The sequence below is a fragment of the Miscanthus floridulus genome, chromosome 6 (genome assembly GCF_019320115.1).
Source record: "Miscanthus floridulus cultivar M001 chromosome 6, ASM1932011v1, whole genome shotgun sequence".
NCBI lineage: Eukaryota > Viridiplantae > Streptophyta > Magnoliopsida > Poales > Poaceae > Miscanthus > Miscanthus floridulus.
In genome coordinates, this window is record NC_089585.1 from 118,269,122 (window position 1) to 118,340,732 (window position 71,611).

Sequence of the window (71,611 nt, forward strand, 5' to 3'; positions counted from 1 at the left end):
AACATCTCTTAAAATGAAAATACATCTATCTCACTACTAAGCTTGTGCTACCGACCAAGGTACTAAGTTACCTATTGTTACCAATAACAAATATGAAGCATGACATATATTATCATAGCAACTACATATATTCTTACTCCTGACGCCGATCTACTCCATATATGATAAAACAAGGATAATAGCTACTCTACTCATCAAACTACTCTAGGCCTACAAAATTTACAACAAGTACATAATAATCTAGTGAGCCTACTGTAATTTTTTTATAGCTATAGCTATCACCAATTTACCACAAAAAATCCTACACTTATTAATCTACATAATACTAAGCTTTCTCGTTTGGCTTTATGAACCTATCACTATCATAGCTATCTGTAAACTAACTACACTAACAGATATATGGCATTTTTGTGAACCTAACAAACTTGGTTTCACTATTTTTAGACATCTACATAATTTACTATTATTTCTCAAATTTCAACTAAAAGCTATATTGAATAAACATTTCCTAATTTACTGGAAATTGGAAAATGCATTCCTCAGCGCGGCCCACAAGCGAGCAGCACAGCCCACTACCACAACCCGCGCGCGCACCAACGTGGCCCACGCGGCGGCCTGCTCCCGCGACCATGGCCCAACACAGGGAGACCCACCCGCGCGCCGGCTAATATGCAAAAGAGACCTCAGTTTTTAGCTAAATGAATTTGCAGTCCCTTCTACTATTCTACTCTCTCACTGACGCTCGCACTTAACCCTCCGGCTCATTTTGAATTTATGTTACGACGCCCCTGGCCGGAATTGAAAGAGGTCGTGGCATCTCCGGCCAACGTCGGCGAGCACAGACCTCCTCGGCAGCAATACTCGCCACCGAGACACTTGTCAACGCAAGCGCAGTAGAAAGAGGTACCAATCATCATGATTGGTGGCGTATAAAGGCATGGCCATGCACCATGGTAGGATTTGGCCACGGTGACACCGACGCTGGCTAAACGTCAAGCCCAACGCTACCATTACTACCTAGCCTCCATTCCTAGAGTACCGCTAACACCCTAGAGGTTTGAGATACACCCGTTCTACTCCCAATCAAACCGGCCACATACACAGCGGCAACACGGCACCCACCGACGGTGGCCACGTGCTCTGGTGAGCCTCAGCCCCAACCGACCCAACCAGCCACCCTAGGAGCAGGAGGACCTCACTAGAGACGTGTAGGATGGCTTGGAGGAGGTCATGGGGCACTACAAGGTGACTGGCCACATACATGGGGTCGCTCTGGTTCACAACAAGCGCGACGACGATGTTCTCGGCAACCTGCTGCTCCGCCGGCAAAACTACTACACGGGCGAGGCAACCAAGTCAATCATGACGCAAAGCACAGCTCAATTGAAACAATGGAGCACAGCACAATGCCCTGGCTGCGCGCCCACCTCGGTGGCCATGGCGGACCGCCGTGAGGGGAACACCCCGCATTACCTCACTATAGGACGAACGCTCATCGGGATGACTCCAATCAGAAGCTAACTACCCGAGCTTATTATGTGCACGGTTAATTGGAAGGATGTGTAGTACGTAAGGCCAATTGCTTGGGTGAAGCTTTTCAGACTTATGGCGGTCGACGGTGGCAAAAACTTAAATCGACGCCCGGACATCGTACTACCGCAACAGTGGTGGGTTAGGCATGAAGCTATACTCCCACCCGACCTCCAAACGTGCGCGGTAACAAGGATGGGGCCACCTCAGTGGTTTAGCCTTAGCACGGCTCGGTTGGCCGATGACCTTCTAGACAATGTGACGGGAAACCTGGCATGGCCTCATGCGCAAACATGAAAGCAAGGGCAAGTAGGGCAAGCCCACACGTGCGTAGCCGAAACATCGACGGGAGCAGTAACTGCGTGGTAGTGGTGGACAGCACGCAACACGACTGGGGTGTAGTGCGGCGCGGCGGTGAGCCACGGGCTTAGGTGGACATGATGGATGAGGTAGGGTAGCCAGGCTTGCTGGGCCCAACATGCGCGTGTGCGAGCGGGTAGCGTGCTAGGCGCGACAGTGGTAGTGTGGCCGGCGTGGCGGTGCATGTGGGCACGCTTGGGCGAGCGGCGACACCAGCTGGGTCATGGTGACCACGCCCAGACATCGAAACCTACTAGGAACGTGCCTTGCATGCATTTTAAAGTTGCTACAAAAACCAATTCGAGGATCCAGTAACTACACCACCTATTTTATGCAGTAGCTGGTATATCAGGCTACTAAAAGAAACCCAAAAACCATGCCACTCCCTAACCTGATCGTTCTACAAAAATTGTCAAACGTAGCTTCGTCAACGCGTTGTCCGACTCAGGAAATTTCGGCTAAGTCCTAAACGATTTCAAGTTGAATGCGATTTCCAAGCTAGTTGATACACTAGCTAGCGAATCCCGTTCTCGACCGCACATATTTCATCGTCGCCTATGAAGTTCGTGCTATAAACTTTACTAAAGTTCCGCATCTGCGTTCCATAGCATTTCCGTTCAATAAAGATTCATTTAGAACCCTAAGTAATACAACGCGACATCAAATGTACATGCGTTTCGTGTTTCAAATGAACGTTTCAAGTCCCGTATATTGCTTTATACCCTATATTACATACATGTACACACAAGTATAATACTCATGCAGTGTTTTAGTAAAAAGCTGAAAAGTGTAACACCGAGGGTGTTACACCTTGGAACTTATGACTTACCAAACTGTTGACATAAAAATGTGATGATGTGATCAACACACAACAAGCCGGAAGGTTTGAGCGGAATGAGATCAGAGATCTGCTTGGCTTCAATATAGAACCAGTCGATTCTAAAAACCTAACGATGTGCCAATCAATTTGACCTGTAATTGATAAGGAGAAGAAATCTTATTAGTAATTTAAGGTGGAACAAGTCGGTGTTGCTCCGGACCATTCTAAATATACGGCTAAGTAGCCACTTCAATAAGGCTATCGACTAAATAGTCGATATTCAGCGTTGTAACACCCCTGGTGTTATGAGCTTGTTTAGCATCGCGATTTAGGCCTAAGAGAAATTTCCAGAACGAGTTTCTCATATTTTGATTTAAAACATACTCGACGTGATGAATGAATCCTATGCGACTTAATTTTGTGGACTCGAATCAACGCCCAAGTTAAATTACTCAGTGCATAAAGATATTTAGGAATATCGAACGACGATGCTAGCGAACTATTTATTTTGTTAGATTAAGCATGAAAAGCAACTTTTATAGATAAAATAAAATCTATTAATAAATAGAACGATATATATATATACTCACGGGTTTATTTTGTTAAGCACGAACTGACGAGAAAGACAGCACGGTAGCTTTGTTTATTTTTTCGGCATTCAGCGTATTCACCTTGCTTTGCAATTATGCACCGTCTCGTCTCCCACCGTAGCTCTACATCCCGGCGCGTCGGTGTGCCCGCGCTCCTGTTTTCTCTCCCCCGCTTGCGTCGTGTCCAATATTTTTAATGGGAGCACGTGGTTCTGCCCATGCCGTGTCCTCTCTCCACCATGCACGTACACAACACACTCGTGGAGCATGTGGCGTCCTTGCTATTGCCACGTAACTCCTGCATTAATGAGAGTTGGCCAAATCGCGCTGCTTTCTTTCTTCCTTTTCTATTTCTGCTTGCCTCTGTCTCTGATTGTCCTTATCTGCATTGCTTGTCTCTGTTGCTTGCCTTGCGTGCCACTGCTGTCTACCTCTAGGCTGTGCACCTAACATGTCCGCAGTGCCAACACGTGTGCCGCTCAGTCGCGTCGTGTCAAGATCAGGCCAGCGCACTTTACAGCACAAGTAGCCAAGCCTTCACTATCGTAGCAGACCTTTTCCTCCTTGCCTCTGCTCCCTTTTACTATTCTGGTCTCTGCTTCTGTCTGTCGGCCTTAATTATCTCTGGCTGCCTCTCCTTACTTTTGCCTACCCCTGTGCCGAGCCGAGCTACTCCGCTCCATCTCCATTGCCCAGCGCCTGAGCCATGCTGCGCCCCAGCGCCACTACCGTAGCTCCCCGCTATGGCCACACGCCTCACGCCCGCGTCGCATTGGCCTTCCCCCCACGCGCGAAGCTCCTCGGCCCGTTCAATGGAGCCGCGCATAGCTTTGCCTGCCAAGCCACACGCGACTTCCTTCCTCGCTCCTCGCCACTGTAGAGCGTCCAGACGGACCACGACCAGCCGCTGTCTCATAGCACGCTACTCATCCTCTCTCCGTTTCACCTCCGTCCGCCATGCCCACCACAATCGCAGTCACTGGTGCCCCCTCCTCGGTTCCCGCCCACAGCCCCACAGCAACCTAGAGCCGCGCTGGATCCTAGCCCTACTCTTCTTTGCCTCCAGCCGCTCCACGCTCTGGACCGCAGCGCCATGGCCACACCCACCTCCCGGTTCCCTACTGCCTCATGCATGCCCTGACCCCACGCCGACCTGCTACTCCTCAATGCCCAAGCCGCAGCGCCCCATGCCCCGGCACCCCTGTTGTTTCCCTTCCCAGGGCCATAGCAGTCGTGGTGCGCCGATGTGGCTTGTCTGTTGCGTGTGCGAGCGAGCACGCGTGGGCCCCCACAGCCGTGTTGGACTGTCGCCTTGGCACTACCCCTCCCAAGTCTCGCACCGCATCCCCGTCGTGACGTGCCACCACGCCACCTTCCCTACGCTGCTCCTCCCATGGCCATCGTCGGGCCAGGGAAGCCGCCACTTCCTCACTCCATCGTCGCTGCTTCCTACGGTCTCACGCGAGCACTGTGCTGGCGTGCTGCCATCGCCTGCTGTCATGGTCACGTAGTCTCCCATGCTGCTCACCGACCGACTTTTCATCATCACCGTGTCCTTCCCGGTTGGGATTGACCGCCGACCAGACCTCCTTTGCTCCTCGGTATGAAGAAAATGAAGTGAGAAGGGTATGAATCCAAGTAGAAACTTTGTACAGGGTCCTTACTACGAAATACGTGACCTAGGTGAATAGTGCATAAGTCCTGTGGATTGATTTAAGAAATGTGCAGGGACCGAACTGGAAAAGTACCGCCGCTACGCTGCGTTGGGCTACCTTGCCACGCTTGGGCCGCTCGCCCCGCTTGGGCCGGCATACTCCCACGTGGTTGGGCCGCGCTTGCTGTTCGTTTGGGCCGCCAGCCTCCTCTATGGGCCACGCGCCACGCGCCCTGGCCTGGGCCGTCGGCCGCGCGCCTTCCTGGACCGGCTTATGTCTGCGCGATTGGGCCACCGTTCACGCCGTGCCCACTAGGGCCGAACCAGATCCGCCTGCGCTGGGCCGCTTATGCATGCTATGCCGAGCTGGCCATGCCGTTATCATGGGCCGCTGGGCCGATTTGGTTGCCGCCGGTAATTTCATTTTTCTAAATGATTTTCTAATATAGGTTTCTAGTTAACTTGTAAAACCAATGTAAAATAGTAGAGGAATCCAAAAATAGTGAAACCAGTTTTGTTGAGTTCCAAAAATCATGATCTACCTATTAGTATATTTTGTTCACATAGTTTGATAATGTTCTTGGAAGCTATATAATTAATTTAAGGTATTTAATATTGTAAAAATATAAACTTGTATGAATTGTTGTGATAAATTGGTAATAATGTTTGATCTAAAATTTTTACAGTAGGCTCCTAGCAATATTAGGTACTCACTGTAATTTTTGTAGCTCCAGTATAATTAGTTTGCTATATAGATAACAATGCCCTATTTCAAAAAATGGTTAAATCAATAGAATGAAATAAAGAAACACCTTGAGTTTATATATAACTAAAATAATTGTTGGGAAATAACGTCTTATTCGACAACTTGGATACGTAGACCAGCGTTAGAGCTATCTCGTTAGCTTGTGAGGCGTGATCGGATTTCTAAGCATTTCAGCTATTGTTGATTATTTACATCTATGCATTTGCATCAATACATATCATATAGGTACGATAATGGGTCAATGGGTCAATTGAAGGATGAGTGGGAATCTGAAGATAGTGTAATGGTATTCTCTCCAGGAGATAATGCAATGGGCTTTCTATTCAGATGATGGTGGATGATCTAAAGATGCAGATACTAACTTTTTAATATATATCTTACCTAGGCAAGCCCCAATACATAACCCCTACTTTTTTGTAGTTTAAATTATATTTGTGCATTAAGTTTTAAGGAGTTGAATGAAATCCACTTGCATATATACATCTTATCCTATGAGTCTTACTAGTATGATAGGATCGTATAGATTGCTATGCTACAGGACTCCGGTAGAAGTCGAGTGATTGCTTGTCACTCGTGAGAGATAGGAAATATATTATTGGATTATTATCACTTGGAATATATAAAGATGGTGGAAAGGAAAATGGTGATCGGGCAGGGATATGGTTTGGGTATTGGTAGGTGTAAGAGATTGTGTCGACGTGGACGTGGGGCATGGCTTGGTTACACTATTTTCTCTGTCCGTGTCGGTTAAAGACCGATCATTGCATAAGCCATCGAGGCAAGTCACAGATTTATTATCCCGAGCATATACTTGTGTATGAGCGCTTGGAAGACTTGTTGCTCTCTTGTCGTGGGTTCTAGCTCTTTTTGGACTGACTGTCAGGGTTTTGTTTTTATGGAGGAGGTCCTTGCACTGCACTGAGTCTGGGACTTAGGGGCAGGGGCTTGGAGTCCTAGTTTAGATTGGGACCTAGGACCCTAGGATAGGAGAGTGATGGGTAGGTTCTTCTTGTACCTTGGGTACAAGCGGGGCATGTGTTTTCGGGGTACCCAGCTGCGGACATTTAAAAATGGCAATGGGTAAAATCAGCGCGGGTATAGGAATCACAAACCCACACCCGTGACAATATATCTATGCTCGCGCCTGCGCTCGCTATCCGCGGGCATGTTTTGCCCATGGGCATGCCCACATACTCGCTAGAGATGGCAACCTGCGTGGCAGGGATGGTGGCATGGGTGGGAGCTTCGGAGCAGGGAGGATGGCGGCCGTTGTCGGAGCCTCAGAGTGGGGAGGATGGTGGCCGGCAAAGGAGCCTCGGTGCGGGGAGGCTGATGTCCGGCGACCGGCATCGGAGGGGCGAGGCCTACCTCCAGATCCAGTGGTGGAGGCCATCAAAGGGGGAGAAGGCACTGTGCTACTGCTAGAATCACCGCCATAGGTGGGAGTGGACCACCGGTGTGAGCGCAGCCACCAGCACTGAATCATAGCTAGCAGTGCCGGATCTGGCCGCCCACCAATAGATCCGGCCGCCGCCACTGCATGCGCCCTCTCCCGCCGCATCTGTAGGTGGTGGAGGGGGAGCGGGCCATTGCCGCTTCAAGGAGGAGTGTGCGCCAGCTAGAGGGGTAGAGGAGGAGTGCACACTGGCCATAGGAGGAGCAAGCGCCGTCGGAAGAGGAGTGCGCGCCAGATCCGGCCTCCCCGGCCATGCCGCCGCTAGATCTGTCCTTCCACGCTCCACTAGGGTTGGATCCATGCCGTGGTGGAGTCACGACGTGGGAGGGGGAGGAAGGGAGAGGGAGGGAGAGGGATCCCTCCATGGTGGAGAGGAAGAGAGAGCGTGGGGGAGAGGGGAAACCTAGAAACCACCGGATCTAGGGAGGCACAACGCGCCGACGCCGATGGGGAGGCCAAGCACCGATGGGGGATGACGGATGAGTGAACTGAAACCCTAGAATCTAAAGGTTATATAGCTCTTACGCAGTGGCTCCACATGTCAGTGTGGGTTTCATGGGTTTACAGATGTGGGCATGCTCTTTTTTTACCCATTTACCTTTGCCCGTTGGGCACAACTCTATGCCTGTGCCCATGCCCACGGGCATAGGTTCATGCCCGTATCCACACCCACCGGGTCGGGTGCCCGTGGGTATGCGGATATTTTTTGCTCATTGCCATATTTAGGGACATTGATTCGCGAATCGCCGCCGAGTCGGTACGGCTTGTTTCATGCCTAGCACCATAGTAAGAACTGAAAGATGAAAGATGAATTGGAAAAAGGAAATCTAATTGCTTACCACCTGTCTGAAAGTAGCACATGTGCTTACATAGAATGGTTAGTTATTGAACCAATGCGGCTATTAATAAAAATAGAATATAAGGACGCACGCTTAGTAATTCTTCCTACAGATGTAATAAACCTACAAGCCAGATAGACTTGCATATCCTTGGAGTCTTTTCTTTCCTCCTATCGGGTACGTCTTGCTGAGTACAATTGAGTACTCAGGGTTTTATTCCCCTGTTGCAGGTGACAGGTGGATGCTAGAGCTGACCCTTGTATGCAGATTCCTTCTGGTGGACTCAGAGAGGATTTTCTTTATGCTGCGATCATAGTTTTTATTTATAACTCTCACTAAATGTTTTTATGAAAGTAAAGTATTACAATCTATTGTCATAATTTACATATCAATGATTCATCATGCTATGAATAGATGTTTAATTCCGCTGTAACTCTATTCACATGTTTATATTCCGCGGTTAAATTAAATTGGTCATAACTCTGATAACATGCTCATATTCCGCTACTATAATTAGTAAATATTATACTCTGATGTTATATTAAAAGTGATGTAAGAAATGGTCAAGAATGATGTAAGCTTTATTCTCTCATTTTTTATCCTGATGGAAAAATATGGATTTTCGGGTTCTCCCTCTGGTTGTGCCTGATGGAACCGAGTAATTTGGTGACCTCCCTTGAGTTCTTAGTTTCTAATGGAAGACGAGCACTTCTGGGAGGTATTAGATTAGGTGGTTCTGCCATAGGTGGTATCAGAGCGTAAATGAGGAAATAAAGCTTCAAAAACCTTTTCTAAAATAAAATTTAACAATAAATTCTTTCCAAAAGAATAGGACGTTTGCATGCGAAGTTATATAAGTAGCCCTATTACTAATGTTATGTATCTAGGATAGATGACACACTATGCCAGAAAACCTTATCAGTGACGTGTGTAGAGGGTCATCAGTGACGCGTAAAACACATGTCACTATTCTTGCGTCTGTGATAAGGGCACATTAGTGACACGTAAAAATGCGTCACTGATAGGAAACTATCCGTGACGCATATTTAGAACATGAGTCACTGATAACGCGAACATGCGTCACCGATAACTGTAAGACGCATCACTGATAAGGAAATAGAGTGACGCTTATTCGGAATACGCGTCACTAAAAACGGGAACACGCGTCACTGATAAATCCATATCAGCGACACGCTATGGGAACCCACGTCACTAATAAGTCTATATCAGCAACACGTTGTGGTAACACACGTCACGAATAAGGATATATGAGTGACACATACTAAGAATATGCGTCACTGATAATTTGATATCAGTGACTCATGTCTGTCTAATGTGTCACTGATAGCATATAACAAATGTACACATTGCTCATCAGAACCCCACATCGTTCACAGAACAAATATATATATATATATATATATATATAATATATATATATAAGTCATCAATATGTAACATGTTCACACGAGATAGACATCAAGTTCAACAGATTCACATTTATATCAAATGTTCACAACTTATTCAAAATCCATCACAACTTGTTCGAAATCCATCTAAACATTGGGCTTAATTTATTTACTCACACACTACATCACTAGACTCACACTGATAATGGCAAACACACATCACTGGTCATGATAGAACTCTCCTTTCTTCTCGATGACTTGTTCCACTAAGAACCTAGCTAGCTTTTCTCTAATCATGAGCATATCGATGGGCGTCGTCAACACTTCAAATTCCTGTGTCAAGATAGAACTTTGGTAAAAAAGAAAACATGGTATAGTACAATGTACAGGACAATATAGACAATCAATGTAAAAAATCACAGTTGCTAAGCTTGATGCAAACAATCAAGGGACATAGGAACATCCGCAGATGTGGAAATTCATTAGCAAGCAGATGGTGTTGTGCCTATGTCTATCACTGAGTAAAATATATAGGCAGCGTAAAGCATCGAGCATTCGAGCTTATGACTAAAGTAGTACTGTGCATGTTTCCACCGAAAAGAAACTGCAGAGTTTTCTTCTACATCAAGGGAATAGCCTACAAATATAGTGAAATCGCATTAAGGTTTGAAATACAACTATTACTTGAGACTTTTTTCTGGACACGCAGGACTGTTTCCTTAAGACTGATTTGAAGATAGAATGTTGAGGCCACACAAACTTTTTCATCAAGACTATGAGCAATCGGCTAGTGCCACTATTACCGAATAATGATACTCAAATTGAAACACAAACTGGCCACTGCGACAATGGCCACACTATATCCGAGTGCTAGGAAACAAATAAACAATCAGAGAAAATAATCTATTAGCTAGCTGCATGCTCCTAATCCAATCACTAAACTACCTGGAGCATAAGGAGGTTCAGCTGCAAAAGCATAGAGCTGGCACATGCTCCTCCACCCTCATCAGATCACTCCCCAAAACGAAAAGATAGGTAGCAATACAAATAAAGCCTCCACCTTTTCTCTTCTCTTGAGATAGAAAAAGACAGGTAGCAGAACAAGTACCATGGGCTAAAAACTATACTAGGACATGACATAGTCACACACACTCAAACAACCATGGGCCATTATATTTGCACATCCAAAGTTTAGATATGAATACCTCAGAGTATTCCAAGTTTGTCTTTCTCATAGCTAAAAACAAGTGGTGTGCAGCATACCAGCCAGATGACTTAGCAGAAGATTGTTGAAGGCACTGCGACAAATATATATAGAACACAATAATTTGAAAATGGAAGTTGAACACAGTACTTAATATACTAGAGGCACAATATTGACTTTTATTTTTGGAAGCACTTACCGCATATTTAAAAGCGTGTTTTAATGGCTGTGGTTTGTCTTTCAGCTTGTTTGTGTGTCTTGCAAAAGCCCTACATGTAAGAGTACAACACACACATATATATGGCTCATTATGTTGGTTCAATGATATTGGCACTTATGAAACAAGTCAATAGTAGGTAAGCAAACAACTCACTCGTCAATCAACAGTTTTAGCACGCTGAAATCATGGTTTTCAGATCTGTTGGAATCAAGGTATATGACCTTATTCCACTTTTGAATTATTACCACAACGATCCAATGATCACCAGCTAAGCCACCAGAGTTGTAGGCAAACATTATGTAGTCATTCTTGGTATACTTGGTGAAGGCCTTTTGTACATACTGCAGAACTTTGTCTCTATCAAATGTTATGTTGTCCAGTGACATCACTTGTGGATCTAGAAAGCCCACATGAATGTCCTTAGCCTTAGCTTCCACAACTAGTGATCTAAAAATAAGAAAGAACATGTAGACAACTTGAGTACATAAACCAAAAGGGATATGCCTAGAGAAAATGAGTACAGAACAGCCGATGAACTGCAAGCATATGTATCTAGGTCAGCTACTTCAACCAGCTTAATTGCATTTTATCTGGGTCAGCTAGAATACACATGATGCAGAGCATGAAAATTGAAGTTTAACATCTGTACTCTATACCTCAACTCATGCAAGGTAAACCAAGCACAAAATTGATGTTTATGTTTAGTTTTATTCTAGAAGCACTCTAAACATGTTCAAAAGTTGACATGTTCAAAAGCTGACATGTTCAAAAGCGGTTCTGCAAAAATAGCAACTGGCAATAAACAAAGGCACAATAGCAGCTATCAGAACATAACTGTATAAACAAGACCTAGTAGGTTCTGCAAAGGACCAAAGTAATAGTATCAGTAACCGGATAAAAGCTGCTGGCCAACACAGTTATTTTGTTTGCCAGAACAGTTAAACCCACCTACAAACAATCTACTTTAACTCCGCCACTACCAATTGTCCCCGAACTACTATGTGTTAAAGGTAATTGGTTTGTCTATGCTGAAGCCAACCAGTTTAGCTGTTAACTGGAGATTAATAGTGTGGAACAAAATTTGGCAAAAAACTGATGTCAGGTGGTCACTCAGACAATAATCAAAATACAGTCAGTGAACCAAACCAAATTCAACATGAAGTTAACAGAGCAACGCAAATGTTGAGTTGAAAGAGCATATCTTTTATTCATGTTTATCAGTTATGTAGGATCTCTGGCATACAACACATGGAAAAACTTGAAACTTTTGGCATGCTCACACTCAACCTTAGAAATACTACAATGGGTGAGAAAAAAAACCTATCATGCCCAAGCCCAATCTATGCCTGGATGGCGTGTAGCGTGCAGCAGCAGCAGGGGAGATATACCATCAGAACAGAAAAGCTAACATGTTCAAAAGCTACAGCTCAAATACTATGCCCTTACATATGTACCAAAAAAGCCCTGAAACTAAATTTCACATCCTCTCTTTTCTCACTTATTCGGTTATTTCTTTTGAGAATATGGAGTACCTCTTTAGATAAAATATGATCCAAACACGGTGGAATCAAATTCCACCAATCTGAGCTCTTGTGCAGCCTAGTAATTTCTTGAGAGAAATTCATGGATAAAGTTAGGGGCACATAACTAATAGAAAATGTTCTGCTCATAGTACATTATATATATATATATACCTTCTATCTTTGCCTGATTGTTATACATTTTAGTTACCAAATACTCTATATGGAGATGGCTAGATACAAATGTAGGTATGATATAGATAGTTTTCATAATGACATAGGTGGATGATTTATTTATTAGATGGTTACTTTAAATGTAAGGAGAACTACTATCAGCTATGACCTTATTTCTGTTCTTCTACCATGGGGTAACAAAAGTAAAGAACACAGATTTGTTTGGAGGTACTTACAATATCCAGCATTGAAGAAGAGAGGCATCCAATGCCCCAAATTGGAAGTGGTCATACAAAAAATTGTATCTCAAGCCTGACTTTGAAATTTGATGAGTTCAGCATATAAATACCCCTGAACCTAACCACTATCCCATGCTTATTGTTGACGCAATCTTTCATGTAATGAGCATGAAGAGCAGTACATCCAGGTCCTACCGCCTTGAGGTCCATTGCTGGGAGAAATGGGTGGCCACATTTGTACTTATCAATCCATTTTTGCTGCTGCGGTTGTTTTAGACTCTGTCCAACAGCCTTACTAGCCAACTTTTTATTTATGGCTACCTTTTCACTCTCTCCAGCAGCCTTACTAGCCCCTTTGGGTTGCTTGGGTGGCCTTGCACCGCTTCCAACAGCCTTAGTTCCCACTTTTGGCTACGTGGGCAGCTTAGTGCACTCCTTCTTTGAGCTGTTTGGATTTTTTGAAGGGTTGGCTGTATTATGCTCCTTTGGCACACTCTTTGTTGCATCAGATGTGGCCGGAGATTGATGATTTGAAGGAGTTGAATTGGCTCCACAAAGTAGCTTTGTAGAAATAATAGCATTAGTGCCCTTCGAAACACTCTTGGCACTCTTTGTGGTCTCATCTGGTTGAGATTGGGTTGGCTGGGTCTCATGTGTTTGTTTCACTAGAATCCAATCCCTTCTCCACTGTATCCTCTATAGTAGAGCTTCTCTAAGTGTTTTGATATCATCATTAGGGGGCAGCTGCAGCACATAATCCTCATAACCCTGATGTACACATTCCACTTGGACTATTGCATAATCATAATCTATTTGGACTGATTCTAGCACAAACTCCTTTGGGAACACCCGACCCTCTGCAACCATAGGTCGATAGTTTCCAAGGTTCACTACCAAGGAACATTGGGTTGGCTCTTCAAGAAGATCAATAGTATCTGGAGCAACTGAATTGGGCCCCAACTCCAAGTCATTTGGAACAGCGTTGGAGGCAGAGGCACAACTGCTCCTTCGTCCGTAGGCAGGACTAGGGGTCCTAGAAGGTGGTGGTCTTACCAACAAGCCTTTGTCTGCAAGATAGGACATGACATCCTATGTGACCTTGCTAGTAACCTCTTTCGTGACCTTAGCTGTCACTTCTTGTGTGACTTGAGCTGTAACTTCTTGTCTAACTTGAGCTGCTATCACTTCCACATCCACATCTACTGCACCAGACCTCTTTCTTTTTCTATACATGCTAGAACACCCAGGCCAACCATGCTTCTAGCCAGTGTAACTTGAAACAGCGCGCACGTGGCCTAGCTGTTCAAGGCCCAAACATGCAGTTAGCACATCATTCTCCCTGACCCAAGTGATGCCTGAAGATTCTGCGGCTGATTGCTTCTCTTTAATGTCTTCAGAGATTTTTTGTGTTGAATCCTATTTCCAGATGATCTCAGCTTTATCTTCTAATACCTCAAGCTTACTCCTTGCTCGCAGAAACCTCATAGGGCGGCCTTTAGGGTAGTCATCCCATGGGTTAGGGATGCCTTTCTTGACTAACTCTGCATCCTCCACCTCCCACTTTTTCTCTTTCCCATCATACCCTACAGAGCCCAGACAATGGTTGTGCACATTTTGTTGCCGAAGCATTTTGTATTTCTCACTTTTTGCTATTTCTTCTAGGGACTTCTTCAATACCTCAAATTCTGCCCAATCTTCAGGTTGAATGTAGGGGTGCTTCTGAAAGGGACTGAGGTTTTTCTCGATAAAATCGGTCACTAGCCTATTTTTGTGGGTTCTCCAACTCTTAGATATCACCTTCATTATATACTTAAGCCCCTCAGTCTTCATTGTATCTGGGAACTTCAAGTAGGGCATGACATGTTTATTAAACAATTCCCATTTCCTCTCATCAGTAAGGTTTTTGAATGATGGCATAACTAAGGATAGCTGTTGTCTAGCAATCAAATGAGCAAGCAATCACAATCTTCGTTGTTGTTTCACCTCAATTGGCTTCCCATCTGGATGTATCTCTGTGACCTCGATCATGTTAGTAGGCCACTTAGATGCTGTCTTTGGTTTTTGGGGTCGACGCACAGGCTTAGGCATAGACTGCTGCTGCTCATCATCAACGGGTGATTCTACTTCCTTAGAAACAGTTTGTGTCCCCGCTTTGTCGTCACCACTTGATGAAGAATCCATGGAAGACACCTATCAATCAAATTCGAGAAAGATGTGGTTTAGCAAATTGTAGAAGACCAAATTTAGATGCTAGAAATATGCTAAACACTTGAAATGACTGTGGGTGGTGATAGCTTACCATTTTGATGTGGAACTTGAAATGACTGAGGAGGAGGCCCAACTCTTCCCGCCACCGGCAAAGCCACTACGGCTGCCCTGCGTGTCCTCTTGCGTCTTGCTCGCGAATGGGAGAGTCGAGGGCGGGAGAGGCGGTGGCGCATGGGAGAGGCGCGCCGAGAGATGCGGCGGTGCACGGGAGAGATGCGGGGTTGCGGGGACTTGGGGACTGAATTTGGGCCTGCTGGTTTCCGACCCAAACAAAATAGAACGATTGGTGAAAAGTAAGCAAGCAAGCACCTGGCCATCCTTGAGGACGCCTCTGTAAACCCACAAAGGATGATTGGCATTGGACCAAGCTTATGTTCTTCCTGGTAAGCCTCAATATACTGAAGGATCTTACATACCTACTAATTACACCAATAAATATTTATGAATAATATTGCAAATATTATGCTTAGATGTAAAAAAGAACAGTGTTTCTACCTCTGCTCTACTAAAAGGAGAGCACTGAACCTCGATATGCAAAGCACCACAAATAGCCATTTGCAAGTATGGAGTTTCCTCAGCATTTGCAAAGCACCTACAACAGTGCAAGCATGCCAGTACAATCAAACACCTTTTTTGTGAATTATCCAACATACATATTTTGGTGCAAGTGACTAGTTTAGATAAGCATTACTTTTTTTAGAACCTAACACTGTAATATCTCTTGCGTACCTTCAACAGATAAGCATTACTTTCCCTTGCGTACTTGCCGATTTCAGCGGCCTTTTGCAACGGTGGCCTCTTCTACATGACCATGTCGTAAGTATGAAGTTTCCTCACTCTCGAGAATCATAGGGAGGGTCCAATCACCAAAAGGAGGGACTTCATCAAATTGATTGTACTCTTCCTCCTCCACAGCATCTTCAACTCCGACAACCCATTTTTTACCGGGGAGAACTACAAGGCGTTTCTTGTTTTGCGTGTCGAGCACATAAAAGACTTGTGAAACCTGAGCTACAAGTACGAATGGTTCATCCTTGTACCCAACCTATTCAAACTCACTCGTGCATTTGCATGGTCCTTGCTTTTCCCCTTGGTGTTCAAGAGTGTTCCAAGTAAGCTCCCACAAACATTCTTTGTCACATGCATGACATCGATGCTGTGGCGAACTGCTAAGTCTTTCCAATAGGGTAGCTCCCATAGAATGGACTTCTTCTTCCACCTCTTATCAGCGACTTCTTCCTCCTTACGCTTTCTCTTTCCAAGGGCACTCTTTTTTTTCTTCCCCAATGTAACATTGACATCCTTTACCTGGTCATAGACATCGTGCCCAGTGAAATGCCTCGGAGTAGATCCCTTCTCAATTGTGCCATCAAACTGGCGTTTCATGAGCCGGTAAGGATGGGATCGGCTAAGGAAACGGTGATGTCTTATGTACACCCTCTTCTTCGAGTTGTTTAGCCAAAGACTCTCGGTATCATCTAAGCACTGAAAGCAATCTTTCTCTCCTTTGGACTACCCAGACAAGCAATGGTGTCCTGGAACATCGGTGATGCTGGTTAACACCATTGCACACAACTTGAATGACTCTCTCTTGAACCCATCATATACCTTGACACCGTCTGACCAGAGCGTCTTGAGCTCATCGACAACCAGCCTCAGATACACGTCGATGTCATTCCCTGGCTGATGCGGACCCAAGATCAAAAGTGGCATCATCATGTATTTCCTCCTATTACACAGCCATGATGGAATGTTGTAGATCGATAACAACACAGGCCAGACACTGTGTGAGCTGCTCCTATTACCGAACGGGTTCATGCCATCTGTGCTCAGTGCAAAGCGAATGTTTCTTGGCTCATCTTTAAAAGATGCATACTTGGAGTCGATGACGCGCCACTGAATAGCATCTGCTGGATGCCATAGGTAACCATCATTCTTACGTCCCTCCTTGTGCCAACTCAACAACTGCGCGTCCTTGGCAGTTGCAAACAAACGCTTCTGGCGAGGGATTATAGGGAAGTACCATACCACCTTCCAAGGAGCTCCATGCCTCTTGTCCTCATCACCCCAGTCATTTCTTCATTTGTATCGAGAGACTCCACACTCAGGGCATTCGGTCAGTTTTTCGTTTTCTTTACCATGGTACAGTATACAGTCATTCTTGCAGGCATCGATTTTCTCGACCTCCAATCCCATAGGGCAAACAATCTGCTTGGCCTCATATGTGGTCTTGGGTAACTCATTCCCCTCAGGCAACATGTCCTCTAATCGATGTAGCAATGCATCGAAGCTCCGGTCAGTCCAATGATATGTCGCCTTCAACTGGAGAAGCGTGAGAGTAGCAAACAACTTTGAATACTTTGCCTTGTAGCTCTGATGGAGAGGAGTCCTCATGTCTGCCATCAACCTCTTTAGCTTCTTCATCTCCGCCTTAGTGTACTCATCAAAGCCCATGGCATCACGCACCATCTCCTCAAGGTCCTGTGACTTCTGGGCATAATTGGCACTGATATCTGCTAGCTTGTCATCGGTGAGATCCAGGATGCAAAAGGGTCCTTCCTCATTGTCCTGACCAGCACCATGAGTTCCATCATCCTGACGTAGGTCACCAGAGAATCCTTGGTCCATACAACCAGCTTGCAAGTCTCGATCATTAACTCCTTCTCCATGCTTGTTCCAACATCTGTAGTGATCCATGAATCCTCGGAGGATTAGGTGGGCATGGAGTGTTAATGAACTCGAGAACTGCTTCTTATTCTCACAATCAATCCATGGACACCACATAGTTGTCTTGTGCCGATTCAACATATCCGCCTCTGCAGCTCTTATGAATAATTTCAGACCATCTAAGTACTGAGCACATGCACGGTTGCGAAGAGACATCTAGCTCCGATCCTCCATATCTACAAAAGTATGAAAACAAATGAAATCAACTAATCCTTGCATGAAAATCCTATAAATTACTTGAATAGTAAATTTACTATTGCATCAGTGTGACACTCCAAAGAAAAAGATATGACTAGCCAAAGCTCTATGAAAAACAAGTTGCACTAAAGTAGAGCTTAGCTTGGCTATGTGAGTTCAGTCAGACTTGATATTGAACTAACAGCCAAAGAAGACAACAACTAGCTAGAACAGGGTACTAAGTTGTATACCACTGATAGAAAAATATTATGCATGAAACTGAACAGAGAGCACACCTATTGTCTATTTTGCAATGAAATTTTCAAAACCAAAGCTACTGGAATTTTAACCAGTCCCTCACGACATCAGTCCAATCCATCCCAACAAAAATAATCCAAAAAAATACTAAATTTTAGACTTTATGTTTGCAATCCCACTATGTCTCAATCCAACAACCAATAATACACTATGAGGACCCAATTGGGAAGATGCTAAATCAACAGAAAATGCCTACTTGGACAGTAGCAGCTTCCTTCGACTAGTAGACTTCTTGGCTAGTCGTGTTCAGCACTCCTATCCTCCATTGATTATTTCAAGCAGTAAAGCATTTGCAGCTTGGAACAAACGTAGTTGTTAGGAATCAGGCTTTGCTATTCCTCGAGTATCTGATGCTTTGCTCCCTGCAGAAATCAAGCATATCGGATATTATTAATCTGAACACACAAGCATTCGAGTAACTGGTTTAGTATAGGCACGACCTCAAGAAATTTTGCTGCTAAGTACTGTCTGGCAGTATTGGTTATTTGACCATAGCAGAGAAACATTAGGAACCTCATATATATAATCATAGGCATATATATAACAAAAACTGAAATCTGTCTTTGGTTAGTTTAGTTTTGGACTAATTCCACGTTTGTAGCAGAGAAACAATGGAACATAATGGGACCTGATAATTTTGCCTGACAAAGTAGACTACCTATTAGTAGCAGTCAGTGTTTGTTTGCTAGAAACAAGAAAGAACATGCAGATGTCTTCCCATAATTCTTTTTCTGGGAGCCACGTAGGCAACACATTTTAGACTGCGAAGCTATTGCAATTTAACATCAATTCTAAGTAGCAGTTTTGAACTTTTTGAATCATTGGATGGATGGATATTGCACAAGTCTACTACTGTCTATCTAGCCACGCTTCCATGATTCCATCCAAACAAGCCTGCATCTCAAAGTTAATTCCAGGAGACGAGCAATAGTGGGGCTTCAATTGACACTATTTTTTTGTGTAAAGCTTCAATTGACACTAGAGATAAGTAATAGTACCTGTACCTGACACTAGAGATAATTCTGCATCCGAGCAATAGTGTGTACACTACAGATTGCTGTCAATTGACAGTTATAGACTCTCTGAACGCTTCCACATGACAGCACCGGATCCATTTCTCGCACAATCAAGAACACAGCCGAAGGGAAAAAGGGAAAAGAAGTGAGCGATGCTGTACCTCTGCTCGAGGTGGGCAATGGACGCGAGCGAATCTCACCCTTGTTGACACGAAGATGGCCGTGCTCTGGTCCAACGATGCTGCGCCCTGGAGGCCGCCGACGACATGTGACCGCCGAGCCTAGGCTTGAGTGATGGGGCAGCGCAGAGGTGGGGGCTCTGGCCAGAGATGCAGGTGCCGAGATGGGCGGCTGCGACGGCCAGAGCTAGAGGAGCCGAGGTGGGCGCGCGGCGCGCGGCGACTGCTGGAGCTCTGGATGCGCTAGGATTGGGAGTCCACTGGGGTGGGGTGGGGGCTGCCTCTGGCCAAAGCTGTAGGTGCCGTGGTGTGGGGACTCCACAGGGCACCGGCCGGAGCTGTAGGTCGACGGCGGCGGTCGACGGTCGGAGCTCCACGCGTTTTTTATTTCAACTGGGACATTTTTTTTAGGGGACGAAGCTAATAAACATGAGTTAAGATCGATGCTGTAGATGTGTCCCTGGCCACAACTCAGTGATGCGTCTTTAGAACACGCGTCACATTTATTATCTGTGACTTGTGTTATCAAGAAGTGTCACGGATATGCTTTCCTATTGGTGACGCGTCTAGCAAAAACACGTCACATGCCTTATCTGTGACGCGTTTTGTTAACCAGCGTCACCAATACTACAATCTATCTGTGACGTGCCTTGACAATACGTGTCACATTTTTATCCGTGACGCGTCTTGTTAACGCGCGTCACGAATACATCGTTATTAGTGACGCGTCTTGCTCCTGGGGCATGGGCAACAACTAATCGGTGACGCATCTCGTGAACCTGCGTCACGGATAGATTATTGGTGACGCATTTAGTTTTTGTGTCATGAATCATCGTGTCACTGATAATGTTTTCTGGCATAGTGACACTCTGCTGACTTAGGTAAACTTAATCAATTTTCTGCAGGTACACTGACTCGAGCATAGTCCGATAGTATCGACTAGTTATAGGGAAAGAACGTTGTGCCAAAAATCTGAGAACGGTTGCCCTATATGTGGCAACAGTGAAAGGGCGTATAGGACGTGCATTCATGCATATCCTGTTTATGCATTGTAGCATTCATATTATTGGCAGATACGCCATCAATAGGTGTCACGTGTGTTGTATTGTGCATGACTAACTTGTTCCTGTTCCAGAGTTAGTTTTGCACTGTGGCTTCGTGCTTCATGTTCACGCATGGTTCATGTCTGTCATGACCCACGTCTCCCTATGCCCACTTTCTACGCTCTTATCGAACACCTGCCCTACAGTCGAACCAGTTAGTAATGGCATCGCACGTCGCTCGCCTTGAACACGTGGAATTTGGTCGATTCGTCCTAGTGATCCCATGCGGGAACCCTAGTGGACCGTGCTAGGACCACTAAATGCTCCACCTTTATGAGCAAAGCCTGGCTTAGCCATTACTACCACCACTCAGCGTACTTTAGCTTGCTTAGCCTTTCCCTTTGAGCCAGCTTTTCGCTTAGCCTTCCTCACAACCACTGCCAGAAAATGGCAGGAGCCTGGGTTAGTAGTTACTGCCTGAACATTGAGGGTTTTCCTAGAATCCTGCATGCCACCCTGCAAAAGTGCGGAGTCAAAGATCGTCCCGAGTATGAGGACCGTGAGTATGAGGAGCATGGCACTAAGCGATGTGAGGTTACCATCTATATCAGGAAGAGTGAAGAGTTCCCCGACCTCACTGAAGCCTGGAGTGTGACCGCAACCGGGTTTAGCTTCATCAACACCTACTAGGTTGTGGCCCGCAAAGCCTTGTGGTACCTCTGCCAGATCAATGAGGAGCCCATTGCATGTACCCCTATGAGGTTCTTTCCACCTTTGGATAAGAATCAGTAGGCATGGAGGGCTCACATGGAGGCTTTGCAAGGGTGAGAGTCGCAAGAAGATAGTCCTACCGTGGTGCACTTGACCATGTACCTGCTTGCTCTGGATGAGCAGTATGACCGACAAGCCTTGGAACTGAGGATCTGCCTCTGTCGAGTCAAGGAAGCTGAGATCTTCAACCGGATGCTCTAGGTGTAGCTCGCTGAAGCACATGCCAGTGCTGCAGCTACTGAGAGCCAGGAGACTACCATGTTGGAAGCTCTAAAGGAGACTGAAGATAGGCATGTCCATCAGCTATGGGTGGCCTATCTTGTCACTAGGACCGAGCGGAGGACGCTGGCTGCTGAAAGGCATGATGCCCTAATCTTAGAAGGGATCCCTATCCACCCGCCAGAAAGAAGAAGAACCGATGTTGCAGTGCCACCAGCACCTCCACCCTCAGAAGTGTCAGAAGTAGAGCCCTTGATTCCTCTCACTCAGCCATTGCCTCAAGAAGATGCAGATTCAAAGCCTAGGCGGTGGAAGAATCCACTGAGCCCAAGAATGAAGATGCATGGTGCCAAGTAGATCAGTTGCCTTGGGATGTTGTGCATGTAGTAGTAGTGCTTTTCATCGCTGTTCTCTGGTATTGTACTCTTACCGTTGTTGTCGTCCATAGTGTGAGATCGTCCAACCATAGGTGAATGCTATATCGTGAATGGGAGCCTAAATGTCTGTATGTTGTACCCGTATACGACCGTTCAGAATATGCATTTTGTTTTTTTCACTATGTTTATTGCGTCCATCTACTTTAAGTTCCATTAGACGTGCTTAAGGTTTTCAAAGGCGATGTTAAGCGAGTTACAAGACAAGTTGCCATTTAGATACCAGCAAATCAACCATGATTAGATAATTTTGTACACTGCATCGACTAATTGTGTATGTTCCAACAGAACACTTGAATCTCTTTAAATCAAATCCACCATTGTATTTGAATTTCTTGTCCCTTGTTGTGAAGGAAACCATTGTTGTTTGAATTTTCCCTTACAATACTCCCCTTACTCTGTGGTCTATGACTCCACTGCCTTCATGGCGTGTAAATTGGTAGTAGTTGCCTAGTTAATAGCTTATGGTGCCGTGACAAAACCGAGGGCTCCCTGTGGAATAGCTGCCACATGGTGATGCTGCTCGGCACGCGCTGGTATCGAGTTGTTAACCAAGTACCTTTACCAAGTTACACCGCCATACCGCTTTTGCTACAAATAATTTCCTTGGAAATGTTCAGGTGTTCAAATAGGAAATCCACAACGGGTTCATGCAATAGTGTTCTCTCGAAGTAAACAAGAGGAGGTGGTTTTGGACGAAGAATGTATGATATGGTCTTAGTCTACAGGAAAGACGGATGTGGTCGAGAAAGGGAAAGGAAAGTTAGCCTCGGGTAGTCGGGAGTGATTGTAGAAGTCTAAGTGGACGTCATGTCCCTAGCCCTATGTTTAGTTGACCGTGCTACGCTTGCTAGGTTATTTTTGCTACATGCCCTGTGGACGCCATCTGTGCCGGGTCCATTAGCACTCCATTTTTGCGTGGCTATGGCATTAGGCCGCACTCGCCGTCTTTGTGCATTGTGCGTTTCTCCTTTTCCTAGCATCCGGTCGGCTCTCGACTCTCATGCCTCGTCCCTCATACCGGACCCCTTCCCCCTCCCTTCTTTCTTCGTTTCTGAACATGATCGCCCGCATGCCTACCTCATAGAGCAGACCCCTTCCCCTCTCCTCTCCATTATTTCCCCCTCTACCGCTTGCGCAAGAGGCGCACCATGTCTGACCTTATCTCTGTAGCATGAACCGTCTGTGTATCCCACCCACGCTACATCCATTTTCAGTGTGTTGCGCCCCACCTACGTTCGCCACTATAAATGCCCTTGGTCCTTGCTCTTATTCTTTGTCCCATTCTCCTCGCATTCAAAGTAGAGCTATGAGATCCAATCGTTATTGTGGAACTAGGTTCGTCAGTCTGAGGTGATGGTGTAATCTGAGTAGAAGAATGGATCCGGTTCGTTGAAGAAGTTCAAGTTCCCTTTGGAGGTAGTCAATCTTAGAGTTCACGATGTTTTACTTCTCAGTCGACTGTTTCTGGATTTGTTGGACCTACACCATGTTTTGCATACTCATTATCTTGTTGTTTCTCCATTGTCCTCGTCCATCTCGACTTCTAGATTAAGTCTCGATTGTACCATGTTGCTCTTAACCATGTATCCCTAGATCCCCAAGTGGTTTAGTATTCGAAGTTATGTAATCTTTTATGTAATCCCTCATCTACGAAATGTAATCGTGTTTCCCCTCTTCTGGTTCTTGCTTCGAATCTTGGGATGAGATTCTTTTTAGGGGGGTTGGTTGTAACACCCTTGGTGTTATGAGCTTGTTTAGCACCATGATTTAGGCCTAAGAGAAATTTCCGAAATGAGTTTCTTGGATTTTGATTTAAAACGTACTCAACGTGATGAATAAATCATGTGCGACTTAATTTTGTGGACTCGAATCAACGCCCAAGTTAAATTACTCAGTCCGTAAAGATATTTAGGAATGTCGAACGACGATGCTAACGAACGGTTTGTTCTGTTAGATTAAGCATGAAAAGCAACTTTTATAGATAAAATAAAATTCATAAATAAATAGAACGATATATATATATATACTCATGGGTTTATTTTGTTAAGCACGATCTAACGAGAATGACAGCGCAGTAGCTTCATTTATTTTTCTGGCGTTCAGCATACTCACCTTGCTTTGCAATTACGCACCGTCTTGTCTCCCGCCGTAGCTCTGCATCCCGGCGCGTTGGTGTGCCCACGCTCCTGTTTTCTCTCCCCCGCTTACGTCGTGTCCGATATTTTTAATGGGAGCACATGGTTCTATCCACGCCGTGTCCTCTCTTCACTGTGCATGTACACAACGCACTCGTGGAGCATGTGCCGTCCTTGCTCCTGTCGCGCTTCTCCTACATTAATGAGAGTTGGCTAAATCACACTGCTTTCTTTCTTCCTTTTCTATTTCTGCTTGTCTCTATCTCTGATTGTCCTTGTCTACATTGCTTGTCTCTATTGCTTGCCTTGCCTACCACTGTTGTCTGCCTCTGGGCCATGCACCCGACATGTTCGTAGTGCCAGTACGTGTGTCGCTCAGTCACATCATGTCAAGATCAGGCCAGCACACTTTACAGCAATAGATAATGCCCTATTTCAAAAAATGGTTAAATCAATAGAATGAAATAAAGAAACACCTTGGGTTTATATATAACTAAAATAATTGTTGGGAAATAACGTCTTATTCGACAACTTGGATACATAGACCAGCGTTAGAGCTATCTCGTTAGCTTGTGAGGCGTGATCGGATTTCTAAGCATTTCGGCTGTTGTTGATTATTTACATCTATGCATTTGCATCAATACATATCATATAGGTACGATGATGGGTCAATGGATCAATTGAAGGATGAGTGGGAATCCAGAGATGGTGTAATGGTATTCTCTCCAGGAGATGATGCAATGGGCTTTCTATTCAGATGATGGTGGATGATCTAAAGATGCAGATACTAACTTTTTAATATATATCTTACTCAGGCAAGCCCCAATACATAACCTCTACTTTTTTGCAGTTTAAATTATATTTGTGCATTAAGTTTTAAGGAGTTGAATGAAACCCACGTGCATATATACATCTTATCCTATGAGTCTTACTAGTATGATAGGATCGTATAGATTGCTATGCTACAGGACTCCGGTAGAAGTCGAGTGATTGTCTATCACTCGCGAGAGATAGGAAATATATTATTGGATTATTATCACTTAGAATATATAAAGATGGTGGAAAGGAAAATGGTGATCGGACATGGATATGGTTTGGGTATTGGTGGGTGTAAGAGGTTGTGTCACCGTGAATGTGGGGCATGACTTGCTTACACTGCTTTCCCTGTCTATGTCGGTTAAGGACCAGTCATTGCATAAGCCATTGAGGCAAGTCACAGATTTATTATCCCAAATACATACTTGTATATGGGCGCTTGGAAGACTTGTTGCACTCTTGTCGTGGGTTCTAGCTCTTTTTGGACCGACTATTAGGGTTTTGTTTTGGTGGAGGAGGTCCTTGCACCATACCGAGTCCGGGACTCAGGGGCGGGGGCTTGGAGTCCCAGTTTAAACGGGGACCTAGGACCCCAGAACAGGAGGGTGATGGGTTGGTCCTTCTTGTGCCTTGGGTACAAGCGGGGCGTATGTTTTTGGGGTACCCAGCTGAGGACATTGATTCGCGAATCGCCGTCGAGTCGGTACGGTTTGTTTCGTCCCTAGCACCGTAGTAAGAACTGAAAGATGAAAGATGAAATGGAAAAATGAAATCTGATTGCTTACCACCTGCTTGAAAGTAGCACAGGTGCTTACATAGAATGGTTAGTTAATGAACCAATGCGGCTATTAATAAAAATTGAATATAAGGACGCACGCTTAGTAATGCTTCGTGCAGATGCAATAAACCCACAAGCCAGATAGCCTTGCATATCCTTAGAGTCTTTTCTTTCCTCCTATCGGGTAAGTCTTGCTAAGTACAATTGAGTACTCAGGGTTTTATTCCCCCTGTTGCAGGTGACAGGTGGATGCTAGAGCTGACCCTTGTGTGCGTATTCCTCCTGGTTGGCTCAGAGAGGATTTCCTTTACGCTGTGATCATAGTTTTTATTTATAACTCTCACTAAATGTTTTTATGAAAGTAAAGTATTACAATCTGTTGTCATAATTTACATATCAATGATTTATCATGCCATGAATAGATGTTTAATTCCGCTATAACTCTATTCACATGTTAATATTCCGCGATTAAATTAAATTATTCATAGCTCTGATAACATGCTCATAATCCACTACTATAATTAGTAAATATTATACGCTGATGTTGTATTAAAAGTGATGTAAGAAATGGTCAAGAATGATGTAAGCTTTATTCTCTTGTTTGTGATCCTGATGAAAAAATGTGGATTTTAGATTCTCCCTCAGGGTGTGCTCGACGGAACCAAGTAATTTGGTGTCCTTCCTTGAGTGCTTAGTGTCTAATAGAAGACGAGCACTCCTAAGAGGCATTAGATTAGACGGTTCTGCCACAAGCGTATTCATGAAACAAAGATCTTTAGATTAAGGATGATCAGATAATGTTAAATGATGATGACATAAATCAAAATAACCGATGTTCATGGATCATAGCATATTTATGGTGACTGATTAATCGAGACAAAAACAAATACAACACACCTAAATATAAAATTCAGAAGATCCTTCCTTAAGATTACTATATATACTACCAAATAGTCGATTGATGTAGTCTTTGATTATAGAATTGGTAACCAGCAAAGGAGCGATATAAGAAAACATCATCGGCTAAATAGAATATGATCGGTATAAAGCGTCGAGCCGATAAGTTTGATGAAAAGAGTATAATATGTGAACAAATCGACTGTCTAATATAAATGTATCTACAAACAGTCTAAATCTAATCTATTATCATTAACAGTGAGGTTTGATCGGATCGATGCAACTATAATAATGATAACAAACTAAAGCCAAAGAATCTATAAAACCATCTATATGTTGACAGATTCATGAAAACATGCTATATGCGTGAAAGTATAGGCAATCGGCTAAATAGCCGATGCAGTCATAACAAACAAACATAGTACATATCATGATCATAAATAAAACCACTAATCGATAATTTCTAATCTAAAGTCTTACCAGTGAGGTTCGACCAAATCGATGCAGCTATAGTAGTATCATTAGATTAGATCTTATTAACTAGTGAGTTTATTCAAGATTGAAATATGTCTTTGATGCATACTATGGCCCTGTTCGTTTCTCTTATAATCCATCTTTTTCAGCTTATTTTTTTAGCCGAAACAGTATTTTTCTCTCACACCAAATCAACGAGAACAGTGTTTCGGCTTATTTTTTTCAGCGAAGCGAATGGGGCCAATGTTTGATTGGAATAGAGATAAAACAGCCGATCTAGCGAAATTAAGCCATCAATTATAAGATTTAAAGCGTGACTAGATCAAAGGACGACCAATTAAGATGATATGATACTGATGTATCTCTATCTCAATCGAATGATTTGTTATAATTAATAAAATATTAATTATAACAAGATCGATAACTTGTGAATCAACCAAAAACAGCAAAGAAAATCTTACTAATCTTATCATATTCGATAACCGGTGATATTATATTAAACAACAAGTTATTTAACGCAAGATCGATAACTTTGATCTATATTATGATTCATAAGAGATCAATCAGCTGATGCAGCCTTACAAACAATGATATGGATTGATAACTAACTTATATTATAGCTCATAAAAAATCAATCAGCTGATGCAGCTTTACAAGCATAATAAGTCGTGACGGTACTCACAATCAAGCTAGAGGTCGATCAGTCGATGCAGCCTTGTTTGCTGAAGAACTCACCGAGATCTACAGTACTCCTACTCCTAATGCGATAGCGAAAGCCGAAAAGATTGTATTGATTGAGTTTTCGTGTCCTTGTACTGTAATTGGGGTCTAATATTTATACCCAAAATCTAAATATGAATCATACTCAAATATGACTCATTACAATTTTTGGAATAAAAGAAAACTTCTAACTTAACAATAACTTGGACCCTAATTTTTCCTTATTTATAGAGTCCAACTTATCTTCCTGACACCATTCAAGCATAGCCTATGGACGCCGTCTGCTGACGTCATCTATAAAATAGTCGATTCCGATATCACATCCAACTCAGCCGATATCAATTCACATCCAATCGATTCCTTGATGACACAATCTTGAAAGCTTCGAGTTTCCGCGTTCTTTTTAAATTTTGGTGTAAACACAAACAAAATAATCTAGCTAATAAATGCAGATTTCAGATATCACAAATTTAGTTTTGATCTCATAGCTAACTCATCTATCAGTATCTCTTATCTCTTATACAACTAATCTCCACTATAGATTGTATCTCATCTCATCCTAGAGCGACCCACGTCTCAAATAATCCTGTTCGCTTGTTGATTTCAGCCAGCCCAAACCAACTAGCCAACAGTGTTTTTCTCTCACAATAAACCAGCACCAGCCAACCCAAACCAGCCCAGAAACCAACCAGCGAACAGGCCGAAGGACCGCACCAAATCACTAAGCTTGAATATTAAATTGCACTTGCACCTATGCACTTAGAAGACAAGAAGACTACACTCAGAAGACAAGAAAACTATTCAACTTTACGAAACTGATAAATTACCACACCAACCGTCCTAAAAGTGAAGCGATCCTCATAGCTCATAATTTGACCCCAGTCACCGCCAAATCTTTACTATTCATTTAACATTTACTCGGAGGAACGTCCTATATCCGTGTTAAAGCTGTGTACTCGACCATGGAAAAAGTTAGTATCGATTTGGCATGAGCTCGTATATATATCCGTGTTATTAAAGTTGTGTATGTACTCGATCAAGGAAACAGGTTTGTATCGATTTGGCATGAACGTCGTATATCCGTGTTAGAGCTTTGTACTCGACAACGAAAAAAAAAACTTTGTATCGATTTGGGATGTTCTAATTGACTAGCGAATACTCCCTGAATTCCAAAAATAATACAATTTTCACTTCCTGAAAAATCAAATAATTTCAAGTTTTATCAAATTTATACGAAAAACTACTATCATTTATGATACGAAATAAATATCATTAGATTAGTTATGAGATACATTTTCATAGTAAACCTATTTTTAAAAATATAAATGTTAATATTATTTTCTATAAATTTAGTCAAACTCAAAAAAGTTTGACACATCCTAAATCTAGAATGGTATTCTTTTGGGACAGAGGGAATACATTGCAATTAGAGCGTCTCCAAGAGCCTTTCTAAAATCCACTCTCTGAATCACCACTTAGAGTCATTTGAGTAAAAACTCATTTTCTATATCTTTGTATTCTCCAATAACTTCTCTATATCTTGTGAGCAGTCTAGAGAATCATCATCGCTCTTCAATTTGGCTAGCGAGAAATCCGGAATAGAGGATATCTATATATTTCTTCACCAAAATCTCTATTTTTGTAAATTAGAAAATACATAAAGAGTCTCTTAAAGATGCTTTTAGACATACATCTCTTGCATGGTTACTTGATGACTTGCGGCTTAGAAATTTACTTTTCGTGCCATTCTTTTCAATTCGTCTTGGAAATGGACATCATGCTGTGCCAAGATTTGTGCTTCTCTAGATCATACTGACATGAGAGGCTTGGTGATTTATCTAATGTGTTTTAATTCTCTTAGAATCGGGCTCATACCATGTTTGGACATGTTGCTGTAATTCATAGGTATTAAAGAGAGTGATGGACCACAAAAACTCTTAGTATTTATTTATATAGTATACGATACAACCAAACTCAATATGTCTTAGAATTAAACTCTGTGCTATCATAGGACGTCCTAGAGAAAATTCTTTCAATGCCATCTAAAATTATACACATCCTTTATATGCCATTAGAAATTATAGCTTTCCTTCAATACTATTCATTCATACCTTTTCATATCTTACTATATGCCACTTGAAATTATAGCTTCTTTTGATTGTTATTCATTTAGGATTTTTCATCCGTTATTATATGCCAACACTATCAATTTTATATTTTTTCCAACAAATAAATGTTGCGCAAACAAAAATCATGAACACCAATATATATACCTAATGAATGTTCTTGAGGGCATTGACACGAAAGGACTGAATGATCAAAAAGAAAATGCTTCCACATGTTTCTAATAAAGGTAAAAAAATGCATTTTCAATTTTCACTTAATTGTAATGTATTTGCAAATTGACATCAGTGGCACACGAGGCAAGGAAAAAATAAAACTAATTGCAATGAAGAGAAGATGTAATTTTGGATGGCATATGGGGAATAGATATGGCTTTCGATGGCATATAAGGAATTTTCTTCTATATGCTATGGGCTTTTAGGAGAACCTTGTCCGCGCTCTAGGTCTAAATATTTTTTTTAAGTAATATGCTATTTCTTTTTCTTAACTCAAACATTTTCATGGGAACCTTTTTTTTCTTTGTTAAATATCTTTTTCTTCTGAGATAAACCAATTTTTTTGTCATTTCCTATGGGAGCCAAAAAAAAATCAAAGTTCGAGTTTCACTTACAATTTGCGGACAAAATTACTTGCAACAGTGCATGCGAGCTGCGTTGCTATTGACATCCCACGTCTGGAACACCGAACACGCCACGTCTGGAACGCTCAACAGTGAACACACACAGCTAGCTTCCCCGTCACACGAGACACGACACAAAAGCGAGAAGCTCGAGCATTGTCCCCGAGGAGCCAGGGGGAGAGGAGGAGAAAAAACCCAACCCACCGTCCCACCCCGAGTGCCAAACCACAACCAGTTCCCTCCGTCCGTCCCTCCCCCCACCGCCGAGAGCCGCCGCCCAGGAGATCACGCGCTCATCGGTCATGGAGTCCGTCTAGCCTCCGCTCCGCTCGTCCGCGCCCACTCCAAGCAGCCGCAGCGGTGATCAGGTGAGGGGCCCTTCCTTGTTCCTTGCACTGCTACATCGGTGCGCGACTTCTCGAGACCGTCGCCCGCCGCTTGCAAACTCTCGCTTCCACGAATCAATCCGGTCGCTTGTCTTTGTTTCCCTTCTCGCACCGTCGCACGCGTTTCGGCTCTCATCTCTCGCCCCTGAGGCCCCGACCCTGCCGGTGCCGGAAGCTAGGGGGCCAGTACCCCAGTCCAAGGGCGTTGCTTTGCTCCACCCTCAACGCGGCACTTCCTGGCGAACGCGCCGTTGGGTAGGCTGCGCGCGCCCCTCTTTTCCCTCTAGACCCTATTTAGGTCTGAAAGTTCCGAAATTTGCCGGGGAAAGCCCCTACTTCCTATCGTCGTTTCCTGTATGTACTGAGAAAATTTGATGGTTTGCGATCACAAACACACAATTTGCCATATTCGAGTTTGGAATCTTGGAGTTCATGCGTCCAAAGCAGACATTTTTTGTTGAAACTTTCTTTTTAGTTGGATGAAGATGATTTCTTTTTTGGTTGGTTGGTTGGTTTTGGGGGGACGAGGGTTTTATTTGGCTGTTGAATGTTCTACTTGTTTGGTCTTGGGGAGGAGGGGCATGCATGCTAGAGTTGGAGAGGAACCTACCTACCAAATGGGTTTGCCGGTTTGGTGAATCAGCCAGAGGTGACTCAGGTGAAGCACCACTGGTTGAGAAATGGGAATTCAGCGGACACCTGAATGGTAGAACTAACCATCATTGTTGATTCAGCATTGTTAGGAAATGAGAATGCAGTCAGTCATGTCCTGAATTTTCTGTAATGGCTAAATCAATAGACAATAGGTGTTCTGTGACTAGACCAAATCAGCTAGTTATGCACTTATGCAGCCACGTGTTGTCCATGATCCTTTAGTCTGATATATTCCTCTCTGTCACTTGGTGAAGTGTGCAAATATAAGTTAGGAAGTCACTTGTGAATTGATAACACTGTTTAAATTTTTCCCATTTTGTTAATCAGGTACTGATGACATGATCATTAACTGTGCTTTCTTCACACAGGAACTCAACTGCTGCAGGTTGAGATGAACCGTCCATCAAATTTCATGCCTACTCCTGAACAGGATGTTCTGGATGTCAAGCCCTTGAGGACATTGGCTCCAATGTTCCCTGCACCCTTGGGTGTCAATACATTTAACCAGTCAACCACACCACCATTGATATTCGTCACTCCTGCTGGACAATTTCAAGGGGGTTTTGGTGCTTGGAACAATTCTGCTGCCAAATCATTTTTCGCTTTCGGCAGCGAGGATGCTAGTGGAGGCAAGGCTCACAAATTTGGTGATCAGAATACTGGTAGTGGCAAGGCTGCCACTTTTGGTGATCAGGATGCTTTTGGTAGCCAGAATGTCACCACTGGTGTGCAGGATGCTGCTGGAGGCCAGACTGCAACAGATTGGACGTCAGATGTGAGTGCCAATCCTAATGGCCCAATTGACGCCACCCCCATTTCATCTTACAGGTCAACACAGCCTATTGTTATATCACTGGATGATGATGATAATGACGACGATGATGAGCCTTATGCTGCTAACAAGACATCAGCATCTGGACGCAAGATCAAGAGGCCATCCCGTCTTAGCGGATACAATGTGAGCGATGGTTTGGTAAGTGACAGCTCCAACAGCACGAAGGTTAAGCGCCCCAAATCCTCTCACAAGAAAGCTGCTGCTGACAATGAGCATGCGTTGCTTCCTCCATCTGATGATCCTAGGGAAACTGTGGAGGCAGTTCTCATGACCTTTGAGGCATTGCGGCGTAGGCATCTCCAATTGGATGAGGCACAAGAGACTAACAAACGTGCAGATCTGAAGGCTAGTGCCATCATGATGGCCAGTAATATCAGGGCCAACTCTGGGAAGAGGATAGGGGTTGTTCCTGGAGTTGAAATAGGGGACATTTTCTACTTCAGGATGGAGCTATGTATTATCGGGCTGCATGCTCCTAGCATGGCCGGAATTGACTATATGACTGCCAAGTTTGGTGATGAGGATGATTCTGTTGCAATATGTATTGTTGCTGCTGGTGGTTATGACAACAACGATGATGATACAGATGTACTGGTTTACAGCGGTTCAGGAGGTAATAGCAAGAACAGTGAGGAGAGGCATGACCAGAAGCTTGAGAGGGGTAACCTGGCTCTTGAAAGGAGCTTGTCCAGAAAAAATGTAATCCGTGTGGTTCGGGGCTATAAGGATCCAGGTTGCTTGACTGGCAAGGTTTATATCTATGATGGCCTCTATAGGATTCACGAGTCATGGAAGGAGAAAACGAAGAGTGGAATATTTTGTTTCAAGTACAAGCTGCTGCGAGAACCAGGACAACCTGATGGGGTTGCAATCTGGAAGATGTCCCAGAAATGGGTAGAGAATCCAATAACTAGAGGCAGTGTTTTACATCCTGATCTATCATCTGGTGCAGAAAATCTCCCAGTGTTTCTTGTTAATGACATTGACAGTGATAAAGGGCCACACCATTTCACCTATACCACTCAGATCGAACACTTGAATCCACTCAGTTCTGTGAAACCTTTAGAGGGTTGCAGATGCCTTAGTGTTTGTCTGCCTGGTGATGCCAACTGCTGTTGTGCACAGCGTAATGGAGGCAGCTTACCTTACAGTTCATTGGGATTGCTTGTATGCCGCAAGACTATGGTTTATGAATGCGGTGAATCCTGTCGGTGTTCTTTCAATTGCCGTAACAGAGTGACCCAGAAAGGAGTTAGGATCCACTTTGAGGTCTTTAAAACTGGTAATCGAGGCTGGGGTCTTCGTTCATGGGACGCTATACGGACTGGTTCATTTATATGCGAGTATGTTGGTGAGGTTATTGATGATGCTAAAATTATTTTGAATGATATTGAAGATGATTATATATTTCAGACGTTGTGCCCTGGTGAGAGGACATTAAAATGGAATTACGGACCTGAATTGATTGGGGAGCAAAGCACAGATATTTCAGCTGATACCTTTGAGACTCTACCCATTAAGATAAGTGCTAAAAAAATGGGAAACATCTCACGTTTCATGAACCATAGTTGTGCTCCTAACGTCTTTTGGCAGCCAGTTCAGTTTGACCATGAAGATGATCATCGGCCACATATCATGTTCTTTGCTTTGAAGCATATTCCTCCGATGACAGAGTTGACTTATGACTATGGTGACATTGGAGCTGATTCTAGTGGTGTACGGTCTCCTAGAGCAAAGAACTGCCTTTGTGGATCCTCAAATTGTCGGGGATTCTTTATCTGACTGTGGAAGATGCATATTCTATCTATCAACATTCAAATCTACCAGCTAGGTAAAAACTTCTATTGATCTTTTTTCGGTTCTGAGCATCAGCCATGCTTCTAGTTACCAATGAAGTTCCTGTTTCGTCTAAGGGGTTGAGTTTTCATAGGCAACCAGTTTTTGTTGGTACTGTTCCAGTCTAGCTTGTTTGCTGTTGATGTTTCTTACTGTGAAACCATCAACAACAACAACAACAAAGCCTTTAAGTCCCAAACAAGTTGGGATAGGCTAGAGTTGAAACCCCACAGAAGCCATCAAGGTTCAGGCACGTGAATAGCTGTTTTCCAAGCATTCCTATCTAAGGCTATGTCTTTGGGTATATTCCATCCTTTCAAGTCTCCTTTTATTGCCTCTACCCAAGTCAACTTCGGTCTTTCTCTGCCTCTCTTCACGTTACTATCCTGTTTTAGGATTCCACTACGCACCGGTGCCTCTGGAGGTCTCCGTTGGACATGTCCAAACTATCTCAACCGGTGTTGGACAAGCTTTTCTTCAATTGGTGCTACCCTTAATCTATCACGTATATCATCGTTCCGAACTCGATCCCTTCTTGTATGACCGCAAATCCAACGCAACATACGCATTTCCGCGACACTTATCTGTTGAACATGTCGTCTTTTCGTAGGCCAACATTCTGCGCCATACAACATAGCAGGTCTAATCGCTGTCCTCTAAAACTTGCCTTTTAGCTTCTGTGATACCCTTCTGTCACATAGGACACCAGATGCTTGGCGCCACTTCATCCACCCTTCTTTGATTCTATGGCTAACATCTTCATCAATATCCTCGTCTCTCTGTAGCATTGATCCTAAATATCGAAATGTATCCTTCCTAGGCACTACTTGACGTTCCAAACTAATATCTTCCTCCTCCCAAGTAGTAGTGCCGAAGTCACATCTTATATACTCAGTTTTAGTTCTACTGAGTCTAAAACTTTGGACTCCAAAGTCTCCCGCCATAAATCTTACTGTGAAACCATGCTGCAAGTTAATTTTGGTCTATCTGTCGATGTATCTTCCATCCTACACAAAGTTTTATCCATGCACTGTGTCTCATGATGTTGGCCAGAAGGCCGAGGACCATATCTGTTGTCTCAAGAATGGGATTTTGTTGTTAACAAATTCTCGTCGTTGTTGACTTCAAATTGTTGTGCTGATTCAACAGCTAATGTCGCAAGACAGCATCAAATTTTCATCATCCAAAATTATCAGTCCATGTGAAAATATTTTATGTGACATTTTCAATCTAGTCCACCTATATTTGTGGAAACATGTAGTGGAATGATCTCTTACTAATGGTCTTACATTTTTTGTAGATCCTTTTTTGGTGGAATCTGAAGGAAAAGTAGGACTATTCGAATGGCTTACATCACTCTGTCGTTGTGGAACCATTAAATTAATTAATGTCAAGCTTTTAGATGCCCATTCAGCGATTAGCGCACAACTGTTCCTTTTGTGGGGGGGAGATTGTTGGTCTTGCAAGATCAATTTTGTATAGTGTGTAGACTTGTAGAGCATTTAGTGCTTTGGCCCTTTGGGTGGTTTAACTGAAGTTACTGAACCCTTGTCGTCAACTATGAATTCAAGTAAGACATTCAGATTACCGCTGTTATGCTGACATATGATGGTTGAATGGTTATCTGAACTCTCTCGTTTATTGTTTGGTTCTCTAGTTTATTGTTTGGTTTCAGTTGGTGTCTTGGAATGTATATACGAGGGCCTTTACGATGGTGTTTTGATTGTTTTCCCTGTTGTCCCGGCCTCCCATGATTTTGGAGCCAACAAAGAACTCAAATAGATTCATTTGTTGGTTGTCCGTAATTCCATATGTTTGACGGTTTCCTGATTAATACCAGAAAAGGTTCCGTAAAACCCAACGTAGTTGATGTTATATTTAGCCTAGACAATGTCGTTGTTCGCTTGCTTGATGCTGTTTTAACTGTGTACGGTAACTATTGTAAAAAAAATGAGTACGGTAATTAAGAAAATAACACTACGCACAATTACGAAAATAAGTTCGCCTAGGCAGCTTGCCTGCCAGGCTGCATCCTGGCCCCAGCCGCCTGAAGGTGCCTGCGCCAGGCAGAGTAAAGCAAACAGAACCCTAGTGGGGATCTCTGCCATGTTAAGATTTCTCGGAATACAGGACAGTATCACCACTCTTCGCAGCTCCAACTGATACATTGGGTACATGACTACGGTTGCATACTTGCATTTACAAATACATTGGCAAATTTTGCCAAACTCAAAGCTCGCCCCATTGGTAACAAAAACTGCCTATGCTACAAAAGTCTAAAGACACAAATGAAAAGATTGGTCAAAGCATCCTCGTGGTGTTCCCAACTCTGCATTCACATGTACATACGCTCCTTGACTCTCTGACCAAACGTTGAGAACGCCGAATCTGCAACTTGATATTTACCACCTTGCCAGCAATCTGCATTTTAGTTTGAAATGTCAAAATGATTACAATAAAACATGTGCTCTATAAGCAGAACCCACAAGATTTATGAGCAATACAAATGCAGCTGCAAATGAAACAGTTAACATCCTTAAAACTTAGGAGAATTGAACATGCAGTAGCAGGAATGTCATCAATCTAAACAGATGATGTAGCAAGATAAAACATTCCATAATACACATTCACGGATGCTACTGCTAGAATAATGTCAACGAAATTACCATCCTCCATGCAAGGTCTTCTGGTCCAAGAGGCTGGGCAGGACTTGAATACAGAAAATGTCTTGAATACTGTGAATGAATCAGGAGTAAATTATTAATCATCAATAATGAACCTTCCGGTCTATATGTACAGTTAAGAGTTGGATAAAGAGATCACCTTCACAAGATTAGACTGAATTTCTCTTATTCTTTTGGCATCGATTCCTCTTAGGTACTTCACGAGCCAGCCAGGTTGCACAGCATCACTCGATGAAACAAACAATGCTATCTGCACGATAAAGCTCATTATTCGCATTGCAGATTCACAATAGAGCGCAAAGGTGTTTTGAACAACGGCAGCTTAAATGGACATGAGAAACGGTGAGATGCAATGAAATATCTGCTATAGCCAGTCAACCACAGGGTTAAAACAAATCTTGACACTGATATTGCCGTTCCAGCATACTGCGATCATAATCTGCTGCATCTGCATGCATCCACATAGCATACAGTAGTTTGGATTACAGTGTTTGTGATAGGCATGTTCTCTTTAGTGTACTCTCGATCAGTATCGCCAATACACCTCCCCTTTGTTGATAGTGACCATTATAGCCAAGGCACCTTCTTCGTTACATCACAATGCAAGTGCATATCAACGAAACAATCCTGAGGTACACGTTTTTTCAGAGTGACTAGAATGTTAGAAGCTCCTAGCCTCAAGGCCTTATTGGAGCCCAAACCAAGGGGTACCTTTTGGATCTCTGCTACCCTTACTTAGCTAGCAGCTTGCTCGGTACTGCTTTGCTGTGGCTGCAGCTGCAGCCACAGCAAGCAGTACCGAGCGCACCATAGGTTAGGGAGTTGGAAAGAACCTAAAAGGATAACCTTCTAAGGCATGCTCACTTGTACCAATAAGGAATAATTTGCTCTTGGCGGAGAGCCAAATAAGTTCACTCTCAGCGGCAAGACTAGCAGCAGTAAAATTACTGCAATTTCCCATCATCCCACTTTTAACTGCTCCAATAACTAGCTAATAAAGCATGCAGTTAAATAAAAAGACAAGGCAACCATGGATAGTTTGTCCAGTTGAGCTATATCTCAGCTCATTAAAGAACTAATCATACCCGAGGTCCGTAAATGTCAAAGGAAAGAGGTCACTAACTGTACTTTTAAATCATCTGTAGCCATGGAGAACAGAATACCAGAACTGTCATTTTATCAATAAATATGCAACTATCAGTTCTACACTGCTACTGTTAAGGGCACTGATGTACAGTGTTTGTTTCTATTATGGGGACTCAACTACCAAGAGGTCCCTCATTTTCTGTGCATCTAATCAAATTTTGGCTTGTGCCTACCTTGAAATACCTTACCACTATGAGAAGAAATTGTTTAATGTATCTTGCATTAGTTAATGATATTAAAAGATGCCTGGATTGCCATCTTTACCTCCCTATAGTCAAGTATTCCTTCAAATGGAAGCTCCAGCTCATCACTTATTATAACTGGAATACAACCACTAACGATTGCATCAAACAGGCGAGCAGAAGATGGGGTATCCCCAGCCGGACTCAAGCAAAAGAGAGACTTGCGCATGCCATCCTGAGCTGCTGCTTTTCCCTGAGCTCCAGCAGAACCTTCTTCTATAACTATGTCTTCTGCACTTTTTAGTTCCTCCACAAGTTTACTGCGGATCTTTCCTCCCTATAATAAGAGATAAAAAAAAAGGTCAACAAAATAGATACATACAAACATAGTCCCTCTGTTCCAAAATGTAGGTCATTTTAGTTTTGTCCTAAATCAAACTCCTAACTTTGACCAAGTTTATAAAAAAATATATTAACACCTACAATACCAAAAAAATGCACTATCAAGACGTATTGCATATGGCAGATTTAATGAAACTAATTTCATGCTGTAGACGTTGGGGTATTTTTTTTATAAACTTGGTCAAAGTTAGAGAGATTTGACTTAGGACAAAACTTAGACGATCTACAAAGGGGGGTATGGCAAGTAAAAGTGGAAGTTTGCATGCATATATTCAAAACAATAAAAACCTAGGGAGTGCTACCAAGAGACTTACAGCATTTCTCTTCAGTCTTCCTCGAAAGAACAGCAATATACTTCTTTTGAATTGAGTTTCTAATACACACTTATGATCACAAAGATCAACGTTTGGAACATATGGAAGGATGACATCCTTTTCTAGATATACCTGTCCAGGTTTATACCTGAAATAAGACGGTAAAGTGATGCACTCAAGTAGTTTTCCAAGGTAAAGTGGAAATGGGCAAACAATGAATATCAAACCAGTTCCCGGTGGAGTCCATATCAGGTAGAAGCCATATTGCCTTCTTCACAAATCTCCGGACTGACTTAAATGACCATGGATGATGAACAGGAATGACATGATCTCTGCCTTCTGAACGTTGCCAGGCAGGCTGATCTGTCACCCACTTTAAAGCTTCCTGGCATCAAGGAGTAATGATGATAAGGTCCTCTTGGAATAAATAGAGGCAAATAAATAATAAACTAATATCCATCCACAGAGATAAACATTTTAAATAATTTTCCTACTGTCAATAGAACCAAACTCAGGCAATGTTGTCTGTCATTACAATTTCAGATATAATTGGGGAAACAAACCCAACACTCTTCAATAACTGAATGACATATACCAAAAGGAATGATCAGATTTTAATTTCATCAACAAATTTGCCTACATAAAGTCATAAACGCTAGACTGTCCATGGGGGTGTCCTCAAGCAAACAATTTTCTGAAAAATAAACCTTAAGAGATGCTCCCAGACCCTATAAAGTGCCTTGCATTCTTGTTTCTCCAGCAGGAAGTAACTGATTGTCGTGAAGAATGGCACATAGAAAATGTCAGCTTCTTCTTGCCGCTGAACCCTAATAACACTCTTCAAAAGTCTTTGTGATTCAGGTGCAATGAGATCCGCCCACAGCCAGTAGTCAATAGAATGCTGCAAATGTGAACGCAAAAACAATTTGATTGTGTAGACAGATGGATAAAGTTCAATATCTTAAAAACTATGTGATATTTAATTACATGATTACACACATGATCTTTAGCTGTAACACAATATGCCTTAAACTGTAGCATGTAAGAGACATATCATTTTGAATCCAATGCATAGAATCAAGTGCTAATCTAAGATTATATCTGTAGCTAGAATTGTGAAATCAAAGTGCATTGCTTGTGGTATGAACTTTGCCTTGCCACCCAAAACAATGCCAAGAGTCATGTATGGTCCAAAAAAGGAATTCTGAAACTGGTTTAAGAATAAGATGTACTCCATAGTACTCTAATCTAAATCACATTCACCTCACAACAGAAACTTTCCATAACGAAATATCATGAGCATATTAAATTCTCACTAGTCAAAATGCGCTATTTCTGAAAGCAGTAGCTGACCCATGCTACAGCAGATTGGAGACTACCAGCTCTAGAGATCTAGTATACAAGTTCACAACCCATTTCAGCAACATCTCCAAGCATTCCAAATTCCAAAGCATCGAAGAGCAGATACATCAGAAAGGAGACTACGATAGTACAATTATCCCACTTCCAACCAGGAAATAATCTACGTGAATCAATGTGCTGAACTTTTTCAGCATTACGGGTAAAGCACCTTCTCTCGTCACGATCCACCACACTTACACAACCAAATCGCGAAGTACGCGTCTCATAGCATCGCGGCTAAAGAAAAGTAGAAGACGGAACAGAATTGCAATTCGATCTCACCGCACGCCCACCTGCTCTATGAGGCGGTGCACGGGGCTCCCATTGGACGTGAGGTTGTCGGTGTCCCGGTAGGAGTCCCTGAACAGCCTCAGCAGATCGTACGTGAACTTGCTCGGCATCTCGTAAACGTAGATCCTGAGCGGCCCCGCGGCCGGCGCGGGCCATGCGGGGTCGTCCCCGTAGAGACGGGCCTCCTCCTGGACCCGGATCGCGGCGTCAAGTTCGCCGGGAGCGGCGGCGGAGGCGGAGGCAGAGGGATGCGGGTCGGAGAGGAAACGGTCGAGGGAGGCGAGGAAGGATGTGGTGGCGCTAGGGCTCGCGAGGATGGCTGGGCCGGGTCGGTGCGAGGAGGGGGAGAGGAGGAGGAAGTAGGAAGCGGTGAGGAGTATGAGGGAGGCGGCGACGGCGGCAATGAGTCGGCGGGAGGAGGAGGAGGCGAGGCGCGAGTGCGCCGGGGAGGGGAACTGCTTCCCCGCCATGGCGGTGACAGGTGAGCAGCGATTCGCTGGAGACCCACCGGCACCGGAGGTGGTCGCTGGTCGGCGGTTTGCGACTAGCTTGTGCTTGTCAAGAAGCAGCCTTGTATGGGCTGCGTCAAGGTGTCATTTGGCCCAAGTACCGATAGGCCTGTGGGCCTATCAACCAATACAGCCCATTTACGGTTTCTACAGCTCTGAAAGGCATCCTCCGTTGCTCAAAAAAAAAAAAAAAAAAAAAAGAGGCATCCTCCATTTCTCTTTGTGTCATGCTCCTATCATATTTCTTATATATATAGATATAGAAAAAAGGGTTTCTGTGGCAAACCATATCCTACAGTGCCCTCAAGTTTTTTAGATAGATAGATTTTGATACTATTGTTTTGGGTCCTATTCATCCTATCCTTTCTGCTACTGTACGTAGTATATTGTTGACTGTCACCATATACCTGATGGAAATCGTGTACCGCCCACTTGGCAATTGGCATGATGACGAAGATGAGGTCGCCATCAGATAAATAAATTATTGATGCATGGCGTAAGAAAGAAAACGGAGCTCATTCATCAGAGCAAAGCAGCATGCACGAAGTGATGTACGCACCAATGCAAGGATGTGTGTATGCAGCATGTTGTATGAGTGTATGCGTATATGTGTGTGCTTTGATATATATATATACCAAACTAAACACGCAGCTCATCACTTCCAATCGATGTCATCGTTTTCGTCCGCCCAAAAGAAGGCCAATGCCCAGTAAGAGAAGTGTGCCAGCAATGTATAAATCCCCGCCCAACTCCAACCACAAGCTGCAGGTGGTATACCTATAGTAATTAATTATACTTTCCATGGGCTGATCTCTTTATATTATCTAGCTAGGAGTATATATCTCTAAAAATAATTACTCTCCATGGTCTATACGAATGGTATCATCCCGGATATTTATGCCAAACGCTTCTATTATCTACTAAAAACGCATGCGTTGCTTCAAAAAAAAACTCAAAACGCATATGCTTAATTATATATTCAGCACTGTCAATTAATTTGTGACAACGCTGGGATTTGAATTCAACAGCAAAAATAGTATATATATTCCTCATAATAACCATGTATAAAATCCTGTGTTCAAGAGAGTCCTTAATTAAGCCCGTTCGGTTAGTCCGTTCCGGACCGTTTTACGGTTCCATTGTTATATAAATTACCGAAGGAATCCTCCGGCTGGCGGCTAGGATTGATTCCTAACCAACCGAACGTGGCCTTATTATTTGCTTCAAGGATTTAGAAGCCAGAGGCTATGAAGAAGAAAGGGTGGGAGCACGTGTTTGGACTTGAGATATACCCCTCTACCGCATCAAATCAAACAAGATCATGGTTCCTTTCCTTTTGCTATGCTATAGTTAAACTAGCTAGCAGGTCACGACGGACGCGTGATCCTATAGTCTGTGTACGTTTCCGGCTATCTGCTATATGATATGATGATGGTGGTGGTGATGCATGATAATGAGTTGCGTGCTGCTTTTGTTCCCTTCTTTTGCAATTCGGAGGATGCAATAAACGTTGAGAGATGTGGTATGCATATATGCATGAGAGAGTCTAGAGTACACTCCTATATCTCGTCATTTCTGAACTAAATTTGGCAGCAAAGTAGGGGAGTGACTGACTTACGGAAAGCTCTTCGGCAGTCGACCGGCTCAATCGCACATGTTTTACCTTTAAAAAACTGTTGTTCTATCTATTCTAAATTGCAGTTCACTTTACCTTTATTTAGCTTTAAATCAAACTTGTTTTTAACTTTGATCAGGTTTATAAAAAAAAAAGTATACCAATATTTAAACGAGCTCAAGGGACGATCAAAATCAGCATTAGAGATGGTGTGGCTGGTTAGGGACAAGGAAGATAGCGGAGGAGGACAAGGAGGTAGAGGTGGCAAAGAGCCCAGTAGGAGGCAGAGGGTGAGGATGACCATAGTGTCTTCGAAGTCGAGCTCAAAGGCCGTGAAGGACCTGGTGGAGCTTTGCTATGCCTCCGTCGACACGGCCGGCGAAGGCATGTTGGGGCTCCATGCTCGACGACTTTCGCTTCGTGGAGGAGGGAGTGAGAGGAAGAAAAAAGCTAGAGACCAACAAAGGAAGAGAGAGTGAGATGTGGAAGTGGAAGATGAAATAAAAAAAACTTAAAAGTTATGTCAGTGATAGATTGACAAGTTCGACTTGTCGTAATAAGAAAGATAAGGACTCTAATTTTAAATTTTTATTTTTTGTGAGTAAGGACCCTAATTTAAAAGCTGCTGGTAGAGTTACAAGTCCAGAAAACAGAACACGTGAAAAATAAAAAGGCCTCTAAATCAAGCAGCATCCTAATAATTTCGCAGTTACTTGCTGAAGCTGTTCTTCCTACAATCCGTGTGCGGCAGCACCAGCACAGTCCAACACATTGCATGACTTCCGGGGACTTGGCCAAACGGATCCACTTGACGATCTGCATGCGTGCGTAGGCAGTGGCGCCTACGTACGCGTACATGCACGCATGTATGGCCCGCCGGAATGCCGGCCGGCCGCGCCGCCGTATGCGTGCGCGCGCCGTTGCGCGACGTCTGCAAACCAATCCCCTTGTACCGGCCGCACACACCAAATCACACCACGTACGTGTACGTCCAAGTCCAATCCGTCGTCGTCTCAGGCGGACAGTGCACCGGCGCCGCGCGCGCTGAGCTCATCGGTCGGTCGGTCATCGACGCGCGCAAGCAAATGCGATCGGCCGTCACGGCACGGCCGGCCCTCGATCGCGCGCCTTCGCGAAGTACTTCCTGGCCGGACACTTGTTCCGAACCCTCATCAGTTGCCAGGCGCGCGGCCGCGGCTAGCTAGTCGGCTCGCACTGCTTCACACAATCACACATCACAAATTCACAACGACCCGGCCGACCGCGCGCGTGGGCAGACGCAAGAGAGATCATGATGAGCTGTGTCGTTCGGCTGACGAGTGACGGCTAGCTGTAAGAGAGAAGGCTCGCTCGCTCGATCATTGTTGTGTACACTTGATACGCGAAGGAGAGATCGAATGGTGCGTGCAATGCAAGCGTACCTCGATCGGTCGCAGCTCGGGAGCGTGAAAATCGGCGAGGAGATCTCGAATAATGTACGTTCATTTGACATGCATGCAGTCAGATGGTGCAGATTTCTGTCGATCCGGTCAATGCAGAAGGCACAACAAGTAGTACATACAAACCGTAAACGAACTACCACGACGACACGACGACCCTCGACCTTTTGAAAACGAAACGCGTACATATATGGAGTGCGTTGTTATACCCACCACATGCATACATGCAGATCGATCGATGGTGCAGGTTCTCTCGATCGGTCAACGCAGAAGGGCAGAAGGCACAAGTACGCGTAGCTAGCAGAGTAGCACGAGTCTCCGACGACCTTTGAAAACGCGTATATTTACGTCCTCGTTACACCCCCCAAAAATAGCAATACCAGTACTGAACGGACTAGTACGTAGAGATTGACCGAGCGGTACAGAGCACTTGCACAAACTGACTCAGTGACTCACGCATCGGGTCTGACCGATCCAGCGAGTTAGGTTGCGTGCAAACGCCTTTCAAGCTCGAACGGCAGGAACGCAAAACTTGTGTGTATTTTTGCCTTCTTGTGCCCTTATTGCAGCAGTTTCGTGCTCTTGTGATTCCTTTTTTTCGTTTGTGGCGGGTAGCCGTGAACCTGACGTACACGTAAGGCTTTGTTTGAGATATTCGGATTCATATCGATCCACGTATGTTATAATGAATTAGAGCGTGAAACTTGAATTAAACTACACTCCATTCTATTTTAACACACGTGGATCAATGGATTTCGCGATTTTCAACGAAGAAGACGGCAGAATCCACGCGCATCAGCCGATCATTCAATTAACGGCCTCCCCGTGTCACCCTGACGCGGTACAGTATCTTTCTTTTTTTCCTGCTGCTACTGTGCAACACCTAGCTCCCACAGTACGTGTACAGTATAGTACGGTGTACTCACAGATTCGTGGCTGTGCCTGTGCGTGCAGGCGCAGTGCAAGCACGATAAGGCTGCCACACGCATATGCAGGGTCGGGGTGACCGAGTGAAGGCCAGCAGCGCCGATGTCACGCGTACCCGCGGCCAAACAGCCTCGAGCCAAACGTGGACGATCCATCCACCACCACCAGCGAGTCGGCCATTGCGGCCTGCAGAAACGATGAACGCGTCGTGGATGCAAACTTTGCTTTTTATACAGAGCAGTTTCTTCTTCTTGGAAGGACTATTTTATTTTATTTTATTTTCTAAAAGCTAGTGAGCACACAGCACGTTACTCCTATTTTGTCCTCTTCCGTATCCAAATTAAAAGATGTTATAGCTTTTTTAGATATATTGTTTTCGTTATACACTATGTCTAAATGTATTATAAAAGTGTATGCAGAAAGACAACGTCTAGTATTTTGAAGACGGAGGAAGTACTGGTAACGGGAAACTGAGAGCGAATGCAGTCCGATGCGACCGAAGTCAGGGACGGAGCACCGCCCCCAGCCTACCCGGCGTGATTTTTTGTCCCCCGTACCCGTACGCACGCGCGCCGGCGTCTGGAGCTAAACGGCGCGTGCAGAGGCGTGTCCAAGTCAGGAATCATGATTACGTACAGGCACTGTGTATTGGTCTGTGCGTGCTGCTTCGGACCACTTGTGCACGGTCGCGATGGGGAGCAGAGCCAGATCGTGATCGTCCACAGCCGGAGAAAAATGGTGTGATCTCTGAGCCCGGACCCGGGATGAACACGCGTCCTGAGCTGAGCTGGAGCTTCTCCCAAGGATGGCAGCATTATTTGGAGCGCCGCGAAAGGCAGCGGCCGCGCTTGCCCCAAGCGGAAGGCCGCGACGAGGGGCGGGGCGGACTGCCTGGCTCTGGCTGCTGTGAAGATGCCTTCCATGATGGCGTTCGGCTGATACGGTTTTGGCTGATTTTAGATAATTTTAGATAGTTGAATAGTATTCTACAAGAGAGAATAAGCTGAAATAAGTTAAACAGGCGAAAACGAGCGGGGACACGGCGAGGCTTCGGCTTCCGCTTCCGGTTCCGGGGCGCCAGGGCGTGGCAGTAAAACGAGGGGCCACCGTTGCCCAGCGCAACATGGGCGGGGGGTGGGACCACTCGCTCGCTCCCGGCAGGGGTCTGTGGGGCCCGCGCGCGCCTCCCACGAGGCCTGCATGTTCGCCCCGGTTGCTTGCTCGCCTCGCCCTCCCTGTCCTGCCTGCCTACCTGACCGAGGCACCGAGCGAGTGACTGGGTTTGGAGCGGCGCGGGGCCCACGCCATCCGGGCACAGGACCCACGCGGTGGCCCAGACGGGCCCTGGGTTTGTGGTAGGCGCCACGCAGGGCTGCCGGGAAAAGGGATGGGGACGACACGCTCGTGGGGCCCGGGGCCCCTAGCCTTGTCCATCCGCGTCGTCCGCGGAACGCAACTCGCTTTCCACTCCTCGCCGTCGCCGTGCCGTGCGGGTGCGGCGGCCGAAGCGCAGGGCTCTGATTGGCACCCGCCGCCGCCGCCGGAGATCGGATCGGGCTGAGCGGTTCAGACCTGGGAGTCCTTGAGAAACCAGAACCCTGACGACTGGCCAGGCAGAAATAAAGGAGCAGATGGTGGCACCAACCAGACTCGTCGTGTTGGTCTCTTTCCTTGCGTTGGGTGTGTAGGTGTACCGTAACGTAAGCGAGGTCGGGACACGGGACCTGAGGTCAATCCTGCACGGCTGGCTAGGCCGCGCGCGCGGGCCGGGCCTTTTTCTTCCGTTGCCTGTTGCCGTGTTGCGTGCGCGTCTGGTTTGGGAAACGGAGCGATCCGTTTTGCACGCACGGCTCTTTCGATACAGTCTCTGGTTTCAGTTTCAGGGCTATCTGTGTCTGTCTGTCGTGCATGGTCATGATGCAGTCTGGTTTCAGTTTCACCTGACTGATGTTTCACTCCAAGCAGGGATGTGGGATGCCTGGACTCTGCGGATCATTATTCGATGCTTGACCGGTGACTGACGATCGACCGGGCGAATACATACTCCGTTACCCAAAATACAATCATTCCAGAAAAAAAAATTGTACTACAAATTAACAAGCAAGGAAAAAAAAGGTTCGCCATACTTACTGCCTCATGTTTTCGACGGAGGTACTACGTGGGGGTAGTATAATTATTACACAGTACAGCCACAGTAAAGCACTGCAGTACTTGTAGATTGCGCGAAGATCTGTGGCCTACGGGCTACGGGGCTCTGAATCGCTCACGTCCTGGCCGCAAAAGTGGCTCTCGCGTATAGGGCTCATCAACCTACGCCGGTCGTACTAGAAATTATGCTCCTGTACGTCGTCGCCCAGTCACCAGTGACCAACCATTGTAGCAGAATTAATACGGATCGAGGAGTACTCCTACTCTTGAAGTGAGCACAGACCGTACACAACACAGCAGTGTCTCTACGTACGTTACAGTGTCCTTCCTACTCTTTTCGAGTTACCCTAGCTTCTCTGCTCGAAGCCTGAAGGAGCAGTGAAAGTGTACGTATATAACTAACGCCCGACACAACATTGTCATTGCTTCATTGCTTTGTTGTGCTGCTGGTACGTGCTGCAGCGCTGGTATACGTACTCTGCTTTGTAATGTACTGTGCCGATAACTTTCTTTGCCAGGGATCTAATGCTGCAGGCCTGCAGCTTTTGCGACCACGACGACCGCATCGCATGCACATACGTGAAAATGCCTTTACTTTACCACTTTGTAGCGAGAGTGTTTTGACGGGGAATAAATTCCCAACTCCATGTGAAAAAAAGCAAATTAGTGTCCATGAGTTATCATTATATAACTACACTAACGATGAAAGTAAGCCACAAGTTGGTGCAGCTACAATGCTAGTACTGCACTAAGCCAAAGCGTTTGAATGAAACAATATTCTACCGTTTGTATCAAAACAAATTCTACCTACGTGATGTACCTTTGGCATTTCCATTGAACGGAATTCTTTTGACCGGAAAACCCTTTTCTTTTTATTTTTTACAGCATATATTAAGCATTTTGGTTTACTTTAAAAAACAGTCGTTGCATCGGATGCCAGTTTCACGGTTGAACTCTTCAATTAGCTTTTTCCATAAAAGTCTGCTATATATAGAAGCCCTAGTTAAAAAAAGTGTGGTAAATGAGATATTTACCATCGGAATGGGTACTTTTTGCATGAGTGCTTACCACTTAGTTTTTACTTTTCTCGATTAAATTCAAGATTAGGATATGTTTGAGATGCATGAATTTTATAAGATTTCTGCAAAAAGATCTAAGTACAGATGAAGTTTGTTATTGTTGAGTGTTAAAAAAATGTCATGGTGCAGACGGCGGAGTCTTCACTACTTGAATTTGAGTATGAGTGTATGAGATTTGAGGAAGTCCATATGGAGTATATTGTAACATGACGGTCTTTTATAAATTCAAGAGTTATAGACATGTGTAAGCATGTATTAACTCAATGTTGGATGCATAAATAGATGTAGCATAGTGTGCCCTCAACGTGCTGTGAGCGCACCCACAAATACGCCTTTGTTTTAAAGCCTCGCATAAATTGAACACAGACTATTTTCCCGCCAATGGTGGATCCAGAACGAGCCAATAGGACGGTTATCTACTTCATTCCCCACAGTATTAGGGCTAAGCGTCTAGTTCTATTTCCTGCTAAAAACAAATGCGTTCGTACTCGCCTCTATTTTTACACACATGCCATTTTGGGTAAAGTAGTTCATTTAGCCTTTCAGTCCCAAGCAAATTGGGGTAGGTTAGAGTTGAAACCCATCAAAAGCCTCAAGTCACAGTTCAGACACTTCAATAGCTGCTTTTCAAGTACTCCTATCCAAACATAGATCTTTAGGTATATCCCAAGCTTTCAAATCTCTTTTTATTGCCTCCTCCATGTCAATTTCGGACTTCCTCTACCTCTCCTCGTATTATTAGCTTGGCTTAGGACTCCACAATGCACTGGTGCCTCTAGAGGTCTCCTTTGGATATGGCCAAACCACCTCAACCGATGTTGGACAAGCTTTTCTTCAATTGGTGCTACCTCTAGGCGATCACGTATATCATCGTTCCGAACTCGGTCCATTCTTGTGTAACCGTAAATCCATCGCAACATAAGCATTTCTGCAATACTCAGTTGTAAAGTAGTTCATTTTATACTAGCTAAAATCTTCTAAAATGTCATGAATTTAGAAACTGGAGGCAACGATTTTATTATTCCAACGAAATCAACAAACATGTTAGTATACAAAAATGAATTGTGTTCACTGCTATTAGTAACATGCTAAGTGTGTTGTGCGCGCGCACGCAAGTGTGCGCCGTTAGTTTAACGTCTTGCATAAATTGAATACAAACTCTTTTTCCGCCTGTGGCGGATCCAAAACGAGCCAAATAGGACGGTTATTTACTTCTCTTTTTCCGTTATAGGGGGTGTTTGGTTCACCTAGTACCTCCTAAATTTAGTAGTTTTTAGTCCCTTTAGTAACTTTTTTGTCAAACACTATGACTAAATGTGACTAAAAAGGGCTTTAGTCATCTTTAGTAACTCTGGAGTGACTAAAAGTGACTAAACCATTTAGGAGGGACTAAAAGGGCTTTATTATTCCAACAAAATCTACCTACTAGTTCTGTTTTCCGCTAAAAACATATGCGTCCGTACTCTATTCTAGTTTCAAATATATGCCATTTCTGGTAAAGTCGTTCACTTGTTAACTAAGTAGAATCTTCTAAAATGTCATGAATTTAGAAACTAAAGATAACGATTTTATTATTCCAACAAAATCAACAAACATGTTAGTATACAAAATGAGTTATGTCCTGCTACTAATAACATGCTAAGCGTGCCGTGCGCGCGCACACAAGCGCGCCTTTAGTTTAACACCTTGCATAAATTGAATACAAACTCCTTTCCCGCCAGTGGCGGATGCAGAACAAGCCAAAATAGGACTGTTATTTACTTCTCTTTTCCCGCTTTAGGGTAATAGGGCTAGCAGCTAGTTCTATTTCCCGCTAAAAACACATATGCATTTGTAGATATATAAAATAAATAGTACTTGCCTCTATTTTCAAACATGTGCCATTCTTTTGATAATTAAACTAGTTATTTTGTTTGTGAACTAATTATATATTTTTTTTCTAAAATGTCATGAATTTAAAAACCGGAGGCAGCGGTTTTATTACCATAACTAAATCAACAAAACATGTTACTAGTATACGAAAGTTGGCTCACTTTGCTGTCCAAAATGTAATGGTGTGTTACTACTATATAATCTAGGAAGAACGAAGATATGGGAAGCATGGGCCGAGCCTGGTCAATGTCTATTTTACGCCGTACCACTACTAATCAGACCTAGACCAAGGGTCTTTTGTTGCAGAACTAAAGCAGGGAGTCATCAGATACGTACGAATGGACAAAGTTTTAATTGACCGGGGCATGTGCAGTTTCCTCTCCGGGCCTGACACGCAGGGATGAGAACCCGATCTCCGCACCACGTGCGCCCCCCGAATTAGCAGCGGCGCCTCCATCACCCACCAGAGTACCAGACACCGAGCCGGCCGGCTGTTCCCTTCGTCCACCCATGTGTATGTGTACATGTACGCAGAGAGCCGGCGGATTGGGTCGGATCGGAGCAGCGACGGACACGACGGTGCTTTTGCCCCAGAAGCAACCCATGTACTACGCCTACGCGAAGACAAAATACGGCAGGGGAGTCGCATTGCCTGCCTGCGCCCTCTCTCCTTTTGCAGCTTTCGTCGCAGATTTGGCAATCGGAGGCGGTGCTTCTCGTGGTTGCACTCGCACGCTGTCTGTACCTGTAGCGAGCATGCGTGCATGCAATGGTTGACTTGTCGTCCGCAAGAACTGCCGCGTATTGCTACTCTTTTCATCAGAGAGGAAGTTGAGCGAGATCGTCCGTCCTCCCCGTGAGTTGGCGCGTTCTTTCTCCGCTAGATTAGTGTTCGCCACGGGAAATGTGATTGCTGTGATTTGGCCGGAACCAAGCTACGAACCTAGGATCGAGCTTGCTTTTGTTTATCCCATTTGATTGATTGTGAGAGTTCATATTCTACCTAATACATACATGCGTGCTCTGGTCTAGTTTCAAAGGAAAAGGGAAAGGAAAAGCCACACACTACGGGGAAGAAAGCAATGGCAGAATGAACTTGAGGTATAAGCAGTAAGCGAGAAAGGTACCGTCACTACTATGAAAGGAAAAAATTCTCTAGATTTGGCATAAAGGCATCCCTTTGCTTTGAGCAAATTGGAGTTTATTTTTGTTGGGCGTTTAATTGGAATTGGAGGTATCTTCTCACTCATTCACAAGGTATATTCATCATTTCATCTAGGTTCTGCTGCATGCGCACATAAAAAGGGGATTCCATAAATGCCACTCCACTATCTCTTTTAGCAACTGGGTAAATCCTAAGCAAACCCAAAGACCTCACACAAATTCCTTGCAAATTTTCCAAAGAAAGACATGCTGAGATATACCAGTTCCGGAGTTGTAGCTGGTATAACAATGAGATTTGGGAAAATAATGAACAGGTTGGTCTGTATTTACAATAGCAAGACTACGAACGCAGAAAATTGGGAGGAGTATCATGGAAACTTTCCACAAAAAGTTTGTAGCTCCGAAATGCAGGATAATGCTACGGGAGCCTATCTATGACCTACTATATGGGTTTCTTTGATTTTTGTTTTGATCATTCAGCCTCTGATTCTGAGAAGCACGAGACATGAACAAAAAGAAGAAATAAAAATGAATGAATAAAAGAGACAAGAAAAAAATTAAAGAAAATAGGGGCCTAGTAGTAGTAGTAGAGAGAGAAAAATAGGTGCCCATGCGCCCACGCCCAATAGCATGGCTTCTCTGGCGCTGTACCTTTCAGCTTTATAATCTGCCCCCCAGGCAAATCCCACAGCCAGGCTCGCCCACACTCTCTCTCCAGTCCTCCTCCTCCTCCTCCTCTCTCTTCCTCCTCAAAACTCTCTCCCTGACCTGAAAATTCTCCACATACTCTGGTGCTAAGTGGTGGTGGCATCTCGCTTAGGCGAGATCCCCCTCCTCCCCCGGTTTCCACTCCTCTGCTCTGCTCCACCCGAGTCGACTCCTTCCCTGCAATCCGCTGGTCAGCTCACAACAGCAGAGGAGGAGTCCATTGGAGGAGCTCATCTAGTCTCCACCCTGGGCTCGATCGGCACCGGCTGCTGCGAGATTCCGCCAGGTAGACCATGTCCTAGTGTCCTTGCTGAATTCCGATTTGCTTTCGGCATCCGGGGTAGTGATTTGAGGGGCGGGGAAGTGCTGAATTTTGGCCTCCTCGTCCTTCTCCGTCCCAATTCTGCCTTGGACCTCCGAGAATTGCCGTCCTCGGGACGCGGGGTGTGCTGTTCACGGCATGTGCTGCTTTGATCTGTGAATTATGGGAGACGGAACCCACCTTTTCCCTCTCGCCTTTACCCGAAATCTCGTGTAAACTGTGGGTGATAGACTGATAGTGATAGCACCCTGCTTGGTTGGAGTTCTTTTAAGCTGAAGTGCTCCATAGTCTAGTTTAGCCGTTGATTAAGTCCTTGTTTCCTTTTTCGTTCTGCTGGATTAGGGAAATTGGTGATTTCCATCTACTAATAATGCTCCTTTCATGCTTATCTTGAATATAAATCCAACTGGTAATCTAATACTACTTCCACTCCTCTGTTCCGTGCATACCCTGACAGCGCGCGATGTACCGGGTGAAGAGCGAGGGCGAGGGCGACTCCGAGATGATGCTGCAGGACCAGATGGACTCGCCGGTGGCCGACGACGTCAGCAGCGGAGGCGGGTCGCCTCACCCTCACAGGGGCGCCGGGCCGCCCCTGAAGAAAGGGCCCTGGACGTCCGCGGAGGACGCCATCCTGGTGGACTACGTTAAGAAGCACGGCGAAGGGAACTGGAACGCGGTGCAGAAGAACACCGGGCTGTTCCGCTGCGGCAAGAGCTGCCGCCTCCGCTGGGCGAACCACCTCAGGCCCAACCTCAAGAAGGGGGCCTTCACCCCGGAGGAGGAGCGCCTCATCATCCAGCTCCACGCCAAGATGGGGAACAAGTGGGCGAGGATGGCTGCTCATGTAAGTGCCATGCCGAATACTTGATTCCCTGTTCTGCACTTCTGCACATCCGTATTTCGTATTTCAGTCTGCACATGTCGAATATTTGGTTCCCTGCTTTGTGTCTTTATTACGTATATACGTGCAGTCTTTAATTCAGGATGTGTATTTCTGTAGTTATTTAGCGAATTATTCTGTTTCGTGTCACGTACTGGAGCTGTAATGATCCGTCCATGTTGCAGTAACTTATATGGTTTTCTACTTTAATTCAATAAATACCAATCTTGTGGTTCAAAATTTAGGTTTGCCGACTTTCCTGTAGCAACCTGCTAAAATCCTCATGGAATCAAAGAAGATTCTGGTCCACAAGTGCTAATTTTCTAGTATCACTCCTGATCTGTGATACCAAGCAAAGATCACTTTCAAATATTTTTTTAGCTTTGGCTTTCAACTCCATATGACTTGTCATTGTTACTATTTTATGGATAAAGACATTAATGGTAGTCATATTATAAGCATGTTAGCCTTGGTACCGTTTTTTTTTTTAATTTCAACAATCATTTTTATTTGCAATCTCTAGACCTTATAAAGCTAATATTTTTTGCCATTGTATATGTGCTCGCTACAATTTGGCAAGATATAAATTCTAGTCCACTGAAAGTTACGGCCAGGCCCCAGTGTCTTCAATTGAAAAATATGCTACTATGTTTTGAAATGTTTAATATGCCTTACATGTGTGCATATGTTTGTAGTTAGTTCCTATTTTTACCCTTAACGATTTGTGCATATATTTTTCTATACTGTCGTCATTAACCTTGAATGCTCTTCTCAGTTGCCAGGGCGTACTGACAATGAAATTAAGAACTACTGGAACACTCGAATAAAGAGATGTCAACGAGCTAGCCTTCCTATCTATCCTGCTAGTGTATGCAATCAATCTTCAAATGAAGATCAGCAAGTGTCTGGTGATTTTAACGGTGGCGAGAACATATCCAATGATCTTCTATCTGGGAACAGCCTTTATCTACCAGATTTTACCAGTGACAATTTCATTGCTAATCCAGAGGCTTTATCCTATGCACCACAGCTGTCAGCTGTTTCAATAAGCAATTTGCTCGGCCAAAGCTTTGCATCAAAAAACTGTAGCTTCATGGATCAGGTAGACCAAACAGGGATGCTGAAACAATCTAGCTGTGTGCTTCCTGCATTGAGCGATGCCATTGACGGTGTGCTTTCCTCAGTTGATCAATTTTCAAATGAGTCTGAGAAGCTCAAGCAAGCTTTAGGTTTTGATTATCTTAATGAAGCCAATGCTAGCAGCAAGAGTATTGCACCTTTCGGGGTTGCACTTACTGGCAGCCATGCCTTTTTAAATGGCAACTTCTCTGCTTCTAGGCCCACAAATGGTCCTTTGAAGATGGAGCTCCCTTCACTCCAAGATACTGAATCTGATCCAAATAGCTGGCTCAAGTATACTGTGGCTCCTGCAATGCAGCCTACTGAGTTAGTAGATCCTTACCCGCAGTCTCCATCAGCAACCCCTTCAGTGAAATCTGAGTGTGCATCGCCGAGGAACAGTGGTCTTTTGGAAGAGCTGCTTCATGAAGCTCAGGCACTAGGATCTGGGAAGAACCAACAACCATCGGTCCGAAGTTCAAGTTCTTCTGCTGGCACACCTTGTGAGACTACTACGGTGGTTAGCCCAGAGTTTGATATGGGCCAGGAATATTGGGAAGAACAGCCCGGTTCTTTCCTCAGTGAATATGCTCATTTTAGTGGAAATTCTTTCACCGAATCCACTCCTCCTGTTAGTGCTGCATCACCTGATTTTTTTCAGTTCTCCAAAATTTCTCCTGGTGAGTACATTTTCATCGCTGACCCGTTCTTTCAATAATCGATTTGATTAGCTCAGTTACTAGAGGCTTATTCATTTGCAGCACAAAGCCCTTCAATGGGCTCTGGTGAGCAGGCGTTAGAGCCTAAGCATGAGTCAGCAGCTTCACCTCATCCTGAAAACTTGAGGCCTGATGCATTATTCTCTGGGAACAACACAGCTGATGCATCCATTTTCAACAATGCCATAGCAATGCTCCTGGGCAATGGCATTAATGCCGAGTACAAACCTGTTCTTGGTGATGGAATTGTGCTCGATTCTTCCTCGTGGAACAACATGCCACATGCTTTCCAAATGGCGGAATTCAAATGAGTTCCATGTACTTCTTTGTGATGCTGAAGGGCTTCTTGCTGCTTGTTTTGGGGTCAATATCATGGAAGGTCTCATTGATTGTGATGCTACATTCCTGACAGAGATCCTTGAGGGCGTGCAGGTGCAGCGGCTACCAGATGTTATCTTCATGCGAATAGTCCTTTTGTCTAATAAAGTGCATGAAGATAAGCCGGATATTATTATTTTTGCTTTGTATTAGAGAACCGTTTTTGTCATCCCTGTCAGGATTCTGTTGGAAACGTGTCATGATTTTTGTTTGAACAATTTAATATCGGTTATTGATATTGTGCTATGTGCTATCCCTTGATGCATTTGCATGTGGTAGCAAATTGTTTGAGTACTATACACTGTCATTGCTGCTGGCACATCATTTGTGCAATATTGATGGTTTTTTAGATGTGCATTAAATTGCAATATTAAATTGAGAAATTATATGCCTGTATCATGTTTGTGCTCCTGATTGAGTGAAAGCGCTAATCCTTGCACCACCAGTTCTAGCTTTCCCTGCCTTTGGAAATCCGCTAGCTTTAGCTGATGTCTGAAGGAAAAAGCAAAGGATATTGTGGCTTCAGAGTTGGAACCCAAAAGATGTTGTATCATCTACACGACACTAGGAGGAAGCCGCACTGCACGGTCGCCGCACTGCGTGTACCTAACTCTGCTCTGATATCAGTTCTTGCGTTGGATTCGTCCTTTTGGTTTCACACGATCAGTTTCTTTTATTAGTTCAGTCTGTGTGCTACACATCCTCGTACTTAGTATTTATTATTTTTTTTATTACGCTTTTCTTGTCATTGGGCCTGCAACACTTTTCGGACTCCATTTTGAATCCAGGACTCTCAAAAGTAGTAGTAATAGGATTCAACTAGTTGTCAATTGCAATCCTAGCGCTAGCGGAATTTTAGGTATCTTTCTAATGAAGCATTTAGATGCTACACGTGAAGAATTAAAGAAGACAAGACAATATACACAAACGAAACTTTCCATGTGTTGAACCCCATCTTAGATTTCCAATATTCCTATGGATTAAGCCATAGGAATTTTGTAGGATTTTTATATGCTCATCACTCCTTTTTTTTTTAAAGGGACACATGGGACGGTAAGAAGTATCCCTATAAGATTACAATTCTATAATTTTTTTCCAGCAATTATTTGTTCCAAGGGGGGCTTTTGACACCAATACTCTAGATGAACTATAGGCAGTGGTGGAGATTGAACAATATCTTAAAGGGAGCTATCATTGAATTAGGGGAGCCACTAACGATGCGTGAATCAAATTAGCCATGAATTTGTTTTAAAAAAATTAGCCATGAATTGTTTTATGTTTATATTAAGAAAAATTAAGATCCTAAGACATTGAACATTCTGCAAAATCTAATGCTGCCAAACCAGTAAAAAACGTTATGAAGCAATGAAAAAAATCGACGGTTGAATCATCGAGTACAACATAGGCTCAACACCTCCGATCCTTGATCTGTCATGTTGGATAATTGATTTTCTCCCCGTGATCGTTGATGATGAGGTCGACAACCTAGAGTTACTTGTCCTCGTGAGGAGTGCCCAGAAGAATCTCTTTCTCTCTCTCTCTCTCTCTCTCTCTCTCTCTCTCTCTCTCTCCCCTTATAGATAATGGCTAGAAATTGACCTCTTGCTGATGAAATCAATGTCCGCAACTCTGATCTCGTTGTGGCCATCACTGAAGTCATCACAGGCAACAATCTCCCAACCAAAAAAATTGTATAATTTTGCCGGTAGATTTATTTAGACTAAATCTTAACAAACTAGATCTAAATGACTATTGTAAATGAGAGATGGATCCCCTCTCCTTCTCGCTAGTGACAGACTCACGTGGAGAAAAAGAAGGAAGAGAGCCTAGCCGGCAATGACACGGAGGAGCCTAGAAGAGGCGGGCGACGGCTGTCTCCCAAGCTAATTGTTTGTGCTCAGTGGTGCTTTTTTAATCACCGAGTACCTCGATGTGACCATTCTTCATCCAGAGCTGGAAAATCAGACTATTTGGAGATGTACTAAGGCCCCGTTTAGTTACCAAAAAATTTTGCATAGTAACTGTCACATTGAATCTTACGGCACATGCATGGAGTACTAAATGTAGACGAAAAAAACTAATTACACAGTTGGTCGAGAAATCGCGAGACAAAACTTTTGAACCTAATTAGTCCATAATTAGACACTAATTACCAAATACAAACGAAATGCTACAGTGAGCCAAAATCCAATTTTTTTTTTTGATCTAAACGCACCCTAAGGATGCGTAGTATTCGGCCCGCTCGGCAGACGCTTGCCTGCATCTCCCATTGCTCCACCTTAACGATGTCTCGCTCTGCCTCGACCACTGTCGGCTCGCGTAGAGGAGAGTATTTTGGGGTGGGCTCACAAACACATAGAATAATAAAGTTTTGCAGAGCTTGTTTTTCAACTTCCTCTCTTGCGTGCGGTTCCGTCCATAGTACATTTGGTTGATCATGTGCAGAAGTTGCTTCCAGAGCGGCTCCACGACTGCTATTAAAGAGGCATATAGCTGCGCGCAACAAAACAAAAGTGACTACATCTTCCAAAAAAAAAAGAGAGAATATACAGGGGGTGTTTGGTTCCATGGACTAAATTTTAGTCTATGTCACATCGGACGTTCGGATGCTATTTAGGAGAACTAAATATGAGTTAATTATAAAACTAATTACATAGATGGAGACTAATTTACGAGACAAATTTATTAAGCCTAATTAATCCGCCATTAGCACATATTTACTGTACCACCACATTGTCAAATCATGGACTAATTAGGCTTAAAAAATTCGTCTCGCAAATTAGCCACAATCTGTGTAATTAGTTATTTTTTTTGTCTATATTTAATACTTCATGCATGTGTCCAAACATCCGATGGGACAGGGACTAAAATTTTCCTGTAGAAACCAAACACCCCCATAGTTTAATAGTTTTAGGTCCGGTTTGTTTAGACTTCCTAGGAGATTTTGGACCTTTCAAAAGCCAAAAAAAATCCAAGAAGCCAAAAGCCATCTGGTGTTTTGGTTTATAGGAGATGTTTGGCTTTTGAGAAGTCAAAAAGCTAGTAGTCTAAAAATAGTCAAAGCTCAAATAAATAAAGCCTTGGTACTGTCTAAGTGAGCGTGAACTGTCGTGTCCAGCATGAGCCAGAAAAGGCATGGCATTGACAAACTTTTGTATAGATTTGCAGTATAATTTTATATTTATTCTGTTGTGAATGATAAATAAAGAAGAGTACATGTAAATAATTGTGTAATTTTTTACATGGAGAGACAAAAAAAAAAGTTATGTTGGAGCGGCAAGAACATGCTTAGAATTATACTCTAACGAGAGAAAGCTACATCCCAACTTCTATATAGTTAGTCCTAAATGTTTTTATATTTTTTGTTGTAACACATAGAATAAAGCTCTATCAATTGAGCTATATCTCCAACTTCTATATAATTTCTCCTAAACTCCTAATGTTTTTTTTTGTCATACAAAAGGGATACTTTTTTTTGTTGTAACGCATAGAATAAAAAGCTCTACCAATTGAGCTATATCTCCAACTTCTATATAGTTTTTCCTAATTAGATTCCTAATGTTTTTATTTTTAGAATTAAACTCCACTGAGAGAAAGCTACATCCCAACTTCTACATAGTTAGCCCTAAATGTTTTTATAGTTTTTGTTGTAACGCATAGAATAAAGCTCTACCAATTGAGCTGTATCTCCAACTTCTATATAGTTTCTCCTAAACTCCTAATGTTTTTTTTTGTCATACAAAAGAGATACTTTTTGTTGTAACGCATAGAATAAAGCTTTACCAATTGTGCTATATCTCCAACTTCTATATCATTTCTCCTAAATTCCTAATATTTTTATTTTTTTGTCACACAAAAGAGATATATAGTTTCCCTTAAATTCCTAATGTTTTTTTTGTCATACAAAAGAGATATTTAAAAACTATTTTTGTTGAAGATGCGAGGAATCAAAACCCGTACCTTTAATAAGCACTTTTAATGCTCTACTATTGAGCTACATCCCCAACTTTTGTTTTCATTTATTACTATTACACTATATAAATGTTTTATTTATTTATTTATTTGTCATGGAACAGAAATAAATAGTTTAATTTTACACTATATAAATATTTTATTTAATTTATGGCGATGCACGAATCAGATCCTGTAATAACTCTATGAATATAGCATAATATCCACCCCGAATTTCTATTAGTTTTGCACTATTAAAAATATATAAAAAAAAAACTTGTGCTAGAGACGCGAGGAAAATTGAACCCCGGTCTTTATCGTCATCAAAAGGAAAATTGAGCCCATATAAGCATATCCGAACAAAGGCAACAGCAGCGTACGAGTCTACCGAGACGTGCGGTGGCGCGCGTACTCCGCGCAGCGTGATGTATGTGCGGCGGCCTCGCCTGCAGATGCACGGTGGCGTACGGCGTACCCATCTATTCATCATAGGCCATCACGCGATGTGCGTGGCATGATTTCGGCACGAGCGAGGCCGGCCAGCGCCGCGCGCGCTCCGTGCACGCGCAGCGCTCGAGCGATTTCTCCGCGCGGCGGGCGGTGCCGTCACTGCCGTGGCGGAGGACCGGAGCCCGGAGTTACTGCGACGGCACCGGTCTGTTTGCTTGAATTTATCAGCTACAGTATTTTCTCTTACAATAAAATAGTTTCAGTCGGCTTATTGCTGCTGGCTTCTGAAGCCCTTCCTGGACTCTGAACCTTGATCAACAACGAATCGATCAGCTAACGGCGACGATGCAGAGGCGGCCACAACAAATGCCGAAATGTACAGTACATGTGGAGGTTGATTATTTGGTCTGCAGCTTCTTGAACACGTCCTTGAAAGAACAATTTCTTGAACATTTCTTCAAAAAAAAAACAGTTTCTTGAACACGTCAATAAATAAATAACTGGATTTCTGAAATTGGTACTGTGTTGTTTCAATGCACGCATGTGGATTGTCTCCCTATAAGAACTAGGGGACTTAAACTCATGACATTCACATTAGTCACCCCAAATCCACCCTGACCCTGATGGATGTATGATGTATCTAATGCCTTTCGGAGTGGGATCCATCCAGCTTAAGTTTGAGCTACAAGTGACCGGTGAACTGGGGATTCTCTTCAGCTGTACTGAACTACAAGATACTTTATGCCGTTCGGCCGGTCACAAAAGCTGGCTTATTCAGCTTTTTTTTTTAGCCGGAACATTGTTTTTTCTCTCGCAACAATTCAGCCGGAACAGTATTTTTCAGCCAAATTCATCCCAGCGAACAGGGCAAGTGTGCCAGCACCAGCAAGTAGACTCTTTCATTTGACTTCGTTCGCTCAAATTAAGAAATTATTATATTATTAAGAATTAAGCAAGTACGACACTCTTCTCTCGCTAAAACTAACCTCAAGCGCTCCTGTGTTCAGATGCGAGTTGGGAGGGTTGGATCTGTCCAAGATGGATGGGCTTCAAGAACTCTGTGTGATCGGTCTTTAGTTGAGTTTCTGTTTTGTAGCTGGGAGCGTGGGATTACGTGTTCTTTTGGAAGTTTGCTTAACTCGAGATGCTTTGTCATCCGAATGCTGTAAAATGCTTGTTGGTATTTACTATTTAGCTATGCGGACTGGGGTTGATTCCTTAAAATCATGATCATATATACGCAGCAAACAATATGCAAGAGCAATCATGATGTTCATAGCAGGCAAAATTGATATTCATGGAAGCCTCTTTTTCGCTTTCAGGGTACGGTGTCCATTATCCATTTTTATACAAGAACAAAACCATTGGCAAAATTCCCAACACTTCCAACTAGAGAACACAACATCCTACCACCACTCTTCCATCTTGATCCTTTGACATCTGATACTCTCTTTTGCAAATGCAAGGCCTTCATTGTTGTACTTGTACCCAGTCAGTCAGCGAGCATTTCAAAGCTCAACACAATCATTTGGTCAGGGAGTGTGCACTTGGGCAGGGATGCCACAATCCTTGACCCAGTTTCATCATTTGTGGTAAACTTCTATTGGGCGGTTGAAACCACTGACGGCACCCACCAATCTGTCCGCAATCAACTCTACCGACCTAAATCCAATCTGACAGCACAAACACCACATTGTTTACTGAAATTCTGCTGAAAGGGTCAAGAACAAAACTTTGAGTTGGCAGCCAAAATAAAATACCTTGTCTAGAAGGATCTCCCGAAACGTCTCTGGGTATATACAGATGGTGTTGAAGTTCTCTTTGGCAACCTGAAAACAGGTAGGGAAAAGGTAGTAAGAATTGCAGGTTTATCACGCTCAGGGAAATTTAAAGGTCTACAACATGAAAGAATCAAGAATTTGTATTAAATTTGGCAGAGGATTTTGATCATTTATGGTATGTTCACTTGAGCTTAGGATCAAGAGTGCAGCAGCTAAAAACATTTGCTTGTCAAGAGTCACATTTAGCCTAATTAATGGAAAGTGCAGCAAGATTTTCACAAACAACTTCCTTCTAAGAAACAACTAACATTACCCGTTTCAATGCAGTGTAAAGAAAAATATCAAGAAGGGTTAGCTGGTCACATAATCTGAACAAAAAGAACCAACCTCTGAAACTAATCTGTTATTCTTATATGAACTCCATGGTTGAGGCTCCATGATAAAAACACCTCCCTGCAAAATTACATATGGGAAAAATATGTAATTTTCCTCTTACCGTCCATGTGCAATTTAGAAGACCAGCAAATAGAGAGGCATAGATACCGGTCTAAGAAGCCTCCAAATCTTCACGAACAGAGTAACTACGCCATCATCACCCCAGTTCAGGTGGATCCATTTTGCCACACTCAAACTACATCATAAAAAAATTAAAAAATAAGCTAGTGGCACTGTGGGAAAGAACAGTACAAAGAAAACTTCAATTCTTGAGAGATCGATATTGTTAATCTGTAACTTACCAGAGTATGGTGTCATACTGTTCTGAACATCCATCCATACTCTCTACAAAATTTTCACGTCGAAAAGAGACAATTTTAAAAAGATCTTGGTGCCTGTTCCCATTTGATAACTCAGATGCCACTTCTCCTGGAGAGCTCTGAGAAGGAGAATCTGACAATTCCTGAGCTTTCACGTTTTTTGTAGCCACCTTATCCTGCCGCATTATCCTTCGTAGGTTCCACTTAGCAGTCTCAATCAAACCTAACAGAGAAAGATAAAAATGAATTCGATTCAAGTAATATTCAACGACAGAACATGAGAGGAGATTCGACACGCAACAGGAGTTTATTAGGGGGGATTAAAAACCTGAATCAATATCAACTCCAAGAATGCTTCGACAATTAAATTTCATGGCTGCACAAGATTAAGAAAAAAAACGTGAGAAACCTAATGACCTCATCTTGGGGATTGAGACATTTGTCTACAAGAACTACATAGCACCTATAAGCATGCTATATAAGAATGTAGCGAATGAAATCAAGAGTTTATACCCCAAAATCAAAAGGTTACCTAAGCCAATCGTTACCAAACCCTGGTTGCATCCAATATCGAGACAATCCTGGTTTTCAAACCACTGCTTCTTGAACGCCTCGAGGCGAGGATCTTCACCAACATTACGGTCAATCTGTAGAATTATTGAAGTTATAATTTATATCAGCTGGAAAATGTTAAATCCCCTCCCACCCTAATAGCATTTAGGCATGCTATTACAGAATAAAATATTGGAAAATCCGAGGTTAGGAGTTACATGTAAAAGAGCTCCATCTACTCATCCCTGCCCACTAGTAATTAGGCATGCTAATGCTATTATACGAAATAAATATTGGAAAATCTGAGGTCAGGAGGTACATGTAAAAGAGCTCATCTACTCATCCCTGCGCAGTAGTCCGGCCAACAACACAGTCCACAGACCAGTACCAGTGCTTTCATCCCCGTGAACCATCTCTAGTCACGCACTTAGGGATGTAAGTTTAACTTTCTCTGGGTCATGGGTCAATCCAAAACAACCCAATTGAACCGAAATACCCAAACCCCACGAACACCTGAACCTACTGTGAGGCATATCGTCGAACAGCTGGCGACCGCGCGTGAACACTGATTGGAGAGTAGCAGTTCCAGGGAAAAGCACAAACGGAAGCGGTTTCGCGCTCACCCGGTAGCCGTAGTAGTTCTTGTAGTTGCCGTAGATGAAGACCTCCTTCTTCTTCCGCTTCTGCCAGCCGCCGCCGCCGCTGCTACCTGCGCCTCCCTGGCCTTCCTCGCCCTGTTCGCTGCTCCGCTTGGGGCGGATCCAGTAAAGGGACATGGGTGTACACCTGTACACCCAATATTTTTTGCAAAAACGTCGAAGTTTGGTGTGGCTTGTCAAATACCAGCTAATAGCTTTGGGCTCGTGTACTGTTAAAAAAGATCGCAACAAGTCCCGTGTGTTTCTGAAAAATTTACTGCTCCAATTTTTTTTTACCCTCCATACCACTGCCGTCAGTTTGGACTCTAACACCGTCAAACTGCAGGTGTGAAAAGTTGAAAATACCCTTAAGTTTAAATATGTCATTAATTTTTTTGAGCATCTTAACGACTTCAAATAAAAAACTCAAAACTAGAAAGTCGAGATCTATAATTTTTATATATAAATTATCTTCATTTAATTTCGTAAAAAATATAATTTGATATGATTAATATATCTTAGAAAAATCATTTTTTTGTGGAATTAAATGAAAATAATTTTTATATGAAAACTTTAGATCTCGATGGGATCTACAACTTTCTAGTTTTTAGTTTTTTTATTTGAAGTCGTTAAAATGCTCAAAAAAATTAATGACATATTTAGACTTAAGGGTATTTTCGACTTTTCATACCTACAGTTGACGGCGTTAGAGCCCAAACTGACGGCAGTGGCATGGAGGGCACAAAAAAGTTGAAGCAGTGACGCTGAAGACCGCTGAACTTTTCTAGAATCTCACAGGGCATTGCGATATTTTTAATGGCACACAAGGAATTCCCTCCATAGCTTTAGGTTAGGGTTTCGATGCTTAGCTTGAAGGAAAGGGAAGGAAAATGAAGGGAAGAGAAGGGATGGAAGTACCTGGTGGGTGCTCGTCGCCGATCCACTTCAAGCTCAACGCATCTAGATCTTCCACGCTGATCTGAGCAGTGACCCAGTTGAAAAAACGATCAGAAACTCTTTATGTTACGTTGACATCCTGCCGACATTTTGCATTGGATTTTTTTCTCACCCTCCTCCACGAGTCCACGTCTACCCGTACGCCGTACCCACGCATACCCGCAACCTACCCACCATTCCTTCCTTTTGCGTCGATTCTCCCCGTCGCCTCAATTGAAGAAAAAACATTCCATGTGAGCCATTAAACTAACCTTGGGAGAACATAGGACAGTAAAGCTAGGGCAGTGCGGTCCTAGGATGGACCAATCGACAGTTGTGCATAGCCTGCCGTCGAGACAATCCGAATGCCAACCTAGGCGATTGCTCTTACTTGCTATCCAAGGAGAAGGTACAAGGAGAAAGATAGACGTGTCTATCACAACGATGCTATCCATTTGTGGGACTAGAGGGAGCGTAGGGAGCCCACAGAAGATCTTCCACATGACCAGCGCAATTCGAACCGATATCTGACTTGGTTGCGTAGGACCATTAGGACCCACATAAAAAAACCCTACACCGACAAAGTGATTATGAAGGACTCCGATGATGATGTTATCGTCGATGTGTACGATGACATCACTAGGCGGAGATACAGTCTGAGAGAGGGCCACTGTAGAGCTATGTGGTACTTTTCATGAAACTTATCTCATTTCACAAGTTCTAACAATTATGTATTTAGAAAAAGTATTAAAAATAACAATAATGTATAATTAAAAAACTAGGAATGTTGCCACTCTTACATGAGACTAGTTATCCCTAATGTAAAAATTGTTTTTTCTATAGGTAGAACATTTTTTACTTATCCCCTAGCAGTAGAATATTTTTTCTTAGTTAAAAACAACTAAATGTTTTAAGTAGAAAAACCAATATTATTTGCTTCAAAAAAAGAAAAACCAATATTATTAAGAGGAAAGAAATGTTCTCATAGTAGAAAAAAATATTGGGGGTCTAACTCATTTGCCTTCCCAATCTCCTATGGAATAGGTAACTTCCACATAAGAAACTTTAGATAAATGGTGAGTATGCATAAGACATAATTATCGTATTTCAAACAATGGGATACTTTGTATTTGGATATTTTGTATTGGAAATATATAGGAAAAAAGATAAACACAAACGAAATTCTGAATGTGATATTCTAGATCTTGATATTTTATATAATAAGAAATATCTAGGGTGAAAGCATCTAGGCCCCTAGTTGGGTTTTGGTGATTAATAACAATACAAGATTACTATGACTAACGTGTATTTTGCAGAGGCAATTAAGTTAGGTCATGGTAATAGAGATCAATTGGGCAATCAAGGTGGTCATGCCCCTATGATGGAAATCGTTTCGGTTTTCAAAGGATTGACGACAAGGTTAAGGATGACTAGTTCTAAGTGTCGATTGGAGTTGGAGAGACACTTAGAGTAGTTTAGGACTTTGTTTTTTCCTTTGGCCGTACTATTAAGGGGGATATGGATGGGTAGCTTAACCTAGATGAGTCTAGTGAGTTAGGTGTGGTGCACACTTGTTAAAACTAGCACTAGGTAGCTCCTACATATGCCTAAGATCCTTTGGAGCTAACTTCATTCACATATGATCGAGAGTTGGAAGTGAATGGAGGGTCAAGTACGGACCGGACGCTAACTCCGGTGCGACCGGACGCTGGCCGTAGGGTCTGGTCAGTTCATTTAACCAAGGAGATTGCGTCTGGCGTGACCGGACGCTGAAGTGGTCAAGTGACTGGACGTTGAGGTCCAACGTCCGGTCGACTCCAGTAAGGTTCCAGAAGAGAAAATCTACGACTGGACGCGTTCGGTCAGTACTGACCGGACCCTGGGGGTTCAGCGTCCGGTCGAGTACAATAAGGTTCTAGTGAGGGTTTAATGCGACTGGATGCGTCCGGTCAATGATGATCAGATGTTGCTAGCGTCCAGTTAACACTTAACCATTGGTGTATGGGTTGAACTGACCGGAGCATCCGATCAACATGACTAGAGCGTCCGATCACCCCGCAGAAGCACATAACGGTTCGTTTTTTAGCCGGTGTTATAAATAGAAGCTCCACTCGTGTGTGGAGTTACTTTTGCTCATTCCAACAGCTGAGAAACACGTTTGTGAGTGCCAAGAAGAGCAAGGTCCTAGTGAGGTGATTGTGATTTGAGAATCCAAGAGAGTAGCCTCATTAGTGAATCAAGAGTAGCAAAGTGTACATCCATCGTTCTCGTTAGGCTTCACGTGGTCAAGTGAGAGTTCGTGCTTATTACTCTTGGTGATCGCCATCACCTAGATGGCTTGGTGGTGTTTGAGAGCTTGGTGATCACCCGACGGAGCTTGTGGGTGACCCAACTCAAGTTGTGAGCAGTTGTGGGTGATTCACCGCGATGGAGTGTCGAAGAATCAACCCGTAGAGAGCACTTGATCCTTGCACGGATTAAGGGGGAGCTACACCCTTGCGCGGGTGCTCCAACGAGGACTAGTGGGGAGTGGCGACTCTCCGATACCTCAGCAAAACATCGTAGTGTTCCTCTCTCTCTATTTACTTTGAGCATTTACTTTGAGCAATTTAATACTTGCTTTTACATTTATAGAATTGCCATGCTAGAGTAAGTTTGGAATATAGGTTATAAGTCCTTTGTGCGTTAGATTAATAGAAATACTTTTCTAGGCACAAGGGGTTAATTGGGCTAACCGTAGGATTTAATTATTGCAAGAAAATTTAGAATTAGCCCAATTCACCCCCCTCTTGGGCATCTTGATCCTTTCAATTGGTATCGGAGCCTCGTACTTATGTTTTTAAGCTTAATCGCTTAGAGCGAGATGTCTCACGGGGATGGACCTCCTCCTATCTTTGAGGGAGATGACTTTTCATATTGGAAAATCCGCATGAAGGCGTACTTAGAGGCTCTAGATGTTGGTATATTTAGAGCCGCCTCACAAGGCTTCTCAAAACCTCAGGATGCTACACACTTACAAGGCGATGAGGTTAATTATGAAAAGTGGAATGCAAAGGCTCGAAACACTATCTTTAGAGGCCTTTGCAAAGATGTGTTCAACCGCGTAAGGAACCACAAAGACGCCCATGCGCTATGGTCGGACGTTTGTGCGCTCCATGAGGGAACCAAGAGTGAGCATGAGGAACGCTATCATCTTGTAATTAAAAAGCTAAATTCATTTGAGATGCTTCCCAAAGAATGTGCTAATGAGATGTATTCATGTTTGAATGTTCTTGTAGAGGAAGTCAATGGGCTTGGATTTACTTAAATGTCACCATCCGATGTGAGAAAGATCTTGAGTGTCTTCCCCATTGACAAATATGGGCATATTGTGACCGTGCTACACCAAGGTGATCTTTTCACCGCTACACCGACACAAATCTTGGGAAAGATCAATGCTCATGAGATGTACATGCACATCACGCCACAAGATGGCTCATCCTCTACCAAGAAGAAAAAGAAGGACTTAGCATTCAAAGCTAGCCAAGATAAGGGCAAAGCAAGACTTGAGTATGAAAGCTCAAGTGATGAAGAAGATAAAGATGAAGATCTTGCTCTCATGGTGAAGAAAGCCGCCAAAATGCTAAAGAAGCTAAACAAGAGTGGCATCAAGTTTGATGGCAAGAAGAAGTTCTTCACAAGCTCTAGAAGAAAGCCAATCTCCGAAATAGATTGCTTCAATTGTGGTGAACTTGGTCATCTAGCACATCAATGCACCAAGCCTAAGAAAGACAAGTTCAAGAACAAGAACAAGGGCAAGAAAGATGACTCAAGTAACGAAGATGAAGATGAGAAGAAGAAGAACAAGCCATACAAGAAGAGAGATGGCAAAAGAGGGACTTCCACAAGAAGAAGAAGAGCGGAAAGGCCTACATCGTCGGTGCTTGGCTCACGGACATTGATTCATCTAGTGGATCATCTGATGATGATAGTAAAAATGAGAAGGTGGCCGTCATTGCTATTGATCTTTCATCTTCACCGCCACCATTGCCATCATCCTCTACACACCTATGCCTTATGGCCAAGGGTGAACGCAAGGTAACTAATAATGATGATAGTAGTGATGATGAGCAAGCTAGTGATGATGATAGCGATAGCGATGATGATGATTCACCTTCATATGATGATCTTGTCAAAATACTAAGACAATACACTAAGATCATTAGAAAGAGTAGAGCTAAGAATGAAAAGCTTGATGCTAAAAAGGATTTACTCTTAGCAAAATGCGATACATTGGAAAAGGCTAATGTTGAGCTTAAAGAAACAAATGATGCTATATCATGCAAACTCAAGGAGCTCAAATCTTCTAAGAAAGAGCTTAAGGATAAACATGATAAACTTGAGTGGGTGCACAATGAGCTCATCACTAGCCACAACAAGCTAAAAGATGAATATACAACTCTAAAGATCAATTATGATACTCTTATTATTGCTCAAGAATTTTTACCAAATGAGCCTCATGATACTACTAACCATGTTGTTAAGATTGATATAGCTACATTATATGATGATTTAATTGATGAGAGCATTGAGCAAGGATCTAGTGGCAAAGGCAAGAAAGTGGTTGAGTGCAATGACTATGATGAATATGTCAAGCTCAAGAATGCAAATGAAAAGCTCATGAAAGATCTTGAAGAGATGAAAAGCCACAACACCATTGTGCTAGAAACTCTTAATCATGATGAAGAGTTGATCCTTGAGAATGAGAAGCTCAAAGAAGAGAACAAGAAGCTCAAGGAAGAGAAGAACAATGATGTTCTCAAGGAAGAGAACAAGAAGCTCAAGATGGAGAAAGAGCATCTTAAGGTGGGATTAAGCAAGTTTGCAAGAGGCAAGCATCTCCAAAGTGAGCTACTCATAAACACCACCATGAAGATGGATAGAAGTGGCATTGGATATGTGGCAAGTGTAGAGAAGAAGAAGGCTCAAGTTCAACAACAACAATCAAAGCCGAAGCCAAAGCCAAAGAGATGTTTTGAGTATGGACAAGAAGGCCACTTTGCTCATGAGTGCCAAACTCCATCACCACAACCCTTGCCCAAGCATGCTAGACCCTTTGCTTTTAATACTCACTACATGCTTAGAAAGGATTCTAGTGGAAAGATGAAAGTCATGTTCTTAGGACCCCCTAACAAGAATAGGCCTAAGAAGATTTGGGTGGCTAAGTCACTTGTTGAGAAGGTGAAGGGCCCTCAACAAGTTTGGGTTCCTAAAGCTTGAATCTCTTATGTGTAGGTGAACTACAAGACCGATAGAAGTCATTGGGTTATTGATAGTGGTTGCACTCAACATATGACCGGTGATCCTCGTATGTTCACCTCACTAGATGAAGAGGTAGATAAACAAGAGAGAATAACATTTAGAGATAACTCAAAGGGCAAGGTTAAAGGATTGGGCAAAGTGGCAATATCAAATGTGCTTTATGTTGCTTCATTGAGCTTCAACTTGCTATCCAGTGGACAATTATATGATCTTGGCTTCTAATGCTTGTTTACCAAGAAGGAGATTGTTGTATCCAAGGTAGATGATAATCAAGTGATATTCAATGGATTTAGATACAACAACTTATATCTAGTGGACTTCACCTCCGAAGATGCAAATTTGAAGACTTGCCTATTCACCAAAATAACACTTGGGTGGCTATGGCATAGAAGACTTGCTCATGTTGGGATGAGCTCACTCAAGAAGCTTATGAAGAATAATTTAGTGAGAGGGTTGAAGGATGTGAAGTTTGAAAAGGACAAGCTTTGTAGTGCATGTTAAGCCGGCAAGCAAGTTGCAAATACTCATCCAACCAAAGCTTTCATGTGAACCACAAGAGTGCTAGAACTCCTTCACATGAATTTATTTGGACCAACAATATACAAGAGTTTGGGAGGAAATCTTTATTGTCTTGTGATTGTTGATGACTATTCAAGGTATACATGGGTATTCTTTCTTTATGACAAATCCAAAGTTGCATCTTGCTTCAAGAAGTTTGTCAGGAGAGCACAAAATGAATTTGAAGTGAAGCTCAAGAAGATTAGAAGTGATAATGGCAAAGAATTTGACAACACAAACATTGAAGCCTATTGTGATGAAGTTGGAATCAAACATGAAGTCTCCACAACTTATACTCCTCAACAAAATATAGTTGAGAGGAAGAACCAAACATTGATCACTCTTGCAAGAACAATGCTTGATGAGTACAACACCCTCGAAGCTTTATGAGCGGAAGCAATCAACACCACATGCTATGCATCCAACCACATATTCCTTCAAAAGTTCCTTGGTAAGACACCTTATGAGTTGCTCAATGAGAAGAAGCCAGACGTCTCCTTCTTTAGGGTGTTTGGTTGCAAATGCTACATCTACAAAAAGAGACAACACCTAGGGAAGTTCTAAAGATGTTGTGATATTGGTTTTCTTGTTGGTTACTCATCAAAGTCTAAAGCAGATAGAGTATTTAATCATGCTACTGGCTTGGTTGAAGAAATATATGATGTAGAATTTGATGAATCTAATGGCTCCCAAGGAGTACATGAGAATCTTGATGATGTAGGTGATGAACCATTGAGGGAGGCTATAAAGAATATTTCGGTGGGAGACATCAATCCAAAAGATGATGAAGATGATATACAAGTCATTGATCAACCTTCTTCATCAAGTGTGCCACAAGATGGTGAAAAAGATGAGAGAGTAGAAAATGAAGATACTCATATATCCCATGAGCAAATGGTGGTACAAGCAAAAGATGTTGATGCTCCACAACCTCCTCCTCAAGTGGTCAATAGAAGAAATACACCTCTCCTACAAGATCATCCATAAAATCTCATCATAGGGAGTCTATCAAAGGGTGTAATGACTCGATCTCAAAAGCTTGTATCTTTTATTGAACATCACTCTTTTGTCTCTTATGTTGAACCTAAGAATGTAGAAGAAGCCATCAAAGGGTGTAAGGACTCGATCTCAAAAACTTGCTTCATTTATTGCTCATCACTCTTTTGTTTCTTGCTAT

The 71,611-nt window shown here is 43.3% G+C and overlaps 4 protein-coding genes and 1 pseudogene across 4 annotated transcripts; 2 read left to right on the forward strand and 3 right to left on the reverse strand.

Annotated features, from left to right (window-relative positions):
- Window positions 1-9,643: 9,643 nt before the first annotated feature.
- LOC136461100 (uncharacterized) lies at window positions 9,644-17,746 on the reverse strand (annotated as a pseudogene).
- A 12,901-nt stretch (window positions 17,747-30,647) lies between these two features.
- LOC136459282 (histone-lysine N-methyltransferase, H3 lysine-9 specific SUVH1-like) lies at window positions 30,648-35,854 on the forward strand. The gene is made up of 3 exons (XM_066459157.1): window positions 30,648-30,867; window positions 31,908-34,205; window positions 35,511-35,854. The coding sequence occupies exon 2, from the start codon at window positions 31,931-31,933 to the stop codon at window positions 34,154-34,156; it is 2,226 nt and encodes a 741-aa protein (XP_066315254.1). The 5' UTR covers window positions 30,648-30,867; window positions 31,908-31,930; the 3' UTR covers window positions 34,157-34,205; window positions 35,511-35,854.
- Window positions 35,855-36,234: 380 nt separating this feature from the next.
- Window positions 36,235-41,158, reverse strand: LOC136459283 (probable arabinosyltransferase ARAD1). Its single transcript, XM_066459158.1, has 8 exons — window positions 40,633-41,158; window positions 39,666-39,839; window positions 39,166-39,323; window positions 38,939-39,086; window positions 38,305-38,559; window positions 37,034-37,144; window positions 36,877-36,945; window positions 36,235-36,631 (listed from the first exon to the last, which is right to left on the reverse strand). Exons 1-8 carry the CDS (start codon window positions 41,098-41,100, stop codon window positions 36,512-36,514), a joined length of 1,503 nt encoding a protein of 500 aa, XP_066315255.1. The 5' UTR covers window positions 41,101-41,158; the 3' UTR covers window positions 36,235-36,511.
- Window positions 41,159-52,085: 10,927 nt separating this feature from the next.
- Window positions 52,086-55,769, forward strand: LOC136459284 (transcription factor GAMYB-like). The gene is made up of 4 exons (XM_066459159.1): window positions 52,086-52,377; window positions 52,871-53,260; window positions 54,072-55,095; window positions 55,177-55,769. The coding sequence occupies exons 2-4, from the start codon at window positions 52,877-52,879 to the stop codon at window positions 55,443-55,445; spliced, it is 1,677 nt and encodes a 558-aa protein (XP_066315256.1). The 5' UTR covers window positions 52,086-52,377; window positions 52,871-52,876; the 3' UTR covers window positions 55,446-55,769.
- A 5,430-nt stretch (window positions 55,770-61,199) lies between these two features.
- Window positions 61,200-63,792, reverse strand: LOC136456723 (probable RNA methyltransferase At5g51130). Its single transcript, XM_066456666.1, has 8 exons — window positions 63,625-63,792; window positions 62,982-63,096; window positions 62,778-62,825; window positions 62,432-62,672; window positions 62,238-62,325; window positions 62,082-62,147; window positions 61,674-61,742; window positions 61,200-61,586 (listed from the first exon to the last, which is right to left on the reverse strand). Exons 1-8 carry the CDS (start codon window positions 63,775-63,777, stop codon window positions 61,497-61,499), a joined length of 870 nt encoding a protein of 289 aa, XP_066312763.1. The 5' UTR covers window positions 63,778-63,792; the 3' UTR covers window positions 61,200-61,496.
- Window positions 63,793-71,611: the final 7,819 nt, after the last annotated feature.

What these genes read in the sequence shown, in the direction of transcription:
- LOC136459282 (XM_066459157.1), top strand. Translation starts at nt 31,931, where the DNA reads ATGAACCGTCCATCAAATTTCATGCCTACTCCTGAACAGGATGTTCTG.
- LOC136459283 (XM_066459158.1), bottom strand. Translation starts at nt 41,100, where the DNA reads ATGGCGGGGAAGCAGTTCCCCTCCCCGGCGCACTCGCGCCTCGCCTCC. An exon ending in AATGCAAGGCACTTTATAGG is followed by an intron (nt 39,324 to 39,665) that starts GTCTGGGAGCAT and finishes CCTTGATGCCAG; the next exon opens with GAAGCTTTAAAGTGGGTGAC. An exon ending in TTCAGTCTAATCTTGTGAAG is followed by an intron (nt 36,946 to 37,033) that starts GTGATCTCTTTA and finishes ATTCATTCACAG; the next exon opens with TATTCAAGACATTTTCTGTA.
- LOC136459284 (XM_066459159.1), top strand. Translation starts at nt 52,877, where the DNA reads ATGTACCGGGTGAAGAGCGAGGGCGAGGGCGACTCCGAGATGATGCTG. An exon ending in GGGCGAGGATGGCTGCTCAT is followed by an intron (nt 53,261 to 54,071) that starts GTAAGTGCCATG and finishes TGCTCTTCTCAG; the next exon opens with TTGCCAGGGCGTACTGACAA. An exon ending in GTTCTCCAAAATTTCTCCTG is followed by an intron (nt 55,096 to 55,176) that starts GTGAGTACATTT and finishes ATTCATTTGCAG; the next exon opens with CACAAAGCCCTTCAATGGGC.
- LOC136456723 (XM_066456666.1), bottom strand. Translation starts at nt 63,777, where the DNA reads ATGTCCCTTTACTGGATCCGCCCCAAGCGGAGCAGCGAACAGGGCGAG. An exon ending in AGAACTACTACGGCTACCGG is followed by an intron (nt 63,097 to 63,624) that starts GTGAGCGCGAAA and finishes ATAATTCTACAG; the next exon opens with ATTGACCGTAATGTTGGTGA. An exon ending in TGGAGTTGATATTGATTCAG is followed by an intron (nt 62,673 to 62,777) that starts GTTTTTAATCCC and finishes TTTCTCTGTTAG; the next exon opens with GTTTGATTGAGACTGCTAAG.